We start from the raw sequence: 72,089 nt of genomic DNA on the forward strand, positions 1-72,089 counted from the left end.
TTAAGAATATGTTTTCAGTTAATTTTTGTACAAGGTTAAAACCTACAAAGTGAAGGAATCCTATGGGATATCCTTATTTCATTCTATCCCTCAACAAAGTAGTGTTTCATGCAAATTCATTAATGAGATTATGATCCAAGTGGATCTTCACAACCCATAAAAATTGATGTCCTTGAATGCTAATGAAATTGTCTCCATGTTGAAGAGTTCGTCAAGAGATTTCCAATGATGCTTGAAAGAATGCAAATGGATGCCTTATGATAAAGTTATGCCCCTCTAAATATTTGGCCAAATAGGTAAAAATGATGGCAAGGTGGACACGTGACATCAACAAGCACTGACACGTGCATATACAGATGTTGACATGGTAGTAAGGATGGTGATAGGTGGACCATTCGAAATGTGACAAATGGCAAGGCATGTAGACATGGATAACAAGTGGTAGCACAAAAACATGACATGTGGCACTATGGACATGTCAAGGAGATGATATGGTGTTGATGTGGTAGTGACATGAAACTAACATGGTGATTAACTGTGCAGCAAATTTCAAAATGATTGGGTAGGTTTATTGTGCAATGACACGAGCCAATCAGAAGTTTCCACATGGAAACCTCCAATTGGCCAAGAAGGTTTGAGCAATGGTTATCGAAAAGGTCGGCAGGCAATTCAAACACCTGACCTCATCAGCACAAGTCCAATGACATACTGGTTCACTACTAATTTTAGTTGTAATAGTAGATAGGAAATGGTATTTAAATTTTATTGTTTCAATTGTTGACAAAAATGGGAGGTATGCAAGCTCAACCCCGCGAACTTGACATAACCACTCAGCCATATTACCATTAAACCATATGCGGACCGCTAGAGTCCAACCAACGAAGGATATATTTAAATTTTAGATATGAATACTATGCCTTAACCACTATGCCAATAATATGCTTTGTTTGGTGAACTGAATGAAATCGTATTTGAATTTTGTTTAAATGAGCTCTGAAACATCACAACAATTTGCATATTTCAATCAGCGACCTATCCTATATTAGCCAAGATTTTTTTCCATTGCACCACTAATCATTGTGTTGTGAGTATTGTGAAACCAAATTAGTTTTATGTTCCTCATACTAGGTTTTGGAGCCCTTGTTTGGGTTGTTCAAGAGCAAGAAATTGGTTTATAGATACCATGATCATTGTGGCGAAGATGGGGATGAGTGTTGTTGCAAGTTGGAGACCTATTGAATGTAAACATCAATTTTGCATCACTTAATAGAGTGGTCACTCATTGGATGCTAGCCCAGAGGCATAGCCTAGAAACTCCATTAATAACCTGAGTTTTCCTTCTCTCTCTCTTTTATGTTATTTATTTCTTCATTGAAATCTTTACATTCACTCAATAAAGCTAACTCATACTTGAAATAAATGAAAATCAATTCATATATTTTAGATAAGGTTTGGACCATGATGGATAGGGTTGAGATTACATTTTTTTATCACCAAGTGTCCTACATAGTTCTATAAATCACCCATATATTGGAAATAACAAGAAGATAAGACTCAATCGATTCAACTTAATCAAACTTTGTGCTACAATAACTGAGGAGAATATGGACACCTAGCTTATGACTGGGGCGGTACATGCCAAAGTCTCAAAACTGGAGTAGCAAGGAATTGCATGGGGACATGCAACAAAACCAGCTGGGGGGAGATGTTGAATCATATTTTTGTCATGAGAAATACCCCATTATATATTAATATGAACTTAGCATAATTCTATCAACATAAATTAGATGCATCCTCAAGGAGTAGAACAATGTTGGAGGAAGTTTATTGCTAACTTCTCATCTATTGCAACTCCTTTACGTGCTTTGACAAATGTTAAACAAATCTTTCAGTGGGGAGACAAAAAATAGATAACCTTTGACACTTTGAAGGAAAATATTAGTACTACATTAATTTTTCCACTGTTAGATCTATGACAACCATTTGAAATTGAAACTAATGCAAGCAGATATTCCATGGGAGAAATACTAATGCAACAAAGGATAACAATTTGTTACCATTATGATACCACCTCTAAAGCAGTAATTAACTATTCTACCTGTGATAAAAATTTGTATGCTTTCGTGGAAACATTAATTAATGGGTAAATTAACAATCACACATGCTGATCATTAACCATTACAATATCTTCAATCTCAAATAAAGCTACAAAAATTAAGGCACTTTAAATGGATGGAATTTTAACAAAAATTTCACTCGGTCATTAGATATAAAAAGGATACATGAAATAAATATGTTGACATGTTGTCAAGACCTCCTACAAATGCATCCATTGTTCTACAATGCAATTTTGTAGCTCATGATAGTTATATTGAACAATATACTAAAGATCAAGACTTTAAGGATGTATAAGAAACATTAATCCATGGTGACTATGTGGGAGAATTGAATTCGTAGAAATATGGTGTAGAATTGAAACTTCTCAAGAAATTTTAATCTAAATCAAGAGACACAATTCTACTCTACTGCTCTGCAGAAATTAATTCAAAATTTAGAACAACAATCTCAGACATGCAATAATAAAGAACATGCACTCACAATATTTTCTAGGGGAAAGTAACTGCTAAAAACCCCTTAATCCTGCTTGCATTAATCAAATGAATAGAAAATGTATTACAATTGCTAGCTCGCTCTAAGCTCAACCTGTAAGTGAATAACCTATCTCTCTGCTCAATGAGAATATCTAACCCAGACTTAGTCAATTTATGCCTCTGCTTGAGCCCCTATTTTGTTACGCAAATCCTGAGAAATTAGGACCCTATTATTTAGGAATTTTCCTCCAATTGATTGCACAATTCCCAAGGTTTATCATTTGATTGCATGCAACACATGTACACTCAAGACTAGTCTACAATTGATGTTACACTGCCTTGGAATCTCAGCACAGCTAGGGAACTCGAATTCTCTACATGCACTAGTTATTTTATGTTGATTGATTAGTTAATTGGATGAACACTGAGTTAGAATGTTGTCCCACTATACAATTGGCCTTCCACTAGTTATATTAACAGTTAGAACTAGTTTAACTCAAAACAACTTGAAATAAATGACCTTGATTGCTACAAATTAGAAATCACACATGCTTAATTGAACTCCAAGCCCTCTAACTCGAGTTTACTAAGCTAACTGAGTGATAAGAGCCATGTTAGCCGAGTTAACTACCTCCAAGTTGTCTATTGATGTGGAAAATCAAATTATCTCAATTTGATCAAGGCAAAATTAAATTAAGACTTTCTTGTTGCATTTTTCAACACTCCCTCTTAGCAAGAAAGGGATTATCAACCACCCTTATCCTGCACCTATGGAATTTGAACTTCCTTCTTGACGAAGCCTTTGTCAAGATGTCAACATCTTGTTCATTTGTTAGAATGTATTGTAGCAACATTATCCGCCTCTGCACCCAGTCTCGTAAATGATGATATTGAATATATATATGCTTGTATCGATCATGAAATACTAGATTCTCATAGAGCTTAATGCAACTTTGACTATCACAATAGATCATAGTTGGATCTATCATCTAACCAAACAGTCCCATAAGTATCTTTCTCATCTAGATCGCCTCACATGTTGCTTAAATTGCAACCATGTATTTTGCTTCTGTCGAGCCAAGCACCACAAATATTTTCTTGTTGTTGTACCAAGAAATCGATGTAGACCCAACACTAAAAATTCCACCTGATTCAATCTTTCGGTCAAATGGACTCCTTGCCCAATCTGCATCTATGAAGCCACACAACTTCACTCCCTCTATCCGTCTGTACCATAATGCATGCTGAGCAGTGCCTCTAATGTACCGTAAAACATGCTTCACTTCCTTCCAATACAATTTAGTCGGCCTAGCCATAGCTTGGTTCATTTGGTTGACTGCATAGCGCATATTTGGTCGTGTGTTCACAATATACATTAGTGAACCCACTAGTTGCCGATAAATGGTAGCATCAACCTCTTAACCTGAAGTGGCATCCTCCTTCCTCCAGTTGGTCACTAGAGGTGTCTCCATGGATTTACAAGTGCAATATCTCATTGGAACACTTTCCTTAAGGCACAAACAATTCCCCATCACCTTTCCATACTTCCAACCCGAGGAAGTAGTGCATGAGACACATGTCCTTAATTTCAAATTCCCTTGCAAGAGTTGATCAACTGCAGATCACCTATTAATATTAAATCATCAACATATAAAACAATGATAAGCAATTTACCTTCTACCAAAATATGATAGAGTTTCTAATTCGCTTCACTTTTCGTGAAGCCCAAACCAGTGAGATAATTGTCGATCTTTGTGTACCAAGCATGTGGTGCTTGTTTGAGAGCACACAACGCTCACTTGAGTCTACACACATTAGACTCTCAATCAAATGTCGCAAAACCTTCTAGTTGCTCAATGTACACCTCCTCCTCAATAACACTATTGAGAAATGTTGGTTTTACATCCATATGGTGGATCTTTCACCCCATCTGTGTAGTTAGTGCAAGAATTGATCTAATGGATGAATACCTTGCTACAGGAGCAAAGGTTTCCTCATAGTCAATTCCCTCAACTTGAGAAAATCCTTTGGCCACAAATATGGCCTTATACTTCTCTATGCTTCCATCTGTTGGATGCTTAACCTTGAAGATCCATCGCGAACCCACAACTAATTTATCTGTGTGTATTGGGACCACTTCCCAAACATTGTTCTTTATAGTGGATTCATATTCTTCCACCATTGCATCAACCCAAATAGGTTTCTCTACTGCTTCCTCGAAATATGATGGCTTAGTCTCTACAAGCTCAATCATTAGAGCCATGTAGCCAGTGTACCTCTCAGTTGAACTCCTTTTCCTACACAAATTTGAAGGAGCTCCCACATTCTCCCTCGCATCCTGCACCAATCTATCAACTTCCCTGGTTCCTTTTTTGCCTTCTCTGGATGGTTCTGCTTGAATGGACGTCTCCTCTCTACTCCAACTGTGGTTGCTCCACAACTTCCTGAGGTTCCTGCCTTGGAACTAAAAGCTTCTCTTCTAGTGGGATCTGAAGCTCCCTCTCAAGAGAGCACTGCATCAATTGCTCCTCATAAAACTTTACAACCCTTCGCACAACTATCATTATGAGGGACGGTAAGTACACATAGTAATTGTGTGGAGTTTCAGTGTAACCCATGAAAACTCCTAAATATGTTGTCAGATCAAGCTTCTTCCTCGAATCTTTGGAGACATGGCAGTAAACAGAGGCTCCAAAAATCTTAAAATGAGACACATCCGACTTTCTCCTTGAGAAATCCCCCTCCGGTGTAATCATAACAAGAATCCAATGAGGGCTCCAACTCTGCAAGTAGATTGTTGTGTTACATGCCCCTGCCCACAAATGCAGTGGCATACCTTGGTCATGTAGCATAGCTCTAGCAGCTCCAATAATGCTCTGGTTATTTCTCTCATCTACCTCGTTTTGTTGTGGGTTGTGGGGTGTTGTTAGCTCTCTTTTAATTCCTTCTTTCCCATGGAAATCCTTGCAGTCATTCGAAACATACTTACCTCCATTGTCACTCCTAAGTGCCTTCACCTTATTTCCAATCTCTTTCTCAACTAGTGCCTTGAATTATACAAACTTAGAGAATGTCTCATCCTTCTTCCGCGTGAATAATCCAACACTTCCTTGAGAAATCATCAATAAAAATAACAAAATATCTATGTCTGGCAGTGGAGGATGTTGAGCAATGTCCACAAACATCAAAATGGACTCTTTCCAATACTACATGTGCTTTGTTGTCTCGATCATGGAATTTGGATTTTACATACTTCCCTAAGGTATAACCTTTGCAAAAATCCTGTTGCTCAAGTGATCCTTTGGGGAGGCCAATGGTTATTTGTTGCATAATCTTTAAGGCACCATGATGCAAATGGCCCAAGCTCATGTGCCAAAGTTCACTGACATCGTGACTCGGCACATCAAGTTTATATAGACTCTACACATGAACCCCGATCTGCTTCACCTGTCCAGTGGATGATCTGAAAATGGGGCACTTAGGCTTCTTGTCTAACTTAAAAGAACCTCTCCAACTTCCAAAGCTTATTTATTCCCAAGTCTTTATGATTAACCAATGCGGAATTAAATATGTGCTTGAAAACAAGGTGTATGCTTATGGTTATTTTAACTGTTTATGGGCTTTAAAATCTATTGTTTGTGTTGATATGTAAATACATGTAACAGTGAAATAGCACAGTAAATAATAAACACATAAGACAGTAATTTAATATGGATTTCACCCAAAACTCTTGGGCTACATCTCCTTGAGCTCTAGTCAACTCAACTAGGCTCTCTGAGATTATGGTCTAAGTTCTTTTTATAAGCTCTTGGCTCAACTCCATTGTTTTACACAGAAACAATGGCTTTAGACACCATTTTATCCCTGGCTCTTGAAGCTCTCATCTTTCTGGCTCTCGCTCTTGGCTCTGGCTCTTGGCTTTGGCTTTGGCTCTGGCTCTTCAGATCTAGCTTCTTTGGCTCTCTTTAGCTCTCTGGCTTTTCACTTGACCTCTAAGTGACTCCCTTGGCTGCTCTGCGCAGTAGCTTTCTGCTTTCTTGCTGCTCTCTACCTTCAGCTTGCAACTGCTTTCAGCATTCCGCTCTCTCTCAATTGAGCTCTCTGGGATCCTTTGAGGTGTTTTCCCGACTTTCTGGCTTCTCCAGTCATTTCCCTACGTTCAATCATCTCCTTATGCCTCTTCGGCTTCCCTGCTCCTTGTCTTATTCGACTGGCCATCTGGCTCTGCGGCTCTGTGGCTTCTAAATGCATCATTGCCTATAAAAATGCCTATTGTAGCGTGTCATGATGATCAAGAGCAGTGACAAAAGGAATCGGGGTCGTTTCATGGCGAAATCCTGAAAACTGAGAAAATTGCCTTACATAGAGATTTCCAGAAAATACACTACCAGGCGCGTATGTCGGATGTGAAATTGCATTCAATCGCCCCTAAATCCCTATCGGGTCCGCCATTAGGCGCCACATCACATCGCATTAGTGTATTGGGCAAAATCCCAAATACACGGGAAAACCTTCAAAAACCCGACAAAATCATTTTTATCGGATTTGAAAACGTATTGCGTCCACCATATAATCATTTCAGGTCCACCTTTGGCTGTAGTCGCAATCTCCACCTTTGATCTGCGGGATCTCTAATCCAATGGTCCATATACGATCTCGAGCGGCTTAGCAATACGAAGGTTACCCACCTGAAAAGGTGGTTTTCCTCTCTCCTCCTCTAGCCACGCGTCATTCACTGTATGGGATCAGGCGGAACCAACCCAAAACCATTTACCGCTTGAGGCCCTCCCAAAATCCGCCTTTACGAAACTCAAATTATATAGATCGCGCCTAAATTCCCCTTCGGGTCCAGTTTTATCGCTTTCGGGCATTTTCCTTTGTATCTTGGTTTTATATCGGAAATGCCTAAATACAAAGAAAAAATCCCTTTTACCAGATTTCAAATTTTATGAATTTCACTTATGAAATCCGTCGGGTCCGATAATTTTCCGATCCGATTTAATCCTATCCATCCATTCCTCTCGCAATCTGACAGCTGAGATTGCCCGTCGCAAGCGCTATCACATATCACATCGCATACAGCCCAAGGGTTCTGTGAATCATCAATGTCGATTCGTTGATCCGATCATCGGCAATCGACGTATCACATGATCGGCGATCGACGTATCACATGTTCGCAATCGCCAGGTCCAGGGCCCCGATATCGCACATATGTCTACCTCCAATCCGATACATCATATAGGCAGATCGATGTTTCTTCCGCCACCACTTAAGTCCGCCTCTTTGACCCTTCTCGAATGCGATTTCCCTTTATAAGGGTTTTTTTGCCATTTTTGAGGATTTTGCCTCTTTTTCTAAAGAACAAAGGGCAACTTCTTTTGGTGATAACTTCTGCATCCTAAGTCCATTTTTTCCCATTCAAGTTGTAGTAGATTCAGAACGAAAAGATTTCTGTAATGGAGCTATGTCCAGGAACTTCCTTGGACTTTCGTTTTCCTCAATGAGGAACACTTAGACTTAGAAGTCTGTCCAAAATCCATTTTGGATCACGCCTTCCCACTAAAAGAACTTTTGGTCTCCAAAATACTGATACACTGATCTGAACAGTACCTGAGAGTAATAGCACCCTCTTCTTTCAGCCTCCACACACTTGCCTTGCATAGTGCCTCTGAACCAAGGTCTCTGACCACTTCCCTTCCTGGATGAGTTGGTCTTCCTGGGAAGAACTGTCTTCCTCCTCGCATTCCTGCACAACTTCTACTAAAATGGTCATAGAAGGTGGTTTGAACTTCTTTGCCTTGATCATTGATCCAAGGTGGCTCAAACAAATGTGAAGTTCATCTGCTCCACAAAACTTTCATTTGTATTTGTTTGACATGATGTCAACAACAACAGAAATACAGACAACAACTGGATGGCCTAAAGTCCTGCTTCAACAAAAGAAACAGAATTCACAGCTTGTGAACACCTCCATGTCTTACATCTGCATACAAATGATGGACTAGATAATAAGCCCACAAAACATGCCTTTAAACAAATGACTCTTCAAGTCAAGCATGTAGAAAAAGACCATTAGGACTCTTTTTCAAAAGATGAAACACTTCATCATTATCTCCATTTTGGAGACCAAGTTAACTTCTCCCAAGTCAACATTGCATCACATGCATGTCAAAGAAATCAACCCTACAAGTTAATTACACATACATGTTCAAAACAAGGAAAACATCAACATCCCTGTTTCCATGCACATCATGCTCATGCATGCATTTCATCCTTCAACTTTCACTTAAGTACATTTTGCTTTCGAAGCTGAATGAAATATAATGTTGCAGCAATAAAGTGAGTCTCCTACTCAACTTTTCCATTCACCTTCTTGGTAAGAACCTGCAACTTGCATCTCATTAACAAATAAATGCAAATAGATGCATCAATAGACATGCAACCTTAATTGGATTAGGATTCACTTGTAGAAATTGTCATTATACCAATGAACAAAAGAACTTCAAACAAGATTAATAAAGGGCTTTATTAAGCGACCTTTTGCAACAAACCTCTTGTGCTTCAAGGATTGCTTTGAGGTCCTTTGGAATAGAAGAATGCCTTCAGCCCTTCTTCCTTCTTGTCCTTCCTAGACTGAGCTATCAATAGCTTTCTCTTTACCTCTGCAAACTTAAACAATAATCAGTTTGCAAAAAAAGCATACAATCAACCTCTGATTGTTTAAACACCTTTCAGACAAGCAATCTTTGCTCTGTCAATCAAGCATTCTGATATAACCTTCTTTGAAGGTGTGGTTAATCAATCTCAGGCTCTGATACCACCTGATCTGAAAATGGGGCACTTAGGCTTCTTGTCTAACTTACAAGAACCTCTCCCACTTCCAAAGCTTATTTATTCCCAAGTCTTTATGATTAACCAATGCGGAATTAAATATGTGCTTGAAAACAAGGTGTATGCTTATGGTTATTTTAACTGTTTATGTGCTTTAAAATCTGTTGTTTGTGCTGATATGTAAATACATGTAACAGTGCAACAGTGCAGCAAATAATAAACAAGTAAGACAGTAATTTAATATGGAGTTCACCCAAAACTCTTCGGCTACATCTCCTTGAGATCTAGTCAACTCAACTAGGCTCTCTGGGATTATGGTCTAAGTTCTTTTTACAAGCTCTTGGCTCAACTCCACTATTTTACACAGAAACAATGAGTTTAGAAACCATCTTATCTGTAGCTCTCGAAACTCTCGGCTTTCTGGCTCTCGCTCTCGCTCTGGCTCTTTGCTCTGGATCTGGCTCTGCCTCTTTGGCTCTGGCTTCTTTGGCTCTCTACATCTCTCTGGCTTTTCACTTGACCTCCAAGTGACTCCCTTGGCTGCTCTGCACAGTAGCTTTCCGCTTTCTCTCTGCTCTTTGCCTTCAGCTTGCAACTGCTTTCAGCATTCCACTCTCTCTCAATTGACCTCTCTGGACTCCTTTGAGGAATTTTCCTGGCTTTTTGGCTTCCCCAGCCATTTCCCTGCATTCAATCATCTCTTCGTGCCTCTTTGGCTTCTCTGCTCCTTGTATTGTTCGACTGTCCATCTAGCTCTGCGGCTCTGTGGCTTCTAAATGCATCATTGCCTGTAAAAACGCCTGCTGCAGCGTGGCATGATGATCAGGAGTGGTTACAGAAGGAATCGGGGTCGTTTCATGGTGAAATCCCGAAAACTGAGAAAATTGCCTTACACAGAGATTTCCAGAAAATACACTATCGGACGCGTATTCCGGACGTGAAATTGCATTCAATCGCCCCTAAATCCCTATCGGGTCCACCATTAGGCACCATATCGCATCGCATTAGTGTATTGGGAAAAATCCCAAATACACGGGAAAACCTTCAAAAACCCGACAAAATCCTTTTTATCGGATTTGAAAATGTATCGCATCCACCCTATAATCATTTCGGGTCCACCTTTGGTTGTAGTCGCAATCTCCACCATTGATCTGTGGGATCTCTGATCCAACGGTCCATATACGATCTCGGGCGGCTTAGGAATACGGAGGTTACCTGCCCGAAAAGGCAGTTTTTCCTCTCTCCTCCGCCAACCACGCGTCATTCACTGTATAGGATCGGGTGGAGCCAACCCAAAACCATTTACCGCTTGAGGCCCGCCCGAAATCCGCCTTTGCGGAACTCAAATTATATATATCGCGCCTAAATTGCCCTTCTGGTTTGGTTTTATTGCTTTCAGGCGTTTTCCTTTGTATCTTGGTTTTATAGCAGAAATGCGTAAATACACAGAAAAATCCCTTTTACCGGATTTCAAATTTTATGAATTTCGCTTATGAAATCCGTCGGGTCCAGCAATTCACCGATCCAATTTAATCCTAGCCATCCATTCCTCTCGCGATCCGACGGCTGAGATTTCCCGTCACGATCGCTATCGCATATTGTGTCGCATACGACCGAGGGGTTTTGTGCATCGCCGACACTGATTCGCCAATCCGATCATCGGCGATCAGCGTATCGCATGATCAGCAATCAGCATATTGCATGTTCGTAATCGCCAGGTTCAGTGTAAGGACCTGCGGTCTTGCGATGCGAAGTGCGATGAGCTAAGGCTAAGGCGTGCAAGAAAGCATGTGTAAAATGCACGTGGGAGTCTTGGTTAAGGCGAACTTATACCGTGGGGATGAGTTGGACATCACCCACGGGCCGACCTCATGGACTTAAGCATTCGGGCGAAGGATGGGTTGGCGGTCCCATGCAATGGGTGGGCCAACCAAATGAAGGCAAACGAATTGGCAAGTATGAGGGCGTTGGTTGAACATGTTGGACGAGTCGGCCATGTGGCATGACTCGCCCAACCGCCCATATATATGGAGGGCGTAAGTTGGAGCAAGGCATCATCGAACGAAGACCATTCTAACTCACTCATCATCGAAGAGAAGTGCGAAGGGTGGAGAAGAGCCGCAGCAAAGCGCAAGTGATGCGCCCACTCATCAAGCAGCTCTACACAAAGGTTGGCACGAAGTCTTGGTGACGGGTGTAGTGCGGGTCGCGAGTCACACGAAGGTTCCCGCTCGCCATTCAGAGGTAAACGTGGGTGGAGGGCATGGGTAGGCGCCCGCCCGCCAGTTGGATACTCGGGTGGAGAGTGCGGTGAGGCGCTCGCCCGACGGTCGTAAGTGCGGGTGGAGGGTGCACGAAAGCACTCGCCGAGTAACACGAGTTCAGTTGAGGAGTTTTGGTTGGCGGTCCGTGTGAGGGTGTGCCCACCCGACTCAGGCAAGGATACTTGTGTGGTGAACGCAGTTGGTTGAGATTGCACGAAGGTGTTGCCAGGTGGAAAATTTGGCTAAGTGTGGAATGTAAGAGTGACCACAGTGCAAGGTGTGCACGAGGTGGGCAACTCGGGTGGAAAGACACAAAGTTAGAATTTTGGCTAAGTATGAAACTTGGGGTTTCCAAGGTATACTTGTAAAATTGTAAAGCTTATAATATACTGAAATTGGGCAAACTCATTGTTCAGGGAGTTGCCCCTCCCTTTATACTGTTGCAATTGTGTTCTTAAGTATAATTGTTGTGGATAATGAATTTGTATGGGTGTTCATTAGTATAAAGGAATAATAATAATACTTGGTGGAAAAAATAAAACTAAGTATCGAATGTTAAGGCGTAGTCCATGAACATAAGTATTGGTAAAAAGAAAGTGTTCGGTGGTGCCACACCTCGCTATAAGTGGTTGAAATACTACCGCAGGTGTAGGGGCATGACAGTTGGTATCAGAGCAGCTGATTCAAGCATTGAAGGTTGAAGCTGTTACACAACTACACTATAAGTGTAGTTGGTATCAGAGCAGGTTCACAGTGGGCGAAGCCGATGTATAACGAAGAATTGATACACACCTTGACAGTTGGTGTTTGAGCAAGGGTTGCTCGTGACGAAGTGGAAGCAGGTACTTGCAGGTGAAGGAAGTTGATCTCACTGACAGGTGGAATCAAGAGTTGGTTCAGGTTTGCAAGGAACTTGGAGAACGCTGAAAGGCAAGGATGGTGGATGAACCTATGACAGGTGAGTCTAGCCATAATGCAGGTGAAGTCTTCCGGTACAAAGTGTTGGAGAAAATGGGTAGATGGAGTCCTAACTGGGTTTCGATGAAAGCTGAGAATATGAAGATTCGAGAAGGTTGTTCGGAACTAAGGAAGGAACTTGAAGAACTCAAAAGCCAATGTGGAAGTACGATGGATGGTGAACTCAATAAACTTGATGAGGAGATCCGACAAAGTGGTCTTGGTCTTCAAGAGCTCTTGGATGAAAGAGCCCGGTTAAGGGAGAAAAGTGCCATGGTGGAAGCCGAAATCAAGCAAATTGAGGAGAAGATAAAGAAGAAGCTTCTTGGTAAGAAGGTTGTTGTAATTGAACAGGAGGAGCTCAACTACATTTACAGGCTGGAAACTCACTACCATGACAATCCAAAGTATGTTCGGAAACTTAGTTCTATGAAGGTAGTCAATGGGCACTTGGTTGGTGCACTTGAGTAGAATGCGATGGAGGGCAAGATTGAAGGAAATCAAGCTAGACCAGGATCGAATTGGTTAGAGAAGCCAAGCAAGGAGGTGAAGTACCTTAGGAGGAATGTCAAGTTGGAACACAAGCCAATGGACACTTCCGAGGCCGATTTCTTGAAAAATATTGCTGATGTGAGACACAAGATAATGCCGACAAAAGGAGGTGATGCCTTGAAGCTGAGTTTTGTGCAGGTGACCGTGAAAGGCAAGACATTTGCAGCGTTGGTGGATACGGGGGCTACTCATGGCTTCTTAAGCAGGAAAGCAACAAAGTATTTTGGGAAGAAAGCTAAGATGGAAAGAGAGTGGAGTGCTTTCAAAGCAGTCAACTCTACCATGAAAGTTGTTACTGGTGTAATGGAAAATACTCAGGTGAGAGTGGGATCGTGGTTTGGAAGGTTTGACTTGAGAATCGTGGACATGGATGATCATTCTATGGTGCTGGGGCAAGATTTCATGAGACTTGCACAAGCCATACCAATGGTGGACCGGGACATTCTCTTGATCACGGCTAAAGGGAGAACTATGTTGGTTCCGATGAATAGAAGGATTTTCTTGGGGTATAGACCGAGGATGAATTCTATGACTTTGTATCCCAAAGATTCGAATGTGAAGCATGAGGATGTGGAGCAAAGAGGACTTGGGAGTATGACTCAAACAACGAAAGAAGGGAAGTTGATTAACTTCGTTGCAAGAGCGAGGAAGAAGGAAGTAAGTGGGAGGTCAATCTCACAAACCTTGAAGCACTTGACAGAGACATCTTCGACTGATGAACTTCACAATGGAGTAGCAGAAGAAGGGATTCCTAGTACTACTTCGGAAGCAGTGGTTGGAGAGGATTATGCAGGTAGAGATCCGGCTGGTATAGTGGAGTTTTGTAGGTATGCTATGGGCATATATGACTTTCAGTTGACGAAAGACAAGTTTAGAGAGCTTGGGTGTACATGTGAGGCGATTGAGGTTGTGCACAGATACTTGAGGACACAACATCAATCTAATACATGGGTGGATGAGATTCAGGAAGGAAACTTCCTGGCCCTCCTTTCTCTATAGAAAACCTTGGAGATGGGTTGGTGCAGGGACCTTGTTCCGAAGGGGCTGTGCCACCTTAGCAAGGGGCCTTGAGAGGAGGCTTATTTATGACAGATTGCAGAATTGGATGCAGGTGACCAGATGTTGGGATGGAGTCTACTTGAGTTGGACATCATGGACAACTAGAGTCATGGACATCAGGTTGGAAATATGGAGCATGACGGTTGATGCAGGGATATTATGCAAGAGCATGTGTAGAGGTGTCATTCATAGACATTCTATGGAGAATGCCAAAGCAAAGGATGTTGTGCAGATGTTGTTAAGACATGGAGATGTACGAGCCAGTGGAAAGATTGTACACTCTTGTGCAACAAGACCATGAGCTAAACATGTTGCAGATGGGATGGAAATTCCATGGACCTGAGCATGGGAATTGGACAGATTCTTGATGAGTCCAAGATGTAGTAGAAGTCAGAGAAACATTGATGGTGACATAAGGATGTGCATTCTTATGGTTTGGACATATGGTTGGATTAGCTACCCAACTAGTTCGAGTCATGAGGGTTACCAGTGTGCAGACAAATGTTGGCATTGAGTCTACACAAGACAACACATGGTAGAAGTGTGTTGGTATTGGGTGGAGTATCTTGACACGCAGACTAGAGTATGAGGACGATACACGATGGAGATGGTTGTTCTACATATGTTGCAAGGATGTTTGCAGTATATGGACTAGTTGATATCATGGATAAGACTGTTCGGATATGAAAATCTTGGTGGCAGGATGGTTACTGGGATGGCATATTGTCGAGGATGACAATGACTTCAGGTGGAGGAGGATGTAAGGACCTGTGGTCATGCGATGCGAAGTGTGACAAGCTAAGGCTAAGGTGTGCGAGCAAGCATGTGTAAAATTCACGTGGGAGTCTTGGTTAAGGCGAACTTATACCGTGGGAACGAGTTGGACATCACCCACGGGCTGACCTCATGGACTTAAGCATTCGGGCGAAGGATGGGTTGGCGGTCCCATGCGATGGGCGGGCCAACCAAACGAAGGCAAACAAATTGGCACGTATGAGGGTGTTGGCTGAACGTGTTGGACGAGTTGACCGGGTGGCACGACTCACCCAACCTCCCATATATATGGAGGGCGTAAGTTGGAGCAAGGCATCATCGAACGAAGACCATTCGAACTCGCTCACCATCGAAGAGAAGTGTGAAGGGTGGAGAAGAACCGCAGCAAGGTGCAGGTGATGCGCCCCCTCATCGGGCATCTCTACACGAAGGTTGGCACGAATTCTTGGTGACGGGTGTAGCGCGGGTCGTGGATCGCACGAAGGCGCCCGCCTGCCATTTAGAGGTAAACGTGGGTGGAGGGCGTGGGTAGGCACCCGCCCGCTGGTTGATAACTCAGGTGGAAGGTGGGTGTAGGCGCCCGCCTGTCGGTTGGAGACTCGAGTGGAGAGTGCGGTGAGGCGCTCGCCCGACGATCGTAAGTGCGGGTGGAGGGTGCACGAAGGCGCCTGCCCACCGAGTAACACGAGTTCGGTTGAGGAGTTTTGGTTGGCGGTCCGTGTGAGGGCATGCCCACCCAACTCGGGCAAGGAGACTTGTGTGGTGAACGTGGTTGGTTGAGGCTGCACGAAGGTGTTGCCGAGTGGAAAATTTGGCTAAGTGTGGAATGTAAGAGTGACCACTGTGCAAGGCGTGCACGAGGTGGGCAACTCGGGTGGCAAGACACAAAGTCAAAATTTTGGTTAAGTATGAAACTTGGGGTTTCCAAGGTATACTTGTAAAATTGTAAAGCTTATAATATATTGAAATTGGGCAGACTCATTGTTCAGGGAGTTGCCCCTCCCTTTATATTGTTGCAATTGTGTTCTTATGTATAATTTTTGTGGATAATGAATGTGTATGGGTGTTCGTTAGTATAAAGGAATAATAATAATACTTAGTGAAGAAAAATAAAACTAGTATCAAATGTTAAGGCATAGTCCATGAACATAAGTATTGGTGAGAAGAAAGTGTTCGGTGGTGCCGCACCTCGCTATAAGCGGTTGAAAGACTACCACAGGTGTAGGGGCGTAACATCCAAGGTCCCAATATCTCACATATGTTTGCCTCTGATCCGATACATCGGATTGGCGGATCGGAAATTCTTCTGCCACCGCTTAAGTCTGCCTCTTTGGCCCTTCTCCAATGTGATTTCCCTTTATAAGGGTTTTTTTGCCATTTTAGGGGATTTTGCCTCTTTTTCTAAAGAACAAAGGGCAACTTCTTTTGGTGATAACTTCTGCATCCTAAGTCCATTTTTTCCCATTCAAGTTGCAATAGATTCAGAATGAAAAGATCTATGCAATGGGCTATGTCCATGAATTTCCTTGGACTTTTGTTTTTCTCAGTGAGGAACACTTAGACTTAGGAGTCTATCCAAAATCCATTTTGGATCAGTGGATATGTGTCTTAGGAACGTTTTCCCTTTGTTGAAGATCACATCATAACCACGGTCTTCCAAAACCGCTATAGAGATGAGATTCTTCTTTAGGCCAGGCACAAACATGACATCTTTGAGGCGAAGAGGGGATCCTAACTCCCTTTGAAAGGTTACTGTACCAATCTTCGTAGCATTATAGCTTTTGTTGTCCCCAAACTCAATATGCATCTGGAGATATTTCTCTTCCAGGTACAGGTGTTGCATGCAATCAGATAATCAACCTTGGGAATTGTGCAATCAATTAGAGGAAAATTGGTGGATCAAGCCATTCAAGAACATTTGGAGAATATCCGAGCCAAGTACAAAGCGATGCATAACAAGCATTGGGTGGATCATCAATTTCAAGTTGGTGATTAAGTTTGGTTACACATCAACGAGGAAAGATTGAAAGGTGAAGGTACAAAACTTAAAGCAACCAAGTATGGTCCATTTGTAGTTTTGGAAAAGATTGGTACTAATGTTTTCCGCTAAGATTTGCACTATATATCAAATATATTCAGCTGTAAATGTTGAGAACTTGAAGTTGGATGAACCTCCTATGATTGTGGATTAGGATGAGAGTGGTCAAATTCCTTTCGTTGATGACTTTGCTCCTAAATACTTAAATGAACTGCAAAAATATGTTATTCTTGACAAGAATATGAGGACTTAACACATGGGTGATGTGGAGTATCTTTGATTAGAGCTAAAAGGGGTACATCCAAGCAAAGCATAGCGGATAGAAATCATGAAAGTGAAGGAGTTGTACCCTCACTTATTTGATGAGTAAACCAGACTTGGTGGTCCAAAAGGTTCCAGTGGAGAGGATTGCTCCAAGTGGATTTTCACGATTGATAAAAATTGATGTTCTCTAATGTTGATAAGGTATCCATGTCAAAGCGCTGATCGAGAACTTTCTAATGACACTTGAACAAAGTCAAACGAACGTTGTATAAGAAAATTATTTCCTTTTGAAGTTTTGGCCAAATAGGATAAAAGGATGGCAAGGTGGACACGTGGCATCACTAGGAACTGACACAAATCTCTGTATGGATGTTGACATGGTAGTATGGATTGTAATAGGTGGACCAATCACAATGTGACATGTCACAAGGCATGATGATGTGCCCAACAATTGGAAGCACCAAAACATGACATGTGGCAGTGCTAACATGGCAGGGACTGATATGGTGTTGATGTGGCAATGACATGGCAATTGACTTTGCAATTATTTGGTAGGTTGATTGGGCAGGTTGACTATGTAGTGACATGGGCGAATCAAAATTCGCCGTGTGGCAACCTCCAATTGGCCTAGAAGGTTTGAGCAAAGGTTAGTGAAAAGGTTGGCGGGCAGTGCAAGCCCTCGCCACCTCAACACAAATTCAAGATTAGTGTACTAGTTTTCCATTGGTGTTAGTTGTAGCAATGGATGAGAAATGATATTTATTGTTTCAACTGCTCATAAAAATGGGAGGTCTACAGGCTCAACCCCACTACCTTCGTGTAACCACTCAACCCCATTACCATTGTGCCATAGGCTGAAAATTAGAGTCCAACCAAGGGAGGATAAATTTAAAATTTGTTGGATATTGGTTGCCCAAAAATGGACAGTCCGCTAGCTTGACCCCACGACCTTCGTGTTACAAATGTTATGACTTAATCACTATGTCAATAGTATACCTAGTTTGAGTAGGGCCCACTCAAGGTGAGGTATTCTGCCATGTGTGTGTGTGTGTGTGTTGATTATTTTTAGATTCACTTTCAAGTTTTGTGTGCTAATTTACTTTCTCAAGCCTTTCAATTTTTGGTTATGGAATTGGTGTGCTACAGAATCACCTTGTTCACCTTGTTCTCTATTATACTTGGGAAACATAGTTTTGTGATGATTCATAAGCATGTTCGTAAGGGCTCTATCATGTGTAGTCCCAACAAGTACTATATTCAAAGCATTATGACTAGATTAAATCCTCTTTTTGTGTACACTAGTGTTTCACAAGATCTTCCAAAACCCTAGGTTGACAATTAAATGATATAATAATGAGTAGGCCTAACTTTATTAGTGACTATAATCACTATTTGAAATATATGTTTCACTTACAAGTCCTGCTTTGATTTGCATTTCCATTTTATGTTATAAACTTTAGTAAAGTTGTACAATATTTTCAAAAAAAAATGTATTAAATTATTTTTTTGAAAATTAAAAATAAATTTATTTTTTTTTAAATTTGTATCATTCCATTTGTTAATTAGTCAAAGAGAATATAGATGAAACATGAATCCTCACAATATTTTCAAAAAAAATATTAAATTATTTTTTTGAAAATTAAAAATAAATTTAATTTTTTTAAATTTGTATCATTCCATTTGTTAATTAGTCGAATAGATTATAGATAAAACATGAATCCTGGATAGAATTTGTTTTTAAACACAATAAAATTGAAAAAATTTAATAATACCTTTTTTAAATATTGTGGAAATTTTCAGCATAACTTTTATTTACTGAAAAATCAAAATAATAAAAATGTGTCAATTTCCATTTGATATTTGGCTTTGTAATTAATTCTATATATTTTTATTTCAAATTTTGTACGAAAATAATTACTTATTAATATTGCAATTTTTATAATAAAAAAAAATTAATATTATTTCGTGATTTTTCAGTTCTTATATTCAATCTACAAATTATTTACTTTATTAAATTATATATCTAACCTGGTATTTATTTATTATCACAAGTATGGACTAACCACCTTATGACATATTGACTTGTTTGTGCTTCATAATTGCATTTTTTCAACATAAAAAATAAAATGACTTGCAAGATTAAAAATTCACATAGAAAGATACACTCTTAAATGTATTTGAGTGTTCAACCCAATATTTCCTACCTATCTTTCTCAAAGGCAGTCCTAAGGGGCGAAATCTTAAATGTATTCGAGTGTTCAAGTTAATATTTACTACCTATCTTTATCAAAGGCTAGGTCCAATTTAGCTTTGCTATAGGTGAAATCTGAAATGTATTTGAGTGCTCAAGCCAATATTTCCTACCTATCTTTATCAAAGGCAGTCCTAAGGGGCCAAATCTTAAATGTATTTGAGTGTTCAAGTTAATATTTCCTACCTATCTTTATCAAAGGCAGTAAGTAGGTCCAATTTAGCTTTGATATCCCTCGCTCACTCAAATAGAAGTTTCACTTGAAGGAAAAAACATAAATAAAGAGGAAAATGCATATTATTATGCAATTCACTTGGTCTTACTAATCTAATGATTTGCCCACTATCCTTTACATCTTATTAGTTGAATGATAATAAAATGATATTTAACCAATAGAATAGAATAGAAAGGCGAGTCATCCATCATTGACTTACTGCATAGTGTTTAATTTGTCATTTAACCAAAAATGGTATTTAAACTGCATCATGTTTAATATTTGTCATTTAACTAAAATAATATTTAAATAATATTTCATCTCTGGTGGAGCATATAATCTCAAAACCAACCGTGCTTTCTTCATATCAGCAACACAACATGATTTGACGACATTTTGATCTCCGCCAGTGACACAGCATACTCCAACAAACACGTGACAAATATTCCTTTAGCTTGGCACCATCCGAAAATTCCTGTTGATTCACAAATGCTTCCCTTTAATACTTCAATGTTATACTTGTAACTAATTACTCAATAGTATGGTTCTCATGTGCCGGCATTATTCTGAAATCTCGCACCGTCCAACTTAAGAATTAACTCCTTACATGTAGCCCTCTAAATTGCCAACCCAGAACGACGAAGAAACAAACACATCTATAAAAGTTGAGTGGGTCAAGTTACAGACACAATCAACCAATATTTATGAAGCATGCACTAAACAATTATGTTGGGACTAAAGATGTTTCAAAAAAGCTACAAGTAAATAACAAATTATCACATCAATCTTAGGTTCAGCTTGGCAATTGCCTCAAAGGGGACCTACTCGTCCTCAAAATAAATATTTGATATGAGAAATTACATTTACAAATTATCATGTAGTGAAAGGCAAATGATGCATAACTGAATTTTATCTCAGATTCTAAATTCTAAGATCATCGGTATTCAAAACCTTATCGTTCCTGTGATGAAACAGTAGGCATCAAGGCCAATAATATAAGAGTCTCACTTAGCAGAACAGATTATTGCAAATAACGACATAGAAAAAGATTATATTGTGACTTTGAAAATACAATTACAAGGCTTTATGCACGATAGATCTGTTTGCTCTTTCAACCAGAAATGAGGATTTTCATCATCTTCATTTACAAATGTTTTTGAAAATTCCCCAGCAACCATGCTTCCTGAAAGGCTTAACATTTGCACATGCTTAGAGTTCAGAAGAACAGCAATGGAATACAGGTAATATGGGATGCGACTGGTATATTGCTCAAAATATTCATTAAAATCATCTGCATTATACAACGTCTTATTCCCATACCAAGAAAAAATAACAAATTATTTCCAATCACACTAAAATTAATCCATAATAGGAGGGCTTTTCATTATAGATATTTCCCGGAAAATATTTAATCCAGATTGTATTGCCGACATCTCTCAATTAGGAGAATGGATGATAACCAACTCCAAAAGGCTGCCCTCAAGCCTCACTGGACATAAATGTGCAGCTGAGATGAATATTCTAAATATTGGAAAAAATGCAAACTGGCCAAACAGAAACACACTTGATTCGAATTCACTGGGATTTTGCACAAGTCTAATTCTGTAGATGCGTTTGAACGTGAGCTTGAAGAGCCTGCCCTTTAGGTGGAAGCATTGCTGCCATTGCACGCAATCCAAGAGTGATCTCTGTGAAAGTGGGTCTCATAGAAGGGTCTGCTGACCAACAACTCTCCATTAATGACCTCCACGAAGGATCACACCCCTTAGGGATAGGTGGGCGCAAAGTATTGCTGACTATGCCACCTGCAAAATATGCATAAAGTTTGACGTCAGCAGTATTTTCCAGATATTTCTGAATTACACATATCGCACCTCCATTTCTTAGTTTCTAGCTACGACAAATACAGGGATGTGGCACTACAAGGATGATGGTCATCATTACAAGGAAGAAAGGCATACCAATGATTGCCCCATAATGCATATTGGCATAAGGCTCCTCTCCAGTAAGCAGCTCCCACATTACAATGCCAAATGAAAACACATCAACCTGGAAGGGAAAAAAATATACCAGATAATTTGTGGTCTAAATTCAGAAACTCGAAACTGAGCATTCATATAATCAGAGATAAAAGCATTTCGTCATTTTACCTTTTCAGAAACCATACTGCTGCTGCCATTTAACAGCTCTGGAGCCATCCATGGAAGGGTTCCTCGCACACCACCAGAAACTAATGTTCGATGTTTAATTTTCGACAGCCCTAAATCACTTACCTGCAGAATATTGTGTATGGAACTATAGATTGGTACAAATTATATGTGAGTCTGACAAATCAAAATACAAGTTTGCCTAGAGGCTAACACTCATCTCCACCGAGACATTACAGTTTAAAACCCACCTTAGCCAACAAATAAGAGTAGCTAACTCCCTTTAAAAAAAAAAATTACCTTACATATAGGACGTTGGGGATCTCTCATGTTTACCTATAGATTCTCACATTTCAAGTCAAAGTGAACGATATTCTTGCCATGTAAGTATTCCATCCCAAAAGCAGCGTCCATCGAGATTATCAAACGCTTCCGATGATCAAATGTCCTGCAAAAATTGATACTTTATGTTAGCATTTTGTTGTGCAAGGAATTTATCAGTTTCCCCTTCTGTTTGGCAGTGTGAAGGCATGGAAAATTAATCTATTAAAAGAATGTGTACCGGACCTATATCTATCCTTCTTCTGCAAGACCTGTTTAAGTGAGCCATTCACCATGTATTCTGTTACTGTTGCCAAGGTTCCCCCTGGTCCGTCTGGTACAATACCATAGAATGCAACAACATTTGGATGATGAAGTTGTGCAAGCATGCAAGCTTCCCTCAAGAAATCAGCCCTCTGAATAAAAAAGTTAATTTAGATATGCTCAATATCTAAAGGGAATTGAACATAGAGATTGATATCATGCAGCAAACATAACTGCTAAGGAGCAATCCAGAAAAGTGTTCTGCTCTTACCAAACGTTCTTGCTCAAATGGCTTTCCCATAAAGCAACTATTCTTTATCCGTTTGATTGCAACATTTGTTCCCCTCCATTTGCCATGATATACTGTCCCAAAGGTGCTGGAACCAAGCTCTCTCAATTCTTCAAGGTCAGCATTTTTTATTTTCTGCTAAAATGCATGCAAGGACGAGGGAATGTTCAATACCAGACTCAAGTGAATTTCAGAAAAAAAACGCTTGCAAACATGCATAAAAAGTAATTGGATTTTAGAGTACTAAAAAATAAATCTCTGGACCTGCAACATCTCTAAACGATCGTCGCTAATAACTGTTGTGGGCCAACCATCATCCACTTCTTCAGTATTAGGTCCCTGGATATTTGTTAAGAAAGAATAAAGAGGAACGCTGCCGTCAGTAGTGGAAGAAAACAACTTGTAGGAAGAAACAATGACAATAACTTTAATACCTCAGAGTTCAAATCAATATTAGAAATAGCTTCCTCCTCTGTCCCTTTTAGCAGTATTTCTGGTATACTGTTTCCCTGAACCTTTCCATCCTCAGTAGCCTGGTTCCATTCATGCGTTGCGAGTGTTGTAGTAGGACAAAGAGGTGGCCCAAGAGATGCAACAGTGACTTCCTCAGCAACAATCTCTTTCTCTCCTTTTACACTCTCATCTAGAGGACAACATAGGGTTAAATTTAAAACAGCTGTTATGTTCTCCAAATATGAGCATTGCATGAGGTAAAACAAACACTAACACATTTAAAGATACAGTAGAAACTATAATCTGTACAAGACAATTTCTCCTTACCTTCCACTTTGAGATCTGATAAAGCCAATGTTACTGAAGGTAGTCCTGCAGTAAGGTCATCCTTTGTAGTGTCCAAATCCTGATAGGTTCCCTCTCCTATTGCAGGAAGGTTAGTTGAAACAGAATTGTTGTTGGTTGGTGACAAACTGGTAGTGGCAAGGGATTCTGTTCAGGAAGAAAGTTCTGACACCTTGTCAGTTGCCACATAAGTGTCTTTTAAGTATTCACTGAATGAATCAGATCCACCTTTATTGTGTTGTGATGTTACAGCTGCAGAGTCAGCACCTACAGCTTTGACATCAAAAAAGGGATTGGTATTGGATCGAATATTGGAATGCACACCATCGTCATCAATTATGCTCTTCACCTGAAGTTGCATACTGTGTTGCTCAGGTATGCTTTCGGGTGAGGTAACAACTGCGGAGTAAAAGCCAGATTCATTGATTTTATCAGAGGATCTAACATTCGATAGATCATCCACAAGCAGAAAGGACAGATGATGCCCACTACCATCAGAAGACGCTTTCTCCCCGAATGACTGTGATGGATGCTGTTCATCTGCATGAGTCAAAGTGCTTGGGTTTTCATTCTGAGCAATGATGTCATGGCTAGAACCAAAGCTACCAACTTCATTTTTACCAGTCAGAGGTGGATCCATATTTCCTTCCTGGTGAGCCACGGCATGCTCTTGCAGAGAATGTGAGACTCTTACTTCCTGAACACTAAATCCAGAACTTGGCACTGCCACTTCATTCTTTCTTCCAGTCAGTTTATTTGCTTGGGATACATCAGGAATGACACCCATTGTTCCCACATCACCTGCATTGATGGCCTTCTTGAACTGATATGATGCTGGTACAAAAGATTCAAACATCTCGGCTTGTTTATAAGTCTGATAAGGATCACTCAAACCTGAACCTGATAAACCATGGAGGTCCTCTGAAAGAACCATCCAAGTGGAGGCTAAAGAAGGCATGGCCTCCTAACAATTCAGCACTCCGTTCTTCTTCATTTTCCTCAGATTGAGACATTCTCGCACCCGAAGAAACATCCACTTCCTGAGTTCTGTGCTGAAGAGGCCAATCAGCCTCATCTGATCTGTCAGGAAAATGAGGAGGCTGCTGTTCTACCATATACTCCATTCCCCTGTGAGTGTTGGTGTAAGCTTGTTGTCCAGAAATCATTGGATGAAAAGGCACTGACCTTATTGACCCATCGGAATGATGACCTTCAGAAACTGGTACCCCTTCATACATGGCTTGAGTCTGTAGAACACTATCAGAATGCACATGTGGCATTGCTCGCTGTTGAATGCATGACTCGTCTAAACGTGAGACCCGGTCATGAGATATTTTCTGCTGGGGCAGTTGCTGCTGATGAACAAAGAGTTCATATGCTTGCCCTCGATAAGGAGGAGCAAGAGATGGAGGGTTATGAGGTCTAGTCGAATGGTCATAGTAATGCACCCTTGTTCCATATGGTTGTTGTTCCGAAAAAGGTACATTCAAAGGATGGTGCACCTGCAGATGCTGTTGGCCAACTCCAATTTGTTGCCCAGTGAGATGCAGTGATCTAGGAGCAGAACCTACCTGGGCAGCTACAGTAGATACTACAGGCGATTCCAGATGAGAAGAGACAAATTTGTGAGGATTAGGACCTCCGAACAAATTATCCTGCTGCTGCTGTTGTTCCCAGTCAGTGTTCCTCAAAATGGGCCCTTCATAAGTTGATGGCCAATGGTTTGGAACAGCACCCCCCTGTAAAGGAAGTTGTGGAAACAATTGTGCAATCCCACCATCAGAATTCGCATGCTGAATATATCTGTAAGTATCTTGGTATGAATCTCCATAATGTTGCCAATGCACTGGTGCTGTTGGCTGTTTAGGAAGAACACGCCGTGGATCTCGAGGGGGTAGCTGCCCATCTGATCTACGGTCCAGCATGGGTTGGCCAACATCAACTTTGTCTTGCAACCTGTCCACTTTTCCATGTGTGTGGAAGTCCGCCTCCCCTCTGACCACTGCAGTTCTGATGTGAGGCTCACGCTGAGATGTAGTCGTAGAAGGTGTTGATCCCCTGTAATCCATGTCATGGAAGCCATCTCCTCCTGGTTGCTGGAATGTAGAATATAACTGGTTACCAATATTAAAATTTTGTTCTGGGAGAAGAGACATAGAAGTGTCACCTACTCCAGACTGCTTCACATGGGTTGGCACATAAGATAAAGAAGGTGAAGACGAAGCACAAATTGGCACAAGAGGAACTTGAGAGACACCTTGCTTAGAAGAAAGTGATGAGCTAGGTAGTGGTGGGTATAAATCTGGAACATCCTGAGCTATTATTTTGGATAATGGCCCTGATATACCTTCTTGACCCTTTGGCATTGAGTTCCAATTATCAACAGCATCAAAACCGATCAAATTCTCTAGATGTTGAGAAGATGAATTTGCTATACTGCCCTCATGTTTTCTAATGCTTGTCTCACATATACCATTGACAGCATCTACATAGTGCTTTTCAGAATTCCTGCGATCACCTATTGTAGGAAAATGAGCCAGACCATGATCACCTGCAGGGAAGAGAAATACTCTCAGCCTTAAAGATACTTCACCCGAACCTTCCAGGTGTCTCTCATATTCATCCATCATATTCTCAAGATCCTCATCACAAGAAACAGACACCAAAGCATCGAGATCCTGATCTGGCAATTTATACTTCAGCAACAGATCCTGGCCATATGTCTGCATCATCTTCTGCATGAACTCTGTAAAGCCAATACCTCTGTGGGCTGTGACAATACGAGTCTCACCCCCCACATATCTGAGGGCACCATCACTTGGTCTAGGAAGAACTTTGCCACCAAAACTACACATGAACTTCACCTTATGAAACCCTACATCATCCGATGCCCCACCAGAGAGGTGATCCAGATGCACCGAGGAGCTCCACGGCTGTTGAAACTCCCCCTGGTGTGTCGTTCCATCGTCATACAGGCACTCACCTTCATCCCCTGGGTGAAAGAACCGTGCCATTCTCGCAGGCTCATTATATACAGTACCATAATCACTAGCAAACTCTGCAGTCAAGTTGCCCCGCTCGGAAACATCGTAATTAGTCCCCGATACCATCCGCCCACCAGTGCCAACGGGAACGCCTGTTAAGCCCTCGTGGCCGTAAGGCTGATTCCCATCACCATCGACGATTTTCCTTGTCTGATAGATCACGGATCTGCCCTCGGGCCTTCCAGGACCACCCTTAATGCCCATCTGCGAGAACGCCATCGCAAACTCCTCACCGGTCCTGATCGAAAGATCTCCAGCACGGAAGCCCTCGTTGAATCGATTATTCACCAGTGTGGAACCCATATCAGAACCAGATAAGGGGGGGTCCCCTGCCATAGGCCTGGGAAACATACCCTTTGCTTCAATTGCGCTCTGGGCTACGGACCTATAGACAACCCCATCTGAACCTACTACTAAACCTGTAGATTTCTGCTCCATCTCCCAGTGCCAGAAACCCTGAATGCCCTCCAAACCCTTCTTCAATCTTTTGATTCATGTGTCAAACCCTTGGGATATTCAGAATGTTTTGGCAGAGATGGGAAGGAAGAGCTCCAGAAGTCCAGAGGCCGAGATGGAGATTTCTGATATTTGGGTTTTTTCCAGGGGACAATCTATGGGTGTCACTTGTTGGGCAATTATCGGAAATGGAAAACAGCCAGGCTTCCAAGTGGGCAAACCCCGCACCGAAGAATAAAGCTTCCCATGATGCTCAAAGTGAAAAATTTAAATATGCGAAAAAGCAGAACTGACGAGGCAATCGACTAACTAAATCAAAGAAAGCGTCTGCATATTTCGTTGATAATACGATGATACCAATACAGAGTAGTCCAACCAAGCCTTCAATTTTTTTTATTTTTTTTTTTTATAACCGATCATGGAAGATGCTAAGTTTTACCTGTGATGTCTGTCTGGTAATGAAGGTGGACCGAATTTTCCTTAAAATAATTTCCCAGGTCAGTCCATCGACCATTGCCGCGTTTCCAATGGCCGCATCTCTGATTCGACATGGATATAGCAATCGATGAGTCATCATCTCCCAAAGCTGTCAGACTGCAGCGAGCGTTGAAACCGCAGAACGGACATAACCGGTCCCTCAAAGCTTGTTTTTAGCCATCCGCTGCTGGTAAAAAGTAGGGAATCTTGTAGTTCCCAATGGTGGTAGATAGGTTTCACGCTCTCACGTCTAAATGGATAAGTGGAACCAGTCAATGCAACCTTTCAATCTAATCAGGGTGTTTCCGATCACAGATTTATATCTCATTTCTCCAAACTAGAGTTAACTCTTATTTTCCCAAGTGAATTTCAATCGATCACAGATTTATATCTCATTTCTCCAAACTAGAGTTAAGTCTATTTTCCCAAGTGAATTTCAGTATTAAATATGATTCATCTATGAAGTTTAAATTAGTTAGTTTGAGTGGGTTAAATTTGATAGAGAAGGGTTGAGGGTGAAATTCATTTTAAAATTTTATATATGCAATTGCTGAATTTAATAATTAAAAAAATAAATTAAATATTATTTAAATTTATAATATTACTTTTTTATAATTTATTAATTTAGGAAAACAATATTTATATTTATAATATATAATATTATAATTCTTTTTATTTGTTAATTTATTAAAACTAAAAAGAAATCAAGAAAATTTTATATATTTTTGTTAAATTTTAAATTTAATTAATTAATTATCCATTTTTCACGTTACTTAATTTACATGTGAATTATTTGGGAATTGTATTTAATTTGGATCACATTAATTTTTAAAGTTAAATTCTTTTTTAATGTTTTTCCGCAACCACTATTAATGTTAAATCTTAACCATCTTATAAAACAAATCCCCAAAATCTAATAACAGGGTGAAGATTTAATATTAAAGGATGAATTAATTTCCTTAAAGAATTATGGTGTTTTACTTTTTTATTTACAATTAGTTATCGAGACCATAGTAAAGGAATAAATTAAAGATTATTTCACAAAAAGCTAGAAGTAAATTGTACATTATCAATGTAATATTAATTTTGTAATAAAAAGTGTCTTTTTTTCTTAAATATTTTTGTGTTTTTGAAAATTTATAATTTCATATTTTGGAAGTTATAATAAGAATATGGTTGTTTAATAAATATGGATTATTATGTAGTGAATTTTATTCAAAATATGTGTGACAATCAAGACAATGTTGTAATTTAAATATTTTAGGAGTTAACTCTTTTCTAACAATTAGATTTTTTTTATGTAAAATTCAACAAGAAGCATTTTGTATTCATGAAATCATAGATATCAATGGTTAATATTGCAAATTAAAATTATGGGAGAGGTATATGAGGGTGTTGAATTAATGTTAAACAATGATTTAACAATCCAAAATTTCAATTTAGTAAAAATGTTATGATTAAATTTTAGTGATGACAAACCAAACAAATAAATTCTTACAACATTTAATCATTTTTTATAACAAATAGCTTTCCTCGTGATATTTGATTATTATACCATCTCATTTTCAAATATAAATATTTTTGAAACTAGGCATGGATGTCCAATAAGTATAAAAGTTGATTTCACTCTTTTAAACTCAAAATTATATAAATTATCCTTCTAGGATAGTTTAGAGTGGAAAGTATAGTAGTGATTAAAGAAAGATACAATTTATGTGACATGTCAATTCTTGTGATAAATTACATAGGGTGGGTTATTCATGCATGATCTATCTCCCATGGCATTAGGCATGACTACCATGAAAAAGTGTTCATTGTGACTAATGTCATGGGAGATGGACCACCAATGCATTTCATGTGAGTAATGAGGTGGTTTAAATGCTTTTTTATAACTAAATCTATAAGATATGGGTTATATATGACTTATCTCCCATTATATTTGTTATAATACTCAAATTCTTATGAGCTTGATGAGTCAAATTCATTATTAACCTTGACCATTTTCCTTGAAATTATTCACAATGACCAATTTTTTTGACAATTATGACCAATGTCATCGTAAACAGTCATGCATGAATGATGAATTTAGCCATTATGGAAAATGTCACGGTAGATGGGTCATGTGTTGGTGTCCAGGTATGAACAATTTGTCAACCCTTTTCCTACATTAATTCATCAATCCGGGTGCGTACTCTTTTCAAGGTAACGTGCAAGGTATATGCAGGAGCAAGGTTACACTCTACATCAACCAAGGGTTCGTGATTAAGAAATCAAAGCATCGTTGTAACAATAATGGAAATGAACTGCAGAACTTAAAAAGGCATTCACAACAATCTATGTAATCTGCAACAACAATAAGGAAATAGATACAGCAAGTAAAACAACACACAAAAAGGAAACATGCAGCACCTGATCAGAAGAGCGGGCCCAGCTCTCTGATCAGGGCTGCGTTTACTCACAACTGAAGATAGAACAACAAAGTGTTTATATTTTATTAATCTGCAGAAAAACTATTACAATACATATCCTGGTACAGCTAACCCTTCGCACAGGAATGATCCATCTTTTATACAATATAGGGGGTGATAACATCTTCCCCAAAACATAGTAACTACATTCCCAAAAATATACATCAGTTCAAAATAGCATTAGTGCCGAGAGAGCGAGAATAGAAATGATCCGAAACGGATTGGAAATAGCTGCAAGTTGGTTATGTTGTTTTAGCGTTGCTAAAGGCTGATGTGAATCGCGGAACTGCCGCTATATGTCGGAAGATCAACACCTGTTCTCCGGAAATCTGCAAACATAACAATTTTTAGTGGCTTGCATTGATAAAACCCTCGTGACTTTACTTCATCAATTAAATATTCCAAGAGACAGAGAAAGGAGGGCTACCTCATAGGTTTAGCATAATAGATACATGTTAATGAGTGCAAAAAGGATGAAAAGATGAGTGGAAATGTAGGGAAAAGGTAAGCAGATTTGGTGCCCAACATCTCCCCCCAACTAGCCTTCTACATGCCCTCATGCAGCTCGCTGCCTCCGTAGGTCTGGATTGGATAGACTGTGGGCCTCATGAAGCCAGGTGAGATCATATTCCTCTGCCATGTCTATTCCTGGAACCTTATACCCTTCTGAAAGAAGAACTTCCTTCCACCAATCATTTGGTACATTATATGTTGGGGTATAGTGCTCTGCTGGCAACCAAATGACAGGGAACTGGAACCGGATTCCCATCCACCAAACCCCACATGTTTGGATGCATGCCACGTATCTTGGCACCCTACTTAGTGCCCGTGCAAAATTTGGTGCTCCAAACAGTTCCCTATTCTGGACAGACGTGGGTGACATCATCCACCTTTTCTGGCAACTGTCAAGGGCCTCATCTTGAAACGTGACTATTTGTTTGACACAAAGATCAATGCACCACTTTTGTGTCCTCAACATCCGTTCTCTGTTTCCCTCAATTTCTAAAAAGGTGTTGTGCTTATTGTACATAGTCACTAACCGCTCATGCTCCCCTCTCATCATAAAAGGCTTCGTGGTCTGATTTGACTCAAACGTATTGGAAGCCTTCTGCCAGCTTATCTAATTGAGAGTATAAGAGGTGAGAGCCCTTAAATGAATGTCCCCCACATATGGGACCGGATTAAACTCTTTGTCTACACGCAGAAGGTATCCATGCATATAAAGCTCACACATCAAATGTTGAGTTGCCAAATCATGAGCCCTCAATATCCAGAGGAATTGTACACTGTCCTCGATCTCGTGACTAATTTCCTTCTTAATGCTCTCCAAACAGAAGAAAAGAAATCGCTCATGCAAGAACAAAGCATAGCTAGAAGCAGGAGGGAAACATGTCATTACCTCTTGTGCCAGGCTGAACATATATTTTTTGTCAGCCTTCAATTCTGTCACTTGTCCCTCCAATCGCTCCACCTTGAGCTGTTGCTTTGCATGCCTCAATCGCAATATGTCTATGTGCTCCACATATTCGAAGATAGCCTTGGATGCTTGTTCCTGGGTTCTCTTCACTTCATTCTGATATCGAGCTGCGGTGGATTTCCAGGTTTGAACTTCGGCCGTCAAGGAAAACTCACGGCCTTCGAACAAATGCTCGATAGGGTCTGTCTGAGTGGAAATAGAGGTTGTCGCCACATTGTCCACCTGTGTTTCTGCTTCGACCACTGTGGCTTTGGGCTTCTTAGCCCGCTGCCTATATTTCTTCACTTGTTTCTTTAGCTGGTGCACCTGTCTTCTCAGCCTCCTAACCTCTGTTTTTAGCTGCATCACATCCCTAAATTGCAGCTGATATTTCTGCTTAATGGGCAGCCTCCGTTGCTCGCACAACTCTATCCATTCCTGCTTGACCACCACCTCATCTGGTACTGCAATCGGTTCAGCAAGAGGTAGGTCACCCGGGGGAATATCTGCTAGACCTACTGTCGGGTTTTCCTCCATTACTCGCTCTTCCTCAATCATTTCTTGCTTCATGACCACCTCGACCGGTCTTGCCACTGGTTCGACAGGTGGTGGATTACTCAAGGGAGTATCCATAGGTTCAATTGTCGGGACCACTCTGCTTGGTCCCTCTTCCTCGGGAGCAGCTGCTTCCTTCTTGACCACTACCTCGACCCGCTGTGAAGTTGTCTCGGTAGGTGGTGGATCCACTGGATGGATATCCATCGACGTTTCAGCTGGCATCTCCCCTCCTGGTTCCCTTGTTTCAGAAACACCTGTCTCTTCCTCTCTTTTGGGTTCCTAGGTACCTGTTTCCCGGACAATGTTTTCCTCACCCAATTGTTGTGCTTGTGGCTCTGTGGGTTGTCCTTCCTCCCTTTGTCCCTTGGGAAGGTCTTGCTGGGAGTCTGCGGCAACTGGTCCTTTGATTGACCCATCAAACTTCAAAATAGGAGGAATGGAAACCTCCTCCTCTGCGCGTTGGGGAGAGCGAGACACCCTCGCCCCTCTCAGAATGGAGAAATAAAAAGGGAATTGAAAGAAGTTTTATGCCTGGTCTATCTCGGCCCTGGCTGTGACCTCGAGCTCTTTTCCTTTATCTGCAACAGCTCCGCTCTGGGTCGAGACTTCTTCCTGTATGGTTTCCTGTCCCGCGGTCGACACTGGTTCTTATGGAACAGTGTCGACCTCAGGATTCAATTCCTTTACAATTCCGGAGCCGGACAAGTTGGTGGTAGTTCTTGTGTGACACCACCACCCGTATCCAACATTTCTCCAGTGACTAATGCTGGCACGGTTTCTTCCAGCCTGACATTGATGAAAGTGGACTCTTGTATCACCATGTCGACCTCGTCCATTGTGACCATAGTTTCTCCTCCTGTTGATCCCACGGTTCCTTCAGCCTCGGGCCCCTCTTGTCCTGGTCCATCTTCCTCCATTGGCTCCACAGTCGAGGCTGGTTCTTGTGGGACAACCTCGGTTGTAATGTTGACAATTTCTTCTACCTTAGCCTGTCATGGTACCTCTTCTCCCATTATGGTGCTGCCGATTTTCTCCCTTGGCTCCACAGTCAAGGCTAGTTCTTGTGGGACAGCCTCGACCGTGGTGCTAACGGCTTCTTCTATATCAACTCTCTCTTGCTGTAGCACTTCTTCTTCCATTGGTTCCATAGTTGAGGTTGGTTCTTGTGTAACAGCCTCGACTGTCCTTTCTGCTTCAAGCTCTCTATTTTGTTCTGACTCCTCGATCTCCATCTCCATTTCCTCCAATTCTTCTTGATCCATGTATTCATCCTCTACTACCGGCCCTTCCTCCATTTCTTCCGACTCTTCCTCTCTAGCGGCTAAAATAGTTGCTATCTCTTCCTCTGTAGATTCCCGGAATGTTTCCCACGAGATTTGAAACTGGGCAATTCCATGCATGACTAAGAGTCGAACCAACCCATTGTTGGTGATGACTGCCGCAACTTGTCGTGAACGCCGAGCAGATTGCACCATTAGCTGGAGGCTTTTTAGCAAGAAGAAAGGCATGTTTAATGAAAAAGCTTCCAACTACGGAAACCAGAGGTGAGCCAACACTTTGAAATGGTATTTAAATACAGTAGTATACCTCCCTTCACAAGTTATATACCTCATTACAAAACCTGCTACATCACCCCATGGGTGTGGTAATGAATTTTGGTCATACTTTCAGCCTTTTTGGATGACGTTCTCACCAACTTGCAGAAATTCTTCGAGGCTCCGAGAGGGAGGTTCTTCGTGAAAACCAACTCTGTCCTTGCTGTGGTAGCCCGCTGACCTCCGCGATGGCTTCCTCTGTGACAAGGATTTCTATTCCTCGAACCCAAGAGCTCTCCTCACCTAAATTGAGTGCAAATTCAATTGCAAATGCTTCATTGAACCCCTGCAACCTATCAAGATAGATGTCCCAACCTGAATTTACAATAATATATCATACTTCCCTGTTGTATCCTCCAGCTCATGGCGCACAGCTAACCCACCCATCGTTGTAGCAACGGTAATAGCACGGTGGACACAGTCGACTGGTAGGGGAAGAGTAGCTGCAATCCGCACTAACAGTGGTGATGCTAACAGCATAATGGCCGCGAGGTAAATGGGGTGGTGAAAATGACGGGTAAATTCTTGGAAAACACAGCGAATGATGGCAAGTTATGGCAGTACAACTGAATGATTATAATAATTAAATGTAGTGTATTGGGGAAAGGATTGATGATGTTTTTGGCATACGAATTCAAATCCCAATGCGTCGAAATCATAATTATGAAATCACAATATTTTTTTATTCCCGTTCACATTGGATTTGGTAATTATGTGGTACGAATATGATTAATAATACGTCGTTGTTTGTTTATGACGGGACCCCCCCAACTTAAATGCGGTCACATGTGGCATGTAATAATATCTTTAATGGAACATTTTAATTAAATCTGTAAGAGTCAGTGGAGGTGTACCTGGGGACCTACCAAGCGATGGAGTACAGCAAAAATGACCGGTGGAGTAACAGCAACGGGAGAGTAATGGCATCGACGGAGTAACACCAACGTCGGAGTAACAACATTGACAAAGTAACAGTAGCAGCGGAGTAACAACACCGACGGAGTAACAACAACAACAAAATAACAACACCGACGAAGTAACAGCAACGACGGAGTAACAACACCGATGGAGTAACAGCAATGACGGAGTAACAACACCGAAAGAGTAACAGCAACGGCGAAGTAACAACACCGATGGATTAACAGCAACAGTGGAGTAACAACGCTGATGGAGTAACAACAACGACGGAGTAACAACACCGACGGAGTAACAACAATGGCGGAGTAACAACAACGGCGGAGTAACAGCAACGACAGAGTAACAACATCGATGGAGTAACAACACCCGACACTGAGAAAAAAATTTCAGGAGTTACAGCAGTGACGGAATAACAACATGAAATATTCCTTGGAAAATTTTCTTTCAGCGCCTTCTTGTCATAATTCGATCATTATCCCTGCAAAAGACAAACAAGTAAGTAGTAACAACATATATATATATATATATATATATATATATATATATATATATATATATATATATATATAATATTTTTTTTTAGAAGATAGAGAGAGCATTCTCTACACCAACAACCATCAAACCAGAGTTATCAGAGAGATGTTTGATGAAGGCATCCTTAGAAGCTGGACGGTGGTATAATTTCAGATGATGTCCATTCACTAGGAAGGAAGTACGAGTTTCATCTATTGTAATTAATCTAACTGTTCCATTGTCAAACATAGTGTCCACTTCATAGGGTCCCATCCAACGAGTGCGAAGCTTCCCTTTAAAGTCTTTGAATCAGGAGTCATAGAGAAATGCCCAATCTCCTATATGAAACACCTTGTTCTTGATGAATTTATCATGCCACTTCATTCTCTGTTGTTGAATAGCAATAGTTTTCTGGACAACCACTGAACGGATCTCATCTAACTCATTGAGTTGTTCCAACCGGTGTTTTTGGGCCTCTGATAAGTCTAATCCCACTTCCAAAGCTGTTATGAGCATGCTGATCTCAAATTCTACTGGGAATAAGGGGGATTTCCCATAGACTAACTCAAATGGTGAAAACCCAGTTGTATTCCTCCATGTTGTCCTATACGCCCAAAGAGCTTCCGGAAGTTTCTGAGACCAATCTCGGCAATGACTTGCTACAGTTTTTGTCAAGATATTTTCCAATACCTTGTTTGTACTTTCTACTTGTCCATTCACCTGGGGATGGTAAGGAGTTGTCACTTTGTGTTTAACCTCGTATTTCTGCATAAGCCTTCCTATCATGTGGGATGTGAACTGTGCTCCCCCATCTAAAATGATCTCCCTTAGTGTACCATATCGAGCAAAAATCTCTTCAAAAAGAAAATCTGCAACCACCTGTTATGTTGCTTTTGCAAGAAATCTAGCTTCCACCCACTTAGTCACATAATCAGTGCAAACCAGAATGTGAACCTTTTGGTGAGAAGGTGGGTTGAAGGGTCCAACGAAGTCAGTGGCCCACTTTCAAAAGGTTCAAGGACTATATGGGGTTGTAGTGCCATCTCATTCGATTTCCCAGGCTATCCCATCCGTTGACAACTGTCACATCTTCGAACATAATCTCGGGCATCATGAAAGACAGAAGGCCAGTAGTATCCCATTTGCAGCACCTTGTAGCATGTTCTTTTATCTGCAAAATGTCCTCCATAAGTGCCATCATGGGCAACCTTCAGTATTTCATAGATGTCATCCTCTGATACGCAATGCTGAATCTGCTGATCAACCCCTGTATGAAAGAGGTACCCTGCCATCCATGAATATCAGGTACTTTGATGAATAATTTTCCGCTGATCCCTGTTTGAAAAATGACGAGGTACCTTCCCTATAGCAAGATAGTTAGCAATATCTGCATACCACAGAGTGTTAGCAGAAATTGCAAAAAGATGTTCATCTGGAAAACTATCTTCGATGGGTGTACCTTCAACATTATTTTCTAGCCTAGACAGAAAATCAGCAACCACATTGTCCTTCCCTAGTTTATCTACTATGGTAATGTCAAACTCTTGAAGTAACAAAAGCCATCTTGTAATACGACCAGGAGTAATGGGTTTATTCATCAGATACCTGATTGCTGCATGATTAGTATGTACAAAGGTGGGGTACCCGGTAATATAATGTCGAAACTTGTTGATGGCGTAGATGACAGCAAGGAATTCTTTTTCAGTCACTGTGTAGTTCAACTCAATTGGAGCCAAGTTCTTACTAACATAGTAGACTGCATATGGTACCTTATCCACTTGTTGTCCCAAAACTGGCCCAATTGATGTCTAAGAAGCATCAGCGTGGATATGGAATGGTAATGTCCAGTCCATCCCTTGAAGGATCAGAGCACTACAGACAAGTTCCTTGATCTTCACAAAGGTTGCATCACAATCATCTGTCCACACAAAATCTGCATCTTTTGTCAGCAACTGAAAAATTGGATGGGCTATTTTAGCAAAGTTTTCTATAAAGCGCCTGTAATAACCAGCACACTAATAAAGCTATGTACCTATGTGGGTGTTTTAGGTATCGGGAAGTGAAATATTACATTTATCTTAGTTGGATCCATTTTAATTCTAGTAGCTGAGAGTAAATGTCCCAAAACTATTCCTTCCTCCATCATCATGTGGCATTTTACCGTACTCAAAGAGACATGCGCCCGCTTACATCTTTCAAGTATTTTTTTAGATTTTCTAATCCCTTTTCGAATGAATCCCCATTTGGAGTGAAATCGTCCATATAAATCTCAACACTGTCATCTACTGGATCAGAGAAAATCCCCAAAATTGCCCTTTGGAATGTTGCAGGCACATTACAGAGACCAAATGGAAGGACCCATTATGCGAAAGATCCCCAAGGACATGTGAAAGTGATTTTATCCTGATCTTCGGGGGCTATCTGGATCTGGTTGTACCCGCTAAATCCATCTAGGAAGAAGAAGAACTTCTTCCCAACCAGAGTATCCAAGACTTGGTCAATGAATGGTAATGGAAAATGGTATTTTTGTGTTGCCTTATTTAATTCTCTATAATCCATGCATATCCGCCATTTACCATTTTTCTTAGGAACCATCACCAATGGGGAAACCCATTGACTATCCGAAATGGGGTAGATAAATCCCACATCCAGTAGCTTTTGAAGTTCTTCCTTGACAATGTTTTTCAGAGCAGGGTTCATCCTTCTCTAAGGCTGTCTCACAGGACGACAATCCTCTTTGATGTATATATGATGGGTGCATAAATTGGCAGGAATCCCTTTCATGTCTGTATAGTCCCAGGCGAACACTTCTTTGTGTTCTCGAAGAACATCCAAGAGTTGTTTCGTCTGGGATTCTGACAGATCTGGATTAATATTCAGGGTCTTCCCTGGCTCTATTTCCACCGAAATGTTTCATGGGATGCAGTTGTAGGTAGCTCATCAAATCCATCGGCTCTTCCAATACTTTCCTGTGTTTCACAACTCAAGACAGACTCTAGAATTCACTGATTTGAATCTGAAACAGAATAGGGATCACTAATAAAAGTAGTAATTGTATCATCTTCTATTTCTGTTTTCAACTGAAGGGCCTGTCCAATAGTAAGGACTGGCCTTAATTCCTCATTTTCAGATTTAGATTCTTCCTTTGGTAAAGGTTTCTTGTGGACCGATGGTTTCGCTGATGGACTAGGTTCTGCAGGAGGATATAACACTAAATTCTTAGTACTCTGTCCATTTGAGATAACCATATGTCCAAAACAACACCCAATATAAGCATCTGCAGTTGCCAGCCACGGTCTTCCCAGAATCAGGGGATGGCCACCAGCTGGGGATTGCGTTTGTAGTACTAGGAAATCCACAGGGTAGTGCCATGAATCAACTGAGATTGTAATATCTTCTAACTTCCCTACCGGTTTAACCGTAGATCGATCTGCCAGCTCTAACACAGTAGGTGTAGGTTTCAAGTTTTGAAGACCCAATGCTTGCATAGTCTCAGTGGTAATGACATTTATGGCAGCGCCCAAATCTACTAGCACGTTTGGAATTTCTACTCCATTAATTTGCATGGTTAAAATTGGGTTCCCAGGATCCCCATATTTCATAGGCATGACCTTCCCCATCATAAAATCAGATAGCTTTCCCATCACATGAATGGTGAGTGGGTCCCTTGATTTCTTTTTAGGCTTCTTAGTGCAATATTCCCTGAGAGTTTTTGCATATATAGGTACGTCCCTCATAGCTTGCAGCAGGGGGATCTTAACAAACAAATTTTGTAGCTCCCCTAACAAATCAAACTCAGCTTGAGGGATCTATTTACTCAAAGCCAATCTTTCTGGATAGGGCGGTTCAACTTGGTGTTTTTGAGTAATTAGCGGCTGAGGAGGTGTCTGATTTTTGCTGACTTGGTTCGATTCCTCTTCAACCATTTCTGGTTCCTTTACCTCACTGCCAACTTGTTCAGTGATAACAGGTGAGGGTTGAGCATCTACTACCCGCCCAGATCTTAAATTCATCTCATACAATTCTGCGGTGGAGATGCTGTATGAAGGTAGGTTGAGGGTGTCAGCTTGTTGAGCCCCTTTATTGTTAGGATTTGGATTGGGTTGGATGGGAAGTTGAGAGCAAATAGGCTGATTACCAAGGGGCATATTAGAGGGCAACTGGAGTTGTTGTTGTGGCATTAACTGGGGAAACTACCCAGGAGGAGAAGGTCCACGCTAGTTCGAAGCCCACGAGGAACTTGAACTAGCTTGAGGAGCCCATTACTGCCAGGGTGGAAGCTGGTACTGGGGCCACATAGGTAGATAAAGGCATGGACTGGGACCCATATTAAAATTACTAAAATATTGAGATGGATCCGGGAACATACCTTGATTTCCCATTGATGGCCAAGGTTGCCATGGCTTTTTAGGTCCCATAAAGTACAACTACTCCATCTCTTTGCCTATCCCTTAAAAAACTGCTTTCAATCCTGGCAAGGATGGGCATGAACTTGTCGCATGATTCAACTCACAGATTGCACACTCCTCTACAGAGTTTAATGGGCATTCCCTCTATGGGTGTTTCTTCCTGCACTTTGGGAAAAATATAGCCATAGTTCTTTCCAATTCCAACTATTTCTGTTTTACCTACATCGTGTCCATTTGTTCAGACAGGGTACTCAGGATATCAGTCCTCAAGTTGTCCAACAAATTTCCAATTTCTGCTTTTGTGACACCTCCACCAGATACTTTTGTTGACTGAATCCCTTGTTTATTCCTTGCAACTCCCCTTGAGCACTGGATGCACAACTCATAGATGGTGTCGAAGTTCTCCTTTGATATATCTCCCTTTCCACTACATTTAACAATTCCAAAGAGTCCTCTCGAAAGGCTCGAAGAAGGATAATTTTCAAAATGTCCTTATCCAGGTCGGAGTGACCTGATCTCTGCAATGTGTATTTAAAGTGTTCCACATAGTCTTCCATATTTTTGTCCTCTTTCTGTGTAAACTTGAAGAGTTCTTCCTTAATGTCCCGTGATTTACAGTAATCCTGATACTTCTCCAGGAAAGTAGTTTTCATCTCCTCCCATGTTGAAATAGTCCTTCCCCCAAGACCCATAAACCATCGCAGGGCTGTCCCCTTTAGTGTAGCAGGGAAGATTTTCAATTTCTGAGCATCCGTTATATAATCATATCCCCGACACACAATGTCAAATTCAAACAAGAACGTGTCGGGATCTTCTGAAGTAAGCCCATGAAAGCTAGGTAAAGCTGTTAAAGGAATGGGCTTTGTTGGTGCGCCAGTCCCAAGATCCCCAATTGGGAAGTCAATAGTGGAGGTTGTAGGTGCCATGAATATCCTCCAATAATCACTGGGGATTTCAATAGGCTCTGCAGGAAATGATGGAAGGGCTCTTATCACAGGGGTTTGAGTTGCTTTAACAACACTCCCTCTATCCTTTGGTGATAGAAATGCCCCTACAACTTCTTCCTCTTTGTCACATTGGTTTGACCCTTCATACCTCGTCTCTGCAACTTCTTCTTCCCTAATGGAATGGGCTGGTCCCTCGGATGTTCTACTTGCAACTTCTTCTTCTTCTACTACCAGCAATGGTACCCCTTTATCAAGTATATTTTTGTCTCTTCGGCTGCTGGAAGGGTTTGTTGTATCGAATCAATAGGGGGTGTTGTGGACAACACTGGTTGATCTACAGATTGTCCTTCTTATCTTATATGTGTACCCGACCTCACAACAGCACGAGAAGATTCCTCTGATTTAGATTTCGCAATGATTTGCTGGATATAAGTATTCCTTCCCAAATCATGTCCTCCCTTCTTTGGGGCTCTTCCTCTACCCCTTTTATTCGAATCTTTGTTCATGCAAGTTGATGTGATGAAGATGTTGATACCATCACAATACTCAGGACCTGGAGCAGGGTGTCAAAATACCATTCCCTCCCCAGGATGAGAGATCAAGCGGAAAGGAAAACAGCTAAAGAAAAAGAAACCTAGGGTTCAGGGCCTGGAGCAGGGCGTCAAAGGACCCTTCCCTCCCCAGGACAAGAAACCAAACAAAAAAGAATACACACAAGGAAATCCAACGCTCAGAACCTGAAGCAGGGCATCAAAGGACCACTCCCTCCCCAGGACAAGAGATTAGGTTTTCCCCAAAATCAAAACAAACAAAAATGCAAGAATAATTTAAGCTCAGGGCCTGGAGTAGGGCGTCAAAAGACCATTCCCTCCCCAGGATGAGAGATTGGGCCTAAAGATAAAAACAAAAAAACAAAAACAACAAAATAAATAAATAACTACGCTCATCACTTGGAGCAGAGTGAGAGAACTCCTTCTCTCCCCAGGACGAGAGATTGACCCTCTGGTCGATACAGATCATGTCCTGCACCTTGTTAGCCTTCCCCAGCAACGACGCCAAAATGTTGGTGTCCAGGTATGAACAATTTGTCAACCCTTTTCCTACATTAATTCATCAATCTAGGTGCATACTCTTTTCAAGGTAACATGCAAGGTATATACAAGAGCAAGGTTACACTCTACGTCAATGAAGGGTTCGTGATTAAGAAATCAAAGCATCGTTGTAACAATAATGGAAATGAACTGCAGAACTTAAAAAGGCATTCACAACAATCTATGTAATCTGCAACAACAATAAGGAAATAGATACAGCAAGTAAAACAACACACAAAAAGGAAACACACAGCACCTGATTAGAAGAGTGGGCCTAGCTCTCTGATCAGGGTTGCGTTTACTCACAACCAAAGATAGAACAACAAAGCATTTATATTTTATTAATCTGAAGAAAAACTGTTACAATATATATCCTGGTATGGCTAACCCTTCGCACAGGAACGATCCATCTTTTATACAATACAAGGGGTGATAACATCTTCCCCAAACCTGGGAACTACATGCCCAAAAATATACATCAGTTCAAAACAACACTAGTGCCGAGAGAGCGAGAACAGAAACAATCCAAAACGGATTGGAAACAGTTGCAAGTTGGTTATTTTGTTTTAGCGCTACTGAACGGTTGTTGTGAATCGTGGAAATGCCACTATATGTTGGGAGATCAACACCTGTTCTCCAGAAATTTGCAGACATAACAAGTTTTAGTGGCTCGCATAGGTAAAACCCTCGTGACTTTACTTCATTAATTAAATATTCCAATAGACAGAGAAAGGAGGGTTACCTCATAGGTTTAGCATAATAGATACATGTTAATGAGTGCAAAAAGGATGAAAAGACGAGTGGAAATGTAGGGAAAAGGTAAGCAGATTTGGTGCCCAACATCATGCATGACCTATCTCCCATGTCATTAGTCCTCACAGATGCATGCATGATTTATAGCAATGGCCAATTCTTCATGAGCTTCAATCTTGCTTTTCATTTACAACTTATCTCTTATGGCATTAGTTATAATAGCTAATTTCTCATTAGTTTCAATTTTATCTTTCGTTCATGACTCATCTCCAGTGATGTGTAATAATGTTCAATTTCTCATGAGTTTGAATAATCTATGTGGCATTACTCACAATAGTAAATTTCTCATAAGGTTAAAAAGTGATTTATGCATTTCTCATCTTCTATGGCATTAGTTGTAATGATCAATTTCCCATGAACTTGAATCTCATTATCTATGCATGGACCATCTCCCAAAGCACTAGTCTGAATGGCCAATTTATGATGAGTCATATATGAGTGACTTGCCCTAAGCACTTAATCCCAAAAAATGATGTTTCACGTGTTGTAATGCTAAAGCTCTTGACACACGTGAATTTTAAGTTGTTGATGTACATTTCTTGAACTGGCATGAGAATGTAATAACACACACACACTCGTCCTTATGTGATTTGAAGATTACCCTACTAAAAAAACACCTCACACGTCTAGTGAGTAGATAAGCATTTGTTAAGTATGATGTGATGTCTCAATACCAAGTTTCCATGTGTGAACTCAAAACGACTTTCAAATGTAAACTATAAAAATATTTTCTTCATATATAAATCGAAGATTTCTTTAAGCCATGCGTATAAAAATGAATAAGTTATAATTATATGAAATTTTAAAACATTAAAAGCCACTCAATTAATATTAAAAACATGGATGAGCAATTAACATAACTTTAATTTAAACACATTAAATAAAATCTCAAAATTTATGTGAAACTTTTTTTGGTTTTAAATAAAATAATAGTAAATAATTTTTATTTTTTATTTTTTATTTTTATTTTATCATCACATTATATAAATTATATAAATTATCTACATTGAAAAACAAAGGAAGGATTGAGCAAAACAAAATAAAAGAAAGAACATGAATAGGGCCTTTTGATAAAATGGAGCGGAGAGCTAAGGTTTCTTCTCTCTACTAGTTTGCGCAAATCATTGCCACCAAATAGGAGCTTACTTCTAGTGTTGAAGGAGATTCGAGGCTCAGGAATACCAGTTTTAGCTTCCTTCATGGCTTCAAACGTGAATGGCTTTGGGCTCTAATTGTGGAAAAATGATTGTCCATCCGTTGTCATGCGCCTCTGGAACAAGAAGGAAAGAGTGGTCTTGGTCCTATGGATGCTTCCCATGTCTTGGCTCGCGTTAAGGGAAAAATACCGACACAAAAAATTAATAAGCAATCAAAATATTTCCATGTTTGCAACTATGAATGTAAGGAGAGGTCGTGGTGGGATGGATCGTAAAGACTTTTGTTGGAATACTTCTCTCCCACTTTTCCATATTCTTATGGATGCATAGGCAAGTCAGTTCTGCAGCCCACATCGGATCAGATATTTTCATACATGGGAAACTTGTTATCTTAAGTAGAACATGCAAATAGGGAGGTTTTCTTCTCTTTGGTTGGATGGTTTTATGGACAATACATCGATGTTTAATTGTAAACCCATGATCTTACCTTTTTATAGGGTTTCATTTTCTTCATGTTTCCAAATCTAGATCTATCTCCTCATAAAACTCTCTTGGAGAAGGGGATGAACTATTAAGTTGGAGGAGTCTCGGGGATGAAGGAGGTGTCAATCCCCTTCTTGTAGACCTTGGATCGAAAGAAACCTCGAATGGGGCTAAGAGGTACCATCCTAATCGAGGGCGACACAATACCCATCATGCACAAAGAAAAGAAAGGACTTCCAGATATTCATTAAAACCATATAAGGTAGATCCATATTGATTTGGGTCACAGACGGGGGACTCAATAAGGAGCCTCAAAAAAAAGATTCAGCAGTGTGAGGGACTCCCAAAATCATAACAAAGTCTCATCAGAAGGGAAATTTACAAGAGGATTCTCAAAGAATACAAGATAAGAAGGGACTCCACTCTTTTCTTGGTCTCGAGACTATGTGGTGGAGTAGGATTTGCCCCATCAAGTCTCGTACAAAGAAGTTGTTAGAGAAGGATCAAGACATACCAAGGCCATAAATCTTGCAAGGATTATTCCTGGGTCCTACATAGTGGAAAATATGGAGAAATATCCACAGATAGAGATCAAGAACTCACAATTTAGCAACATGTTCTCATATTTTCATAAAGAGGTTGTAATCTACAAATTCAAGGGGTTTTGGCCTAAATTTGAAACCCTTTACTAGTGAGTCTACACAAATTGATGTACTTATACTCGAAAGGGTTTTCCGTAGTTCACCCCTATACAAAAGAAGATTACCAGAAAATTATGGAGGAAGGAACATGGTTCTGGGGAAGAGATAGGCTTTTTATTATCCCATGGTTTCTAGAATTTGACTCATCAACCATGGAAGTAACAAAAATTCCTATCTGGGTTCGCATGCCAAACCTCTCACTCCCCTTTTGGCATCTCCAAGCACTAGAAGACATCAAAAACACATTAGGAACATTTATAAAAACATATAGTGAGAGAATAACTAATTTGATTTAGAATATTAGATTGATGTGCTAGGATCCTCCTTAGATTAGAAACAAAACGCTTTCATTGTGCTTAAGGATTCATGAATTTTTGCAAGTGAAATGATGAGTTTTTACGTTAATTTTATGAGCAATTTAACATAAATAAGAGACTGAACAATAGCATAAGCATGTACAGAGCATCATCAAAAACACATTACAACAGGAACATGATAAAGGAGTTCACCCCTCCTCGGTTATGTCTCCTTGGTCTAGCTTCCAATGGCTTCGGCCTCTCTATTATGCTCAAAAGTGTAAAAAGATGTGTTTACAATGCTCAAATGCTTCTGCAATGAGTCCAGAATATTCAAAAATGGTTATCTAGCCTCTTTTTGCATCTCAATTGGTTGAAAATTGAAGAAGTTATGACCTCTCCTAGTTAGCCCACTATTCGCTTCACAAATTGCTCGAAATCTAGCATGATCCTCCAATTTCGCCCTAAAAAGCGCTAACTAGGTGAAGATTTCGCCGTGCAGTGGGCGAAATAGTAGGACGGCTAATTCTGCCCATAACCCAGCCGATAATTATAAAAAAAAAAAGTGACAACCTGTAGATAAGGTGGTCACATGGATGTTTGGACTAGCGGTTGGCGATGCGGTTACCGTGGCAACAACATAACTGTTGCAGGCTGCAGATGAGGTTTTCACATGGGAGAGTTGTCAATGGTTATGCTAGTGGTCTCCCCCCAACCTGACGATCAACATAATTTAAAATATAATCCGTGACCATAGTTTGTTAAGTCACATGCTGCGGGCTCAATGATGAACCTTGGTTTTGTTGTATTGGAGGTCATGGGTTCAACGCTGGCCTCCGACCTATCTTTCCAATCAAATTTTTAGCCTACCATTAGGAGGACACGTGGCGGCCATAAGCTAACACAAATCACAATCGGTCGGAGCAGGGGTGATTCTCCATAACGGGTCATTGTGTTGTGTGATATGCGATTGCGATATCGCAATCGCAACCTAACTCTGTCGAGGTTGATTCTGTAAACGTACTTGATCCATGCGATGTGCGATTGTGATTTATCATGTCGCACTTCGGCTTCACTCTAGGGCCAATTCTTTACCGCTGACACGCATCCAATCTGAGATTGTGATATCACAAATCGCAACCCGGTAGTGCTTGGGGCCGATTTCCTTAATCGTGGACCTCTTCCTTCTACGATATGCGAAATGCGAGGCCAAGGGAAGCCTGCCACTTGGCGCTTCCCCATTCACTGAAGACCCTGGCATGTCATTTCCTCTGCCTTTTTTTTTTACTTGTTCGACAAAGTGAATAGATCATGTTTTTGAGAGCATACGGTGTCCATTTCATGTGAAATGAGTTGCACCGGATTTAGGATGACAAGCATTATGCGGTCATTCAGGTTCCACACCATTCTGATAATTTTTATTTTTGAACATAATTTTGAGCACCTGATCACTCCTCCCCATTGGAAACCTTTTGGACTCCAAAAGATCACTTTCATTTGTCCAACATGTGAGGGTACAATTCCCTCGCCTTTCCAACCTCTATCCATTTGGATGCAAATGGTAATCAAATTCCTCTACTTGATTCCTTTGACCAAAGCTTGAATATACATCTTGACAGTATATATTTTGTTGAACATAACTTTCATGTAAAACAAAATTATCCTTGAGGATAGTTATTACAAAAACTATAGGCCTAGAAAGTAGAAGAAAACCCATCCAATGAAAGTGCCCTTGTCGTTGCAACTTAAACACTACACCATTGAAAATTTTTGAATGAAATGAAATGGGCTTACCATATTGCATAAAGACTGTGCCCATGGCATAGTCACATACATCAACCTAAAACTCAAATGACTTTTTCAAGTTTAGAAGAACAAGTATAAAGGCTGAAATGATCTTTTGTCTTAAAGCATCAAATGCCTCTTGTTGTTTGCCTCCCCACTAGAAGACCTTTTGAACAACTGCCAAAGAATGCAAATGAGCTACAATAGAAGAAAAATTAACAAAATATTTTCTCCAACATTGGGCTGCTCCCAAAAAACCTCTTATCCAAATGACTATCTTGAGCATTGACCAATCCATAATGGCATCAATCTTGGATAAGTCTAACTTCAGCTCATCTTCTCCAATATCATGGCCCAAGTACATCAAAGAAGTTTTATCCAACATATACTTTGACATCTTCAATAACAAATGTTCTTGACATAAGACATCAAGTATTTCTTTCTCATACATGACATGTTCATAATGAATTTTTCTGAAAATGAAAATGTCATCCAAGTAGACTATCATTTCTAGTAATGGATTCAACACATCTTTCTTCATATGCATGAAAATAGTAGAAGCTTGGCAAAGACCAAAAAGTATAACAAGCCATTCCAACAAACCTTGCTTGGTTTTGAATGTCATCTTCCCTATATCTCCTTCAACAACTCTACTTTGATGAAAACAACTTCTTGAATCCCATTCAATGAAATGCTTACCATACTTCTTGGGCACCAAAACAAGAGGTGCACCACATGGTAAAGGAGAAGGTCAAATGATCCTTTTATTCAACAATCCCTGGATTTGTTTTTTTATTTTTGCACTTTCCCTTCTTGACATCTGATGCATGTCAATGTTAGAAAGAAGACACTTTTGCTGCAATGGTGTTTCATGTTGGATTCTCCTCTTGGAAGGAAATCCCTTTGCTTTTTGAAACACCTCATCATCATGGTTAGAAACATCAACCAAATCAGTTTTTGAATTTGAATTACAACCATCAAATGCTTCATAATCAACATCAACATTGGGTTTGATCATAAGAAGCACTAAATTCTTGCTTGAATTCACTAGTCTTTTCATTTGCCCTACATTAACTAATGAAAGATTTAGTTTCTTGTGATGACCTCTCACAATATACTCCACACCATCCTTGAACAAGTGGTATTTGTTTTCATGACGATAGAAGATTTCTTTTCTATCATAGAGGTAAGGACTACCCAAAACAATTCCTGATATATCAAGCAGTACAACATCTAATTCAACTTCGTCAATGAAGTTTGTTATGATTGCAAACCGAAGAATACATTTTCTTGTAGCCTGTAAGTTTGTGTCCTTGCGTATCCAACCCAATGGATATGCCTTGGGATGTAAAATGGTTTCAAGTTTAAGTTGTTTGACTAAGTTATCAGATATCAAGTTAGCTTGAGACCCGCTATCAAAAAGTGTGTTGATTTTTGTATGTTTTGAGATTACTCTCACATGAAATAATTCAATCCTTGTTTCTTCATTTGAAGTACTAGTGTGATAATTTGATATACTAGTGCTAGCAATGGATTCTTTTCCTTTTATAGCCATGGATGTAATTTTAATTTCCTCACCCGAATCGGATCCCAAATCCTCTTGAATGACAACAATTGTCTTTCCTTTTTCCTTGTTGATTTTTTTTGTTTCATTTCGGGATGAAGCTTCCAATAATGAGCTTCACCGTGACCCTCTCTGGAACAATGTTTACATATTGTTTTCTCTTCTTAATTTTTAATGGATGCATTTTTATTTCCCTTGAAACCGTTTTCTTTCTCTTTACCCTTAAATGGATTTTTACTACCTTCTTCTGGAGAGTTTTTCCCTCTTTCCTGAAGATGAGTGGCTTGCACACACACATCATCTAGATTATTGGGATTAAAAATTAAGATAATATGCTTAATGTAATTGTGTAAACCCCCTATGTACTTCAACAATGTGTCCTGTGATTGCAAATCTACACCTAACATTAAAGACCTTTTTCTGAATTCTTGGGTGTAATCTTTCACATTTTGACCTTTAAGCTATCTAAAGTTATACCAATTCATGATGGCTTTCTGCATATAAGATAGAGGGTAGAATTGTCTTTTTATTGCAGCAATGAAATTAATCCAAGAAATTGATATCTTACCATTTTTTTAATCTCCTCTTGGGTCTTTGATTCCCACCATACTAGTGCTGCACCCTCCATTCTCAAGGAAGCTAATTGAATCTTTACATCACCCTCTTGAAGGTTTTGAATCCTGCAATAGACCTCCAACTAACGAATCCAATTATCAAGCTTCTCTACATTCACTTCACCATTATGCATTGACAGCTCAAATTTAACATCAGGTTTTAAAAAAGGTGATTTACCAGCTCTTTTTGAGGTATGATGATGAGTATGGGTAAGGGTTGTGTTAGTGGAAGAGGGTGAAGATGATTGTGAAGAAGAAGATGGTGGATAGGGTGGAGGTTTGTCTCCATTTCCATTACCTCCTCCTGAAGAATCTGCTCCTTTGGGAGGTTTGGAACTTTCGCCTTGCAACCTGGTATTCCTCTATTCATAAAGGACCTTCACCATCTCTGTCATATCAAAGAAAGCCTTTTTGAAGGTCTTCTCATCTTTTGTCATGTTTGTAGGTTCTCCTTCATGAGACATGATATCTAGAGTCTCAAATGCAACTCGAGGCTAAACTGGTGTTGGAGATTGTGGAAACTTTACTCTCCTTCCCCTTGACCCAACTTCAAGGCTTCCAACCAGCTTCCCTTCTCCTCTTTTGAGTTTTAACCTTGTAAGCATGACATAAACTTGAAAACAGTTAAATCCTTCTTTCACAAAGAAAACCTAGTGCTCTAATTGTTGTGCTAAGATCCTCCTCAGATTAGAAACAAAATTTTTTCATTGTGCTCAAGGATTCATGAATTTTTTCAAGTGAAATGATGAGTTTTTATGTTAATTTTATGAGAAATTTAACATAAATAAGAGACTAAATAATAACATAAACATGTACAAAACATCATCAAAAACACATTACAACAGGAACATGATAAAGGAGTTCACCCCTCCTGGGCTACGTCTCTTTGGTTCAGCTTCCAATGGCTTTGACCTCTCTATTATGCTCGAAAGTGTAAAAATGTGTGTTTACAATGCTCAAATGCTTCTGCAACCTGCTCCAATGAGCCCAAAACATTCAAAAAAGGCTATCTAGCCTATTTTTGCATCCCATTGGGTTGAAAACTAAAGAAATTATGACCTCTCCTAGTTAGCCCACTATTCGCTCCACAAATTGATCCAAATCTGGCATGATCCTCCAATTTCGCCCCACAGTGTGGCAAGCGAAATTGTAGGACGGATATTCCGCACATAACCCCGCCGACGGCTATAAAAAAACATGTCACGGCATGCAGATAAGGTGGTCACATGGGTGTTTGGATTAGCGGTTGGCAGTGCGGTTACCATGGCGGCAACATAATTGTTGCGGGCTACAGACGAGGTATTCACATGGGAGGGCCACTGGTGGTTATGCTGGCAGTCTCCCCCCAAATCGATGATCAACATAATTTAAAATATAATTCATGACCATAGTTTGTTAAGTCACATGCTACGGGCTCAATGTAAACCTTAGCGTTGTTGTATGGGAGGTCATGGGTTCGACCCTGGCCTCCGACCTATCTTGCCAACCAAATTTTTAGTTGACCATTAGGAGGACATGTGGCGGCCATAAACTATCGCAAATCACAATTGGCCAGAGCAGGGCTGATTCTCCATAATAGGTTGTGCGATATCACAATTACAACTTGACTATGCCGGGGCCGATTCTATAAATGCACTTGATCCATGCGATGTGCAATTACGATTTATTGCATCGCACTCTGGCTTCGCTCTGGGGCCGATTCTTTACCATTGACCCGCCTCCGATTTGCGATTGCGATATCGCAAATCGCAACCCAGTAGTGTTGGGGGTCAATTTCCTTAACCGCGAACCTCTTCCTTTTGCGATCTACGAAATGCGAGGCCAAGGTAGCCTACCACTTGGTGCTTCCCCATTCGTTGAAGACTATTCCATGTCATTTCCTCTACCTTTTTTTTACCTGTTTGACAAAGTGAACAGATCGCATTTCTCGAAGCATACGGTGTTCGTTTCACATGAAACGAGTTGTGCCAGATTCAGGATGATGAGAATTACGCGGCCATTCAGGTTCCACACCATTCTAGCAATTTTGATTTTTGAACATAATTTTGAGCTCTTGATCAATAACACGGGGGCTTTTCACATACACTCACATTTTTGTGGAGATTGATCTCAACAAGGAGTTTCCAGATAACATAAAATTGAAGAATGGCCATTTCCAATGGACTTGACCTTGCTCATGAAAATATGGCTTTCTGATGCCATATATGTAACCAAACAAGACATTTACAAGACAACTGCTTGTTGGCTAGAAAACCAGCAAATAAAAGGAAAGGGTAGCGAGTTAAATCAAAGAACTGGAAGCCCTACAAGTCCCCTCTTATAAATAATGAAGAAGAGGAGGAAAAAGAAGATCCACCCAACAAAGGAAATGAGGAAATTGCAACAGTCACATAGGTTGAACACCATCCATAGACCATAGATCCCGATCAGAATGTTGAGCTGGTGGTCCACACCAAATCCTGTAGTCACTAAAGAAGTAGTAACAAAGGAAGAAATATTACCATGAACCAAGAGATCTCATGTTTCAGAGAGCTCAGAATTAGAAAAGAAGCTCCACCTTGATGCAAACTCGGTCGACATGGCTTTGGCTATCATCCAACCTACCATAAGGGTTTGGAAGGGGGTAAAAAAAAGGAAAGGGAAGAAAGGAAAAGTGGACACTTTCTACAACTATACCAATCATTAGGCATTCTTGCTAGGCTTATTTTATTTTTTGCTCAGTAATGAGGGCTTAAAACCATTATTGTAATGGATCCATGTGATCCATATATCTAACTACATGCTAGATACAAAATGTAATTGTATTTCAATCTATTGTAATGGATCCATGTGATCCAAATATCTAAATACATGCTAGACAAGTATCTACAAATAAATAAAAGGATTGATAAGCGTGTGAGAAATGGATCAAGTAATTGATGAAATGTGGATTGAGGAGTAGAAGTGTGTGATCATAAGTGTAACGAAGATCTAAGGAAAGGAGAAAGTAACAAAAGAGGTTTGAGGTGTGGAAGTAGTCTGAAGTTTGAAAAGTTCAAAAAAAACTCAAAATTCCATATAACATGTAATCCTTGCAAATTCAATAATTTTTTAGTTGTCCCATCAATTAATGGGATGAGAAAATTGTCATAAATTATTAGTTTGTCTATTATACCCTAAACATATTGCCATATGAGCATTTTGTTAAAAGGGATAGATTCCTAATTTTTTTTTTTATATTTCAGTTCCCAGAAGCTCTTGGTCATAGCCCTTGGTCATGAGGGTGCTTAGGTATAACACACGAGGGATAAAGACCCTCAACATATCAAACTTTTATGTTAAAAAGCATAGAGTTCTGGATTCGTCAAGATCCTGATACCCAGTAAACCCTCGAGTCATAGCCCCTGGTCATGGAGGAGTCAGTTTGAAGCACCCAAGGCTTAATTCCCTTTGGCATATTATCATATCATAGTTTTATTAAAGCTCACAGTTTGTTGATAGGCCGATATAGTCATCTAACAGGAATTGTTCCATGAACTTAAGCCCATCCATCGAGATATAACCATATCAATAGATTTGATAAGTCTAGGAATTCTTCGATATTATGATACTCTAAAGTTCCAAGGCCATCACCTGACAAAAAAGTTTCCATATTTAACAATAATTTTTGTCTTCCATACCCCAAGAGTCTTGGTTTTGTCGAGTATGTGTTATATTCTTTGCATGGCTATCCCCACGCGCTATACAATGCATGATATGAAATGGGGGGTCACAGAAGGGGGAGCCTTTTTCCCTCTGTTATTTGGGGGTTTTGTAAGGGGGTGGAAGCCCCCCTCTATAGGGGTTCAGGGGAAACGTCCTCGAAAAAAATCCTTGGGTGGTTTTTTTCATCTATTTTAGGTGATTCTCAGCACATGGTTTCACTAAGAAGTTTTGTGGTGGTATTGTCCATGGTTTTGTAGTTTTGGTTAAGGAACTACATTTGTATTCTAATCCAAGGTAAATGGATTGGTGGTTAGTGGATGTCATGGGATATATGTGTTGTATTGTAACATTATATATAAGAATATATTTATTGCAAATCTTGTTGGTTTTCTTGATTTTGGGTTTCCAAGATAAAATCTTTGTGTTTATGTGTGTGTTTTCCATTGCATCTTTTTGTTTACCATGAATAGTTTTGCAACAATTAATTGCATAGGGTTAAAAACCTACATTTATTATCAGAGTAGTTTTGGATTCAAGGGGATGCCTTAGTGGATATGGGGTTTGGCTGGAGCCTATGGTAGACCCTATTACAGTGGGAGATTTGCAGAACTGATTCTTGTGATGAAAATCAAATGGTGAGAATTTCAAATATAGATGTTGAGAAATTAATGTTGAAAATGGCAACAAGAAATGATAAAAATAGAAGTGCTAAAAATAGCACTACTATACATAGCAGTTCAGGTACTAGTGCTGGACTGAGCAACAAGAAATGAAAAATGAAAGTGCTAGAAATAGCATTGTTATTTTTAGCAGTTCGGGATAGATTCCTATTTTAGTTAGTCCCTGAACTAAAATAGTGAAGTAAAATTCAAATTTGATCTTAGCAGCTATTTGTAAAATAGTTAATTAATTCATCTTGAGTTAATTAGTTAAGGAAAATCAAACATGAAGTCTATGTGGGGACATGCAACAGTTTCTCCATTAATTGAGGAATTTATCCATCAGTTAAAGAGATAAGGATGAGTTGTAATATTGAGTTGTAATTAGTTGTCTCAGTTAACTAAGTCAAGTCCAGTTAGATTAATTCAAACAGTTTGTTGAATTAATTGTAAGTTCAGTTAGTTAATGCTTGCACGCATGTAACTACTGCACTTCAGATAACTGAGTATTCTCTCATAAATAACTCATGCATGTCAGTTCAAACAGAGACCTAGTTAAGATCAGAGAAGGGACAATGTACTATCAGTTGGATGGATTTTTCCTATAAAGGAAACTCATCCATGGAGAAGGATTTATCTCCTTCAGGATTGCGCAATTACCACTGGACCAAGTGAGCAGTGTGAGGTGGGAATTCACATGTGTGGAAGCACTGGACCCCAAGAAAAACTATGCAATGGGATTATACTAAGAGCTGGTTCGCTTCAAAGCTAAGGCTTTGTGTAATTCTGTGACTATTTTCCACTTGTATGATAATACAGAGTTTGGGTTTTAGGCTGAGGCTTTCCCCAAGTTATTTCTTCTGTGTTATGTGTGATTTATTTCTCATTCTCAGTTATATGTGTTCTCTTGATCTTGCTCAATTTGATTAAGCTTCCACAAAGTGTTGTAGAAGTAGAACTTGTATTGTGTTTTAGTATATTGCATAATCTGTTGATCTACAGTGGGAATTTCTACAATTAAATGGGAATATTTTTGAGGGGTGGAAGATCAGATCACATTTTTTATGGTTGAACAAAGATCAATGGATTGTTGTGGATATGGGTACTACACCAGCATGGATGTTAACAAAAGATTGAACCAAGTTGGATCGAAAGGAAAAGAGAAAAATATGATTGTTTCTCTTAGATTCAGTATTATTAAATGTTTTAGGAGAAGCTACAACAAAGGATTTGTGGGAAAAGTTAGGGGATTTATATCAATCTAAGTCCTTTGTGAACAAATTGTTCTTGCAAAAGATGTTATGTACTCTAAGGATGAAGGATGGAGACTTGGTGATAGAGCATTTGAAAGGCTTCAATGCTATGGCAAGTTAGCTATTATCCATCGATATTAAGATTTCAAATGAAGATAAGTGCATCAATTTGTTATGTTCTCTACTAGACTCGTGGGATAATTTGGTTGTTTCCATAGGAGGTTTGATGAAATAGTCTCATCCTTGTTATCAAGGGAGATGAGATAGAAAAACATGGAAATCCAAAACAAAGATACCTTGTATGTAGGAGGACACTATCATAATAGAAATAAAAATAATTCCTTTAGTGGGAGATCTAAATATACAAGGAAGTTTGTAAAAGTATGTTGGAGATTTGGAAAAGAAGGGCATTATGAGAAATATTTTAGATCTAAAATTGCTGAGAAAGGGAAGGGATTTGAAGATTCTCCTTTTGCAAAAGGAAAAATCTCCTTAGATGAAGGAGGTTATGTGTAGTTGGATTCTTCAAGTATAGACATCTAGATCATGAGGCATGGCTGGTCGACTCAAGCACATCCTTTCATATGATTCCTCAGAGGGATTGTGTTTATGAGTATGAAGGATTTAATGGTGGCGATGTTTTCTTAGGATATGAATCAACAACTAGAATCATATGAAGAGGAAAATTCATGTTGAAGCTCACGGGTGGAAGAATTAGAACACTCCCTAGTGTTTTTCACATCCTAGGATTAGTCAAAATTTTCATTTTTGTAAGCAAGATGAGCAATGCATGTGTAAAAATAGTGTTTGAAAATGATACTTATAGGATGGTTCGAGGAGTTATAGTATTGCTAGGCGATTTCATATTGGAACTTTGTATAAGATGTTGGGAATCACTGTTAGTTAAGGGTGCAACAATTTCATGTTCCTAAGAGTGGTGCAAAACAAGGAAAAACTCATGGAGCTTATGGAGAAAAGACTGCGCTATGGCATCAAAGGTTGGGACATATTAGAGAGAAGGGCCTTTGAGTACTACACAATAATGGAATGGTAGAAGGTATGTCTAATTAATCTTTCGATTTTGATTTCTATGAACATTGTTTATATGGGAAGCATAATCGAGTAAGATTCTCCTCTAGTTTTATGAGGTCAAAAGGAATATTACAACTAGTGCATAGTGATGTGTTTAGACCTGAGTTACTTTCATCATTTAGTAAATATGTGTACTATGTCTCATTTATAGATTACTTCTTGAGGAATACATGGATTCATTTCCTCATGGAAAAATATGAAGTCTTTGACAAGTTCAAAGAGTGTAAGGCTCTTGTGAAAAATCAGATAGAGAAGAAAATTAAGGTGTTGAGGACACATAATGGTGGTGAATTTTTTGGAAATGAATTCAAAGAATTTTGTAAAAAGTGTGATATATAAAGGTAGAAGAATACTCCATACACACCTCAACATAATGGAGTTACAAAAAGGATGAACGAGACACTGATGGAAAAAAAAAGGAGCATGCTTAGTGGTGTTGTTTTATGATAGGAATTTTGGGCAAAGGCAATGGACATTGTGTGTTATATGGTAAATAGATCGCTCTCATCAACATTAGATGAAAATACTCCACATGAGGTATAGATTGGTAAGAAACCTTCTCTTAAACATCTTATGGTATTTGGTTGTGATACTTATGTACATGTTCCAAATGAGAATAGGAGTAAGCTACATAAGAAAGCTAAAAAAATGTATCTTTATTAAATATAAATATGGTTTGAAAGGTTATAAGATTTTGAACCCAGAAACTAACAACGTTGTGTATAGTCAAGATGTGGTATTTAGGGAAGTAAAAAATGTTGTCAAATAGAAAGTCCTACCAAGGAAGAAAGAACTGGAAAATATAGAGTTTGAATTGAAGGATGATGAATCAGACTCTATAAAAAACATTAATAATAAGAAGAAGAACCACATACTCCTAGACTGAGGAGATCGATTTGGGAAAGAAGGTATCCATAAAGGTATACTCCACATGATTTACTTTGTTTATTACTGATGACTATCCTAGAAATATTAGGAAGGTAGTGGATTCAAAAGGTTGGAAAACTATGAAAAAAAGGCCATGGTTGAAGAAATGGTAGCCATGGACAAGAATGAGGCTTGTGATCTAGTGGAGTTTCTAGAGGGAAGAAATTCCATTGGAAACAAAATCAATGTTTAAGAAGAAGTTGAATTCAAAAGGCAGAGTGGACAAATAGAGTGCTTGGTTAGTAGCAAAGGGTTATTCTCAAGTAGAGGGAATTGACTTTAGTGATATTTTTTCTTCTACTAACAAGTTAACTTTTATTATATTTGTTTTATCGGTTGATACTACTTTTGTTATTGAAGTAGAATAGCTGGATGTGAAGATGTCATTCCTACATGGGGATCTAGAATATTGAATCTATATGAAGAAGCCAAAAGGATTTATTGTGAAATGAAATAAAGAGTGAACTGATACACATGCTAAAATAGTCCCTATATGGATTAAAGAAATCACCCAAAAAATGATACTTATGTATTGGGACTTGGATTCACAAGGAGCAAAGAAAATCACTATGTATATTTCAAAATAGTTGGTGATCATGTTATTTATTTGTTCTTGTATGTGGATGATATATTGCTAATTGGAAATGATCTAGAAATGACCTAGGAAGTGAAAACTCAATTGTCCTCTAAATTTGACACGAAGGATCTCGGTGCTACAAATTTTATCTTGGGCATGGAAACTAAAAGAGATTAGGTAAACAAGAAACTCTCGTTAAGATAGAGGAAGTATGTGTAGAAATTTCACCGTAGATCACCTGATAATACAATATACTAAAGCAAAATACTTGATCTACTCCTACTATCAAACTTTGCGGAAGCTTAATCAATTTGAGCAAGATCAATCGGAACACATATAACAGAGAAGAAGAAATCATACACATGAAACACAGAAGAATACTTTGGGGAAAGCCTCAGCTAAAAACCCCGCTATCTGTATTATCATACAAGTGGAAATATCTCAGGATTACACAAAGCTTTAGCTCTCAAGCTATCCAGCTCTCAGTGCAATCCCTCACTGTTGCTCATAGACAGAATAGACAACACCTGTGCCTTCCTTCAGTCCTCCAAGCCTCCTATTTCCTTGCGCAGTTTCTCCTGGGTCCTCTAGCTGTCACCTGTGTGATTCTCACCTCACATACAACACTGACCTCTGAATTAACTACGTAATTGTGAAAGAGATAATTCCTTCTGCATGGATAAGTTTCCTTTATAGGAAAAATCCTCCAACTGATAGTACAATGTCCCTGTCTTTAATCTCAACTGGGTCTTTCTCTGAATTGACATGCATGAGTTATTTATGAGAGAATATCTAGTTATCTGGAGAATGCTAGTTGCATGCATGCATGCAATAACTAACTGACCTCACAATTAGTTCCTCAAACTGTTTGGAACTAATTTAACCGGACTTAACTCAGTTAACTGAACTAACTAATTACAACTCAAATACAACTCATCCTTATCTCCTTAATTAAGGGATAACTTCCTCAATCAAAGGGATAACTGTTGCATGTCTTAACAAAGACTTCATGTTTGAATTTCCTCCAACTAATTAACTAAAGATGAATTAATTAATTAGTTTTCAAACAGCTAGTGAGACTAAATTCGAATTTTAATTCTCAATTTTAATTCAGTGACTAATTAAAATTGGAATATATCCTAAAATGCTATTTATAGCAATGCTATGTTTTAGCATTTTTATTTTTTTCTATTTCCAACAGAGTTGGAGTATATCCTGAAATGCTATTTTTAGCATTTCTTGTTGCTATTTTCAACACTCCCTCTCAACAAGAAATACATTCAACTCGAACCCGATCCTGAACCTTTGGAATGTTCTGCATGCAACACTTCTCTCAAGTGTTGTTGCTTGAGCAACTCTAGAAACACAAAAAATATCCAATCTAAATCAGAATGATGCCTCTGTCATCAAAGTCTCTAACTACTATTGCCTTTGTCGACTAAAAACTCTGCACCTCTGTGCTCTTCAGTATCTGACTGCTCTAGCCTCTGTCACTTTGATATCTAACTGCATCAATCACACTGATTCCTCCTACTGCATCCGTGTTGCTACTGATCCTATCTCCCCGCACTACATCCGCACTGCACCTCCTCTCATCATGTTGCATTGTGCTGCCCACTGTTGCACCGCAACTCAGTTACTGAGAAGTAACTGATCTCCTAATTGACCTCCCTATTGGGCTAGAAACACCCTCTGATGCTGAAGCTTCCTCTGTTGCTCCATCCGCATCTGTCTCTACCCACTCAGACAGTCCTGCTACTCCTCATCGGGCTCCCGTAGCAAGGTCTAATCAAAGAGGTTGGGTACCTCAAGGATCCTGCCCCTATTTCAGCCTTCTTGGGACTATCACTTCACATCGCCCCACCTCAAACCTGGAGGTATGGATGCATGTGATTCCTCTGCTCACTTGGCTCGAAATTTCCCCCTACTGGAGGTATCTACATGAGTGGAGGCCTCCACTCGGTCTCCTCTCGGCTTCTCCAGTTGTGGCTGCTCCACAACCTCTTGAAGTTGCTTCACCAATTGTGGCTCCTCCACAATTGTCTGAGACTTCTTCTGGCGCTGCATGTTGAGAGGTAATGTACTCTCCCTCTTAACCACCAAGTATCTAACCTTTGCCTTGCTCCTCAAGGCTTTGCATGCATCCTGTACCTCAAGTGCATACAGGTTCTTGGCTAGCACACCAATCTATTTCATCTTTCCCACCGTCACGAAATTTTATGGAAAAGAGTTGATTTTAAATCAGGGATATCTCCTTCATCTGAACTCCAATTCCGATCTTTTTTTTGAATTTGGGTCTTTTTCCATAAGGAATCCAGATCTTCTATTTGTTTCTAAAAATTTTGCACAAAAATTTTCAGATCTGCTCTAAAAACTTGCGGCCCAATTTTTTTTTACTTCGAATTTTCTTCTTTGTATACTGTTCACTGCTTCAATCACCTTTTCTCTAATACCATGTAGAAATTTCACCGTAGATCACCTGATAATGCAATATACTAAAGCAAAATACTTGATCTACTTCTACTATCAAACTTTACGGAAGCTTAATCAATTTGAGCAAGATCAATTGGAACACATATAACAGAAAAGAAGAAATCATACTCATGAAACACAAAAGAATACTTTGGGGAAAGCTTCAGTTAAAAACCCCGCTATCTGTATTATCATACAAGTGGAAATATCTCAGGATTACACAAATATTTAGCTCTCAAGCTATCCAGCTCTCAGTACAATCCCTCACTGCTATTCATAGACATAATAGCCAACACCTGTGCCTTCCTTCAGTCCTCCAAGCCTCCTATTTCCTTGCGCAGTCTCTCCTAGGTCCTCCAGCTACAACCTGTGTGATTCTCACCTAACACAGAACACTAACCTCTGATTTAACTGCACAATCCTGAAGGAGATAATTCCTTCTGCATGGATGAGTTTCCTTTATAGGAAAAATCCTCCAACTGAGAGTACAATGTCCCTGTCTTTAATCTCAACTGGGTCTTTCTCTGAACTGACATGCATGAGTTATTTATGAGAGAATATTTAGTTATTTGGAGAACACTAGTTGCATGCATGCATGCAATAACTAACTAAACTCACAACTAGTTCCTCAAACTGTTTGGAACTAATTTAACTGGAATTAACTCAATTAACTGAAATAACTAATTACAACTCATCCTTATCTCCTTAATTAAGGGATAACTTCCTCAATCAAATGGATAACTGTTGCATGTCTTAACAAAGACTTCATGTTTGAATTTTCTCCAACTAATTAACTCAAGATGAATTAACTAATTATTTTTCAAACAGCTAGTGAGACTAAATTCGAATTTTAATTCAGGGACTAATTAAAATTGGAATACATCCTGAAATGCTATTTATAGCAATGCTATTTTTTAGCATTTCTATTTTTTGCTATTTCCAACAGAGTTGGAGTATATCCTGAAATGCTATTTTTAGCATTTCTATTTTTAGCATTTCTTGTTTCTATTTTCAACACTATGTAGAGAGAATATTATAGAGGTTTAATATACAAGAATGCAAATTTGTAAAGGTGCCTATTCTTGTAGGTGTAAAGTTATTTACATATTAGTGTCCTAAGGCACATGAAGAGAAAGAGGACATGTCCTATGTTCCATTTTCCAATGAGGTTGAAATCTTGATGTATGTAACAATCCATATGAGACTAGACATCACACATGTAGTGGGATATTGAGTAGGTATATGTCAAAACCATAGAAGGAGAATTAGACAACAATAAAGAGGATTTTTAGGTATTTGCATGGAATTATTAGCTATGGATTGTGCTATCAAGGAAAAATAGGATTGAATAGAGTGTTCAACATACATGGCTTTGTTGTTGTAGATTGGGCTAGAGATATGGATGACAAAATATCTACAAGTGGGTATGTGTTTAATTTATTTAGAGGAGTAATCAGTTGGATGAGCAAAATACAATATGTAGTGGCACTCTCAACTACAATAGATAAATACATGAAATCCACTTATACAAGCAAGGAAGTAGTATGGTTACAAATATTGTGGTTAGGTACTAAATTGGTACAACAATTTGTATTGATAGATTGTGACAGTCAGAGTGAAATCTTCCAAACAAAGAACTAAATTATCATTTGAATAAAAAACATATTGATGTTTACTATCGCTTCATGAGAAATATGATTAAAGAGAAGAAGGTGTTGCTAGAAAAAGTGGGCACTTTGAAGAATGTTGCAAATTCATTAACAAAATATGTGAGCACTAAGAAGTTCTTTTAGTGTAGAGAAATAATGGTTGTTATTTCCCTAGATTGTTAATTCTGTACCCTTGCGACCCCCCATGCAAAGAAAACAACAAGTGGGAGAATGTTGGGTATGCATTATATTATTTGCACGACTATCCCCATGTGTTGTACAATACACGATGCACAATGAAGGGTCATGGGGATGGGTGGGGGTGGGGGGCGGGGGGATGTAAATCCCCCTTTTCAGGGGGGTTAGGAGGCAATGCCCTCGAACAATTTTTTTTGGTGTTTTTTTGAGTTTGGTTTTGGTGGTTTTTAGTACACGATTTTGTTAAAAGCAGTTTGTGGCACATGGTGGCTTTCCCATGGTTTTTAAATTTCGGTTAAAGAACTATGGTTGTATTCTAATCTAGGGTAAATGGATTAACGATACATGGTAGTGGCAAAATATATATGTTGTATTGTAACATTATACATAAGTGTGTGTGTGTGTGTGTGTATGTGTGTGTATATATATAGTTGGTTCTCCCAATTTTGGGTTTCCAGGATAAACTATCTATGTTTATGTGTGTGTTTTCCATTGCATATTTTATTTTTAATTAAGAATATGTTTGTAGCAATTAATTGTAGAGGGCTAAAGCCTACAATTTTTTCGAGGATTTTTAATGTTAGTTTTTTTTGGGAGTTTCATGATATTCTGATATAAAAACAAAAAAAAATTGAGGTTCTACCCTCTAGGGCCCAATAACATTGTTTGATAGGGATTTTGTCATGAGTTGAAGTTTGCCACATCAAGAGCTTTCCATATTGGAGTTTCTAATTGTTCAAGCAGTTCTAGATTTCTTGATATCCCGATATACTGCTATCTATAAGCTAACAAGCTCAGTCGACGAAGAATTTTCTGGTATCTAACGAAAAAGTTTCTCATCTAAAGGATCTAAAAAAGTTGGATTTGTAAGTGTTTCTAGTGATAAAAGATTTCAAGAAGCTCTTCGATATATTGATATAAAAATGCCTAGACATGTCATATGGGCATATGATATGGTGCTAAAATGTATGAACACCAAAGGTTGGCGGACGTGGCTGGTTGGTAAAGTCAGACTCGTAAAGATGGTCAGGTCTTGTGCTCAAACCTGAGTGAGGGCGTTGACTAGTCGCGGGTGTTACTCGTTTCTTGGGTCAAGCCCACTCACCTTTTACCAAGCCCTTCACATTATCAAGGAATTCTTAGGCATTAAGTCTACCCTTCACTTGGTTAAAACACACAAAAGGTTTTTGAGCTAGGATTCAGCTCTGGAGCATGCTCAACAAGCCGCCATTGCTCCTGCAAAGCTCTCTCGGCAGCCTCCCACTGTGGAGTCCAACTAGTAAGAGAGAGGAGAAAGCTTTGCGCAGTGAGCCTCCTCATAAAAAATTTGAGTCCAACTAGTATGGATGCCAGAGGGGGCCCCCCTCCCCTCCCTCTTGAGATTGATGCCTTCAAACAATTGGTAGCCTCTTGTGGCAAGAGGAAAGCAAACTCGAACCAGCAGAAATTTGTTAAGAAAGCCGAATCCATCCCTTCGGTAGAACTGCCTGCGGAACATCCGTGCCGGAATGTGCTGAACCTGACAGAACGAGGGCTCATTGGACAATTCACGAGCCTCTGGCCCTCTCCCAAATTTATTGATGGATGGGTCCAGCGAAACTGGAGGCCCCTTGTCTCCGAAGGAATACGAAGCCACATGGAAGGCAGAGGCTATTATGTTTTTGTTTTCGAATTAGCAGAAGATCGAGATCTCATTTTCCGAAACAGTCCATATTTCATGGGCCCCAAGGGCTCTATCTGAATAAATGGACGCCGAACTTTGATCCTTCCCAGGACACTCCTTCAGCCGTCCCAGTCTGGGTAAGGTTACCCCATCTTCCTCTTCATTACTGGAACTTAGAATCTATGGAAACAATCGGGAACAAATTAGGAAAATACATTGATAGGGCTGAAAGGAGAGAACAATATTCGTGTGCCAGAATATGTGTTGAAGTCGATCTGGAGATAAGATTGCTTGAGGCGATCAAGTTGACCATAGCTGGCTAGTCTCACATTCAGGAACTAGATTATGAACAACTCCCCTTCAAGTGCCGACATTGTCACTGCTATGGTCATTTCGCTCGAAACTGCAAGAAGAAAACTGAGGAAGAATCTGAAAAAGAAAAGGGCGAATAGTGGACACAAGCCAGAAAAATAGGCACAACCAAACAGACCAACGGAGTGAAAAGGAAAGGAGGGAATCGAGAGACCGGAGGACGCTCTGCTGGGAAGATTTTAACCAAAGGTCATGTTAAATACACATGGACAACAAGAGAAAATATGAAAGATAAAACATGCAGTACATTTTTTATTAACAGGAGATATACATTTATAGTACATTGTTTGACCATTGGGTTTCACATCCCAAGGTCTCTTGGACTCCTTTTGTCCATTCGGCTTCCACACTAACCTATTGAGGATTAGGTGTCCAACATTCCCCCCCTTAATCCGAAGGGTTATGTATGAGTCCAAGAAGAGAGATGTAATACAAAATGTGAAAAAATGCATGGCAGCACAACGCTGAATTTGCTCTCTGAAATGTTGGTATAAAAGGTGGTGGTTTAAGGATGACCACCAACACTGGAACACTTAGTGCAGTTCCCGAAACTCTTCCAAAACTGGCAAGAAACTGAAGTCTTCTGCTAGAGGAAGTGCTCCTATTGTTTTAAAGAGGGAAACCTTCAACCATGAAAGGGAGGTCTCACCCCGTATAAAAGGGAAAACTTCACCCTGAAAAGGGAAGTCTCAACCTGTGATGGTTTAAGGATAACCAACAACTCTGGAATGCTTAATGCAATTCCTAGAACTCTTCCAAAGCTGGCAAGAAGTTGGAGTCTTCTGCTAGAGGAAGTGTTCTCAATTTTGTTCCTCGAATTCTTCCAAAACTAGCAAGAAGCTGAAGTCTTCTGCTAGAGGAAGTGTCCCAGATTGCCAACTGAAGGCATGTTCAGGGGCATCTTTTCTTCTGGCTACAACTCTGAATCTGGTATGGCAGGTTGTGGCTCAGGCTCGCTTGATGTGGCTTTGAAGCTTGTAGATGGCCATCATTCCCCCCCTGTCAGATACAAGGTGATATGATGGAGAAAACTCAACTGCAAGACTGTTCAATACTCTAGAACAAGTTCTGACATGTGTTTGGAATACCTTCTTGGCTGTTGATGCCCATTGCCAAGAAGCGATCCATCCAAGATGAATCTTTGTTCTTGCAGGACATTTGTTTATGAAGCATCTGTGTGAAGAATGACTGGTTTTATGACAGTGCTTACATGGATGAAGATCAAAACAATGATCTTTCAAATGGCCAACTCGGTCGCAGTGTTGGCATTTCACGATCTGTTGTTGTTGTTGTTGCTGTGGAAGAGGGGTAGAATCTGGAACAACTGGAGGTGAACTGTCATGAGGAGCAGGTGAACTGTCATGAATGAATCCAACACTCTGAAACTGAATGGGCTTGACATAGTCTAGAATATGAAAGGACAAGTCCTTGTCATATCCAAGACCAGTTCTGTGCTTGTTGTGGACAAGTTGTTCCCAAGGTCTGATGATGGGCTTGGGAAGTGCTGACTGAGTTTCTGCATCTGCATGTAACCTTGTTGCTTTATTGGGTACTAAACCTGAATGAACTGTAACATTATTGTCTTGTTGTTTATGGGAGTCTATTTCAATCTTCTGAACAGAAACAGGTTCAGAATGATGACTCCACTGCTGTAATTCTTCCTGCTGTAGTTGAGATTCAAGCTACAAAAATTCAATCTTATCTTGTGCATTTTGCAAACAAATTTTAATATCAGAAAGTGTATCGGACCTAATTTTTACCATTCCATCAACAGTGGAATGAATTAGGATATTTAACAATTCTAATGTAACATCAATTCTAGCCATTGTCTCAACAAAGAAATGAACACTCAACAATCCTAGTGGAGACTATAGCAAGTCTAGACAAACCCCAGCTATTGAAGATTTCAAAAATGAAGAATATCAGTTTGAGAAATACATTGTCCAATACCAGACTTTCAGAGATTCTGTCCTTCAAATTTTGTAGAAATGTCACCTTCAAACTTTATAAAACTTGCCTCTATATCCCTTCTGGAAGCTCAGGAATGCAAAAAGAATAAAAAATCCGCGAAGTTTTGTACTAAACGATTGCTTTTAAAGTTCCAAAGTCGATTTCCATCAAAATTTACCGGACTGTTTCTGAAACCTTAAGACAACATCCTCTGTCTGCTGCAATGTTTTCGCCCCTAATATCACCAACAAAACAATATCTAGGTTGTCACGACCATATCCACATATACATAATTTTTTTTTAAAATATATATATATCAACCTTCCTAATCTTAATGTTCACCATAAGATTATCCAATTCTATGTGCGCACTTTACATTTACAATCATGGTACATATTAAACGTATACTTATATACCATTGGCATAAGTTAATCGAATACGTAATACGTTATCCCAGGTACACATATATCACTGACATGCATTATTCATTTAAGGTGCTCTGCATTATATATTCCACACGATATTAACTTAGCAATAGCTATGCCTTTGGGTGTATACTCTACCCATATTACAATCTATTCGGGATATTTTCAACGGCACTGTAATTAATGGTGTGGGCTTTGATGGTCCCGCCGCAGTCCTTACCGGATGACAGATCACACTTACCTTAAAGGCATCAGTCCTTCCGGGGCAGGTGGCAAGGCCTGGTTTCTCCGGCCATGTGATGCTTTGGTATTGCGGATTTTGGTCTTACCGCCACAGACTCCCGCCTTACTTCGACAGTCCAGATTCCATTCGGAGATCGAAGGGTTGGAAATCGTTCAAGGGTTGGCTGAGATATTTAAGTGGCTTCACACTGTCATAGCGTTTATTTGGTGTCCGCGGTCTTTGCGGACCTGGTTCAGTGTTCCTTCTCAAACTCGACTCCATCAACCTTATGCCTTCAGCCTGCAACGCTCCGGGGTTTGCATTCCGCCCAGAACCGAATCCTCACAGGTATAGCATTGTTTGACAGTCTTCTTTTATGGTTTGATGCTTTGTTATCCACGGATTGATACTTACAGTTCATATGTTTCCTTGCCGAACTTGTGCAGCCGCATACTGCTACGCTCCGGACAAATCCACGGTGTCTTCCCCAGCAAAACATTCCTCCGATAACATACAGGTATGATTCGGCATGCGAAGCTTGGTTTACTCAATAGTGGTTAAGGTTTTCGGTCATGAGCTACCATGTGTATTTTGGTGCAGACCTCTGCTTCCCAACACGGTTATCTCATTTCCGCTGCCGGGTATTTTCTATGGAAAACCCTTACAGCTACCTTTGCTGCAAACGGTGGTGATTTCACTATTGAAAGATTAATGTTTATAGAAAAGTCTCGGGGTTCTGTTACATATACACATTCATGTCCTTCTATTTGGATTACAGACTGTTCTGTAACAAGTTTGGTACGTTTGTCGTAGATTACATGGTTTCGGATTTGGTTCTTAAGCACAGAACTCGTAATGAGTATTTTGGGACTTGTCCCCTTCCTCAAATGTATTGATATATTTATGTTTAACGTTTCACCGTCAGTGCTGTTTGTATTTGCAACTGAACATTAAATCCTTTAGCCCTCAGGGCATTTTCCGTCGGTTTAATGGATTGTTTCAATTTGTTTGCCCGATACTCAAATTAGAGATATGGGTTAATATTTCGCTATTGGTTTGTTTATTCACATACGGCTTCCGCCTCTGAGTTATTAAGTTATATTGATAATCTTTGTTAACAAACTCTGTTTTCTAAAGTTCTTATATCGCCAGTCTGCATTTTATGCCCTCGGCGAATGTTCAGCGTTTGCTTGCTAGGCCTTTTCTATGTGGACAAAGGCTATTCTTCGTGCATGGTTTCTTGCCTCTGCATCAGTTTCCGCACAGTTTCTCTGATTTAATATGAGGGTTTATCTTTATAGTTGCATGCACAGGCCCTCGGGTTTTAATGTTACTATCATTTCTTTACAGTTATATGCTCCAGCTCTCGGATTGATATAAATATCCTTCTTATCGATTGCATGCATCGCAAACGGATATGTATTACCACTGTTATTGTCTATTATTATAACACACAGTTCTTTAACTTATTTGTATTCCACCTGTACACGGTTATAACTTTATAAATACGGATTTTGTTGTAATATTCATACTGCGAGTATAGTGACCCGGTAATGAATATTTAATGAAATTTAATGAATCTCTGTTCTATATATTTCTCCGTTTGCCAATACTCTCTGCATAGAGTCATTGTTGGTCACACACAGTTTAATATCCGCTTATGATATTTACTATCTCATTGTTCCTCCGTTGCGGGGTTGCTTCCGACTACAGTCGGTATTATTTTTAACTCAGAGGTTTAAGTCTTGAGCTAATGGCCTCTCACAGCTCTCGACTCAGATATCAGTCTTGTAGTTCACTATTGTATTGTTTAGTTCATCAATGTCTATTTGTTTGAAACGTAAAGACCTTGTTAATAAAACTAAGTCGAGACTGTTACCCAGTAACCAGTCCTCGGTTCATGCTACTTTATATTCATATACAACCTTGTTTAATGTCTCTGTACCTTTTACCTGACCTGGGTACTAACCCAAACCCTGTCCATTAACTGACAGTTCCTTTCTCAAAGTTTTCACTGGTACATTATACTCACAGTATATAGGAAACAAACAGTCTTCTCCTATTTAATTTACTGTAACTTCAATGCACATTAATTTTTCCTATCAGGGACTACCAGTTTGGAACCGTACCTGATTACCAATGTCAGGAATGGTTTTTCAAACAAAAGGTCACCTGAGCTTTAATTCTGCTCTCCACCCAGCCATGAGATCCATCCCTCAGACGGTATTCTCCCCCCGAGCCATCCTGCAGGCCTCCAGCTCTCAACAGGATTTGTGCACTCTTTGTGCCAGGTTATCTGATCCTAACCAGACTTAACCCTCTCTTCTCTTCTGCACTTTTTCTCTTCTTGGAAAAAGATTGTTTTCTCTCTCTGTCTGTCCTCCCAGCACAGAATTCCCTCAGCCAGGACTTTTCCTGTTTTGGAGGGTAGTTCCATCAGTTATCACAACTGATCATTTCTTTTAAGATTCACCTCTTAGAGGCTGCTAGCAATTTCAAGAAAATATTTAAATTACTTAATCAAAATAGTTTGCCACAGTTTTGTTTAAAACATAACAACAACTGTATTAGTCTTTTACCACAGTAACTTTTCGAATTTACATGAATCTGGGGTCATTACATCTCCCCCTCCTGAGATTGGACATCGTCTCGATGTCTGTCTCCTTTAAACAGGTTTGGGTAAGCTTCTCTAAGGAGTTCCTCATCCTCCCAAGTGGCCTCCTCTGGTCCATAGTGCTGCCACTGCACTTTAGCTTGGGAAATAACCCGTTTCCGCAGCTGCACTTCTCTCCGGTCGAGAATGGTCAGTGGTTCGACCAGAACCTCGCCTTCCGGCTCGACCTGCAATCAGCAACAGATTTAATTACTTTTCAGTTTAGAAATAACGCTTATCTATAGTGACCAGATTAATTCTTACCCGAACATTCTGCCATTGAATCACATGTTTAGGATCGTAAACGTATTGCTTTAATACGGATACGTGAAACACATTGTGGATTCTAATATGGCTTGGTAGGGCAAGTTGATAAGCTACCGGCCCCACTTTTGCCAAAATCTGGAAAGGTCCAAAGTAGCGAGGTGCTAGTTTGGCACATCCGCTCCACTGCAAGGTACTCCTCCTTGGCTGGATTCTTACAAATACATGATCCCCAACTTGGAATTCCTTAAATCTTCTTTTGCGATCAGCGAAACTTTTCTGTCTGTCTTGAGCGGCTTTTAAGTTGGTGCGCACCCTCTTTACCGTATCCTCCATTTCCTTGAGCATATCAGGACCAATTCGCAACCTGTCCTCCGGTCCATTCCAGCTTGCAGGTGTGCGGCACTTCCGCCCATACATAACCTCGAAAGGACTCATCTGTGTTGAGGAATGATATCCATTATTATATGCGAATTCGACCAGGTGAAGATAATCTTCCCATTGGGTTGGCTTCATCATAACGCATGCTCTCAGCATGTCTTCCACAACCTGATTCACTCGTTCTGTTTGGCCATCTGTTTGGGGATGATAAGCTGTGCTAAAGTTCAGCTGTGTCCCCAGTTCAGCAAACAATGTCCTCCAAAAGGTTGATGTAAATTTGACATCTCGATCGGAGATAATCACTTTCGGAAGTCCATGCAATTTGAACACATTTTGCATGAAAATATGAGCAATTTGCACAGCCTTATATGTCGACTGCACTGGTATGAAGTGTGATGCCTTACTCAGCTTATCCACTACCACCATAATGGAATCATTATTTTTCTTTGTTCTAGGCAGTCCAGTTATAAAATCCATGGAGATAGTCTCCCATTTCCATTCCGGAATGGGTAAAGGTTGTAACAGCCCTGCTGGGTGCATGTGTTCCGCCTTAATCTGCTGACATTCTAGACATCGTGCTAGATACTCAGCTATCTCCTTCTTCATTTTTGGCCAGTAGTATTCTTTTCGGAGAGCGGTAACCATTTTCTGGTAGCCCGGATGTCTAGTATAATGGCTGGTATGAAATTCATCCAGAATCAGCTTCTTCACACTACCTTCATTGGGTACATACAACTTTTTATTAAAGCACAACATTTCAGCATCATCTAGTTTATACCCTTGTTGTATTTCCTTACCAGATTGCTGCTGTATTTGTTGTTTAATGTGCTGATAAACAACATCTCGTTCAGCTGCTATTTTTATCTTTTCCAATAGAGTACTTTGCCACTTACTGACCGAAATCTTGCACACGCACTGCACCTTCCGACTTAATGCATCCGCTACTCGGTTCTCCTTCCCCTTTAAATGCTTAATTTCAAAGTCAAACCCGCTCAAGAAGTCAGCCCAGCGAGCTTGTCTTGTATTTAAGGTGGGTTGACTGAAATAGTTTGTTAGGCTGTGGTGCTCTGTTAACAGCAGAAACTTTTAGCCCAAAAGGTAGTGCCGCCACATTTTCAGGGCATGAATGACGGCAGCCAGCTCCAAATCGTAAGCAGAGTATTTCTGCTCATGCTCTTTCAGCTTCCTAGATTCATAAGCAATGACTCTTCCTTCTTGCATGAGCACTCCTCCCACACCTTCTTTACTTGCGTCCGTGCAGACCACGTAATCCTTATTAGGATCAACTATACTTAACACAGGTGCGGTAGTGAGTAAGTGCTTGAGCTGTTCAAGCTCTTCTGGCATTCTGAGGTCCACTTAAATACTTTTCCCTTCTTTTGCAAGGAGGTGATAGGGTATGCTACCCTCGAAAAGCCTTCAACAAATCTTCTATAGTAACCTGCTAACCCCATAAAGGACCTAATATCTGCCACGTCCTTTGGTATAGGCCACTCCATTATAGTTCTGATCTTCTCAGGGTCTACTGCGATTCCTTCCTTGGTGATTACATGGCCCAAATATTGTATCTCCTCCTTGTAGAAATCACATTTACTAAACTTTGCATATAATTGATGTTCCCGCAAAGTTTGCAACACCAACCTAAGGTGTTCCTCATGCTCCTTTCTTGATCTGCTGTAAATTAGAATGTCATCTATGAATATCAGCACAAACTTATCTAAAAACCGATGAAACACACTGTTCATCAAACACATGAAAGTAGCAGGTGCATTGGTCAGCCCAAAAGGTAGCACCACGAACTCATAATGCCCATACCGCGTTCTGAAAGCGGTCTTAGCGATATCTTCCTCTTTTATTCTGATCTGATGGTAACCAGATCGCAGATCAATTTTAGAGAATACCGTTGCTCCCTTCACCTGATCAAAAAGCTCATCGATCCTAGGCAAAGGATATTTGTTTTTGATCGTAAGCTTATTCAGCTGACGATAATCAATGCACATCCGAAAGGTTCCATCTTTCTTTTTGACGAATAGCACTGGGGCTCCCCAGGGTGATACGCTGGGACGGATGTAATTTTTATCTAACAACTCCTGCAGTTGCATTTTTAATTCTGTTAGTTCTGGTACACTCATACGGTAGGGTGCCCGTGATACAGGTGCTGCCCCTGGGATCAGCTCAATAGTGAAATCCACATCCCTTTTTGGTGGTAATCCCGGCACTTCCTCGGGAAAAACATCTGCAAACTCCTGTACTATCGGAATGCTACCCAACATAGCGGTTTTATCTTTTTGATTTGCGTATCCCACCTAAATAGCGTAGATTTGACATTTCTTCTTGATGCACTTAGCTAGCTGAGTTGCTGTAATGGGTCGGATCTGCACAGGGTGTCTGATTCCTTGCAACTCCTGCTGCTCTCCCAGGTCATCCTTATAATAGATGGTCTTGGTCTTGCAGTTCACTAAGGACCAGTGTTTCTCCAGCCAGTCCATCCCAATCAAGATATCATAGGAACCCAACGGTAATACATTCAAATCCGCCACTATTGGCTGTCCTGCTATGGCTAAGGAGAAATTATTTACTTTGGCCAAGACTCGCCTCTTGGCTCCTGTAGCTAGTTGGACTAGCCACGGATTCCTGAACTTTTCAGCTTGCAGTTTACATTGTTCTACTATTTTCGGACTAATATAA

At 39.9% G+C, this 72,089-nt stretch overlaps 1 protein-coding gene across 1 annotated transcript; it reads right to left on the reverse strand.

Annotated features, from left to right (window-relative positions):
* Window positions 1–21,031: 21,031 nt before the first annotated feature.
* LOC149146653 (RAF-like serine/threonine-protein kinase PRAF) lies at window positions 21,032–27,507 on the reverse strand. Its single transcript, XM_089452830.1, is given in 11 exon segments — window positions 21,032–21,600; window positions 21,757–21,844; window positions 21,946–22,068; window positions 22,243–22,390; window positions 22,510–22,679; window positions 22,799–22,951; window positions 23,081–23,155; window positions 23,251–23,459; window positions 23,597–23,765; window positions 23,865–24,448; window positions 24,501–27,507. Coding segments are annotated over 11 exon segments (4,524 nt in total). The 5' UTR covers window positions 27,097–27,507; the 3' UTR covers window positions 21,032–21,391.
* Window positions 27,508–72,089: the final 44,582 nt, after the last annotated feature.

The sequence above is a fragment of the Pinus tabuliformis genome, chromosome X (genome assembly GCF_031772625.1).
Source record: "Pinus tabuliformis cultivar Carrire ecotype Pingquan chromosome X, CPIR1, whole genome shotgun sequence".
Classification (NCBI taxonomy): Eukaryota; Viridiplantae; Streptophyta; class Pinopsida; order Pinales; family Pinaceae; genus Pinus; species Pinus tabuliformis.